The 72,089-nt window shown below is 46.1% G+C and overlaps 1 protein-coding gene across 3 annotated transcripts; it reads right to left on the bottom strand.

Moving 5' to 3' along the window:
• Positions 1-26,234: 26,234 nt before the first annotated feature.
• On the bottom strand, positions 26,235-58,964 carry LOC137314017 (NACHT, LRR and PYD domains-containing protein 3-like). 3 transcript variants are annotated; one of them, XM_067979706.1, is made up of 12 exons: positions 58,832-58,964; positions 58,573-58,739; positions 42,288-42,454; positions 39,874-39,969; positions 37,754-37,920; positions 37,269-37,440; positions 37,098-37,163; positions 31,658-33,431; positions 30,019-30,105; positions 29,680-29,850; positions 29,237-29,404; positions 26,235-29,064 (listed from the first exon to the last, which is right to left on the bottom strand). In XM_067979706.1, exons 4-12 carry the CDS (start codon positions 39,935-39,937, stop codon positions 28,977-28,979), a joined length of 2,757 nt encoding a protein of 918 aa, XP_067835807.1. In that variant the 5' UTR covers positions 39,938-39,969; positions 42,288-42,454; positions 58,573-58,739; positions 58,832-58,964; the 3' UTR covers positions 26,235-28,976. The 3 variants fall into 3 exon arrangements, with proteins under 3 accessions (XP_067835807.1, XP_067835808.1, XP_067835805.1); XM_067979707.1 differs by lacking the exons at positions 58,573-58,739; positions 58,832-58,964 and adding an exon at positions 46,012-46,228; XM_067979704.1 differs by lacking the exons at positions 58,573-58,739; positions 58,832-58,964 and adding an exon at positions 45,046-45,439.
• Positions 58,965-72,089: the final 13,125 nt, after the last annotated feature.

Raw genomic sequence — 72,089 nt, 5'->3', positions numbered from 1 at the left:
TTATGTGTGTATCTGACGCCGCTTCAGATGTTTGGTTACTGAACTGAGTTTTCTGCTGACTCTTTCACATCTCCTTCTCTGCTTCACTGTGGATGAATTCACTGACCGTCACTGGACTTCACTGCAAAATGAAATGTTTTGATGTTATGTTGTCTCAATTTGCACCGTATCTGTTGGAATCAGGAGCCCTTCAGTGTATCTGTACATTATCAGTGTGATTTTGGCGTTTTGTTAATTGAACAATCCCGCCATCTATCACTTTACTTTATAATTACAGGAGAAGGAATCTCAATTATTGTGAGATCTGCCTGGGAGAGGCTTTCGATTCTGTTTATTCCATGATTGGCAGATGAAGTGAACAGTGTAGGTGAACAAGTGGACAATCGGATGATCTCTAGAAACATTAAACTATTCCACAGAGGCTTCACTATTTAACAAACCGACACTGAAAATAGAGTCGGTGAAACACGGGGTTGGTGAACAGAATGGAGGCACAGGATGATAGGATTTAATCGGATAAGCAAATGGACTTGAGATAGGGAGTAGAGTGAGTGATAGAGTGTGCGACTGAGAGGGGAAGCGAGAGGCTGTAGTGTGAATAATTCATCAGAATGAACTGCTGAAACTTCCAGTACAATTAAATATAGAAAATGTGATTTGAAGGTGTTGTTATGAAGTGGTCAGATTGGGAGAGTTTTTATTGCGGGACTCGCTCCTCATGTTTATATCCCTGTCAGGTCTTCAGTCTGTTTTTGTGAATGTTCATTGTTTTCCAAACTTAGCACTAAATATAATTGAAATTTACTTCAAGAATAGAATCAGTAATTTATTGATTGTGATGAATTATGAGGATGCTGTGATTTTAAAGCTCAGCTGAATTCAATAAACAACAAGTTTGATATAATTAATATCCAACACAGGTTCCCTGACACCAATAACCACAGAAATGAACTGTTGAATGTATTAGTTGGATTGTGCAAGTGGGACCGATAGATAAGATTTCCTCTAACACTCTGCAGCAATCTCTCCCTGTGAATCCCACCCTCCCCTCCCACTGCATTGAATCCTCTGTCTCCCTCCCAATCTCACTCACTGGCTCGGTCTCCAGCTGACTTTCCCATTTAGTGCCAGTCCCTGTCGGCTCACTTAACCCAGAGCAACAAACCAGCTGCACCTCCCCCTGTCCCCTCACCTTCCTGACACTTCCCTCTCTTTCCCCATCCGTCTGGAGCCCAAATCTGACTTTAATCCACTGGATTCCCGGTGTGTAAAACCCCTTCTCCCTTCCCCACCGGTACTGTGCCCTCACTCAGTCCTTCCACTGGATCCAGTGCTCACTTTATTCACTTACTGTATCCATCTCCCAATTAATTATTGATCATTGTGTTTAAAAACATCTCTCTGCCCGAAAGCGCTGCCCAGGTCAATCAATCACTTTCCACCCTTCGATGCAGCAACAAAGCTGGAAATTTCACCTCAGATCCTCTCAAAGCGTTGCTTTGGCTCCAGGTCTGATCAATAATTTATCTGCTTCCTTTTCTCTCTCTTACAGTTAACTTGGTGGCGATTGTGATCCTGTCCCGAGGAAAGTGCGGTCTCTCCAAATGTATCAGCGTCTACCTGGTGGGAATGGCAGTGGCCGATCTCATGGTCGTTATCATTGGTGTAATATTGAATTGGATTGGTGCGATTTATTTCCCAGGTTCATTCCTGCTCATAACTCCCGTGTGTAGTTTTATTGCCTCCTTGAGTAATGCAGCCACGGATGTTTCTGTCTGGCTCACAGTGGCTTTCACCTTTGATCGATTTGTGGCCATTTGTTGTGAGAAGCTGAAAACTAAATATTGCACCGAGAGAACGGCGGCTGTCGTTCTGGGAACAGTGAGTGTGCTGGGCTGTTTGGTCAATGTTCCCTGGTACTTTATGTATGAACCTTACGATATAATTGATGATGTTCCCTGGTTTTGTGAGACTAAACCGAGCTTCCGTACTTCCCCCGCATGGGCCGCATTTGACATGTTTCACCTCATTTTAACCCCTTGTGTCCCGTTCTGTCTGATTTTGCTGCTCAATGTTCTGACAGTCAGGTGTATTTTAGTGTCCAGTCGAGTCCGCAGGGGACTCCGGGGCCGCAGCAATGGAGAGAACCAGAGTGATCCAGAGATGGAGAACCGAAAGAAATCCATAATTTTACTATTTAGTATATCGGGCAGTTTTATACTGTTGTGGCTGACACAGGTTGTATTTTACATTTATCTGCGAATTGCAGACAATCGGTATTATTACTCCGACTCTGAGCCTGGTTTTCTCTCACAACAGACAGCAATGATGTTGCTGCTCCTCAGTTCCTGCACAAACACGTGTATTTATTTCCTGACCAAGACTAAATTCAGAGAGGAGCTGAAGAACGCGGTGAAATACCCACTCAATCCAATTGTTAAATTAGTGAAATAAAAGAAAGAGCTGAAGGGTTTCGAGCACGAGAACTAAATCCCATTTCATACTCCATAGAATCATAGAATGGTTACAGCACAGAAGGAGGTCATTCAGCCCATCGAGCCCGTGGCGGCTGTTTGTAAGAGCAATCCTGTTAGTCCCATTCCCCTGCAATTTTTTTCCCTTCAAGTATTTATCCAATTCCTTTTTGAAAGCCATGATTGAATCTGCTTCCACCATACTTTCAGGCAGTACATTTTGCCAATCACCTTAAATCGGTGTCCTCTGTTTCTCGACCCTTCCGCCAATGGGAACAGTTTCTCTTTATTTATTTTATCTCGATCATAGAATCATAGAATCATAGAAATTACAACATGGAAACAGGCCCTTCGGCCCAACATGTCCATGTCGCCCAGTTTATACCACTAAGCTAGTCCCAATTGCCTGCACTTGGCCAATATCCCTCTATACCCATCTTACCCATGTAACTGCCCAAATGCTTTTTAAAAGACAAAATTGTACCCGCCTCTGGCAGCTCGTTCCAGGCACTCACCACCCTTTGAGTGAAAAAATTGCCCCTCTGGACCCTTTTGTATCTCTCCCCTCTCACCTTAAATCTAAGCCCCCTCGTTATAGACTTCCCTACCTTTGGGAAAAGATTTTGACTATCGACCTTATCTATGCCCCTCATTATTTTATAGACTTCTATAAGATCACCCCTTAACCTCCTACTCTCCAGGGAAAAAAGTCCCAGTCTGTCTAACCTCTCCCTGGTCCTTCATGTTTTGAACACATCTAACAAATTTCCTTTCAACCTTCTCTGCTATAAGGAGAACACCACCAGCTTCTGAAGTCTATCTCCGTAACTGAAGTCCCTCATCGCTGGAACCATTCTAGTAAATATTTTCTGCTCCATTTCCAAGACCTTCACATTCTTCCTAAAGTGCAGGGCCCAGAATTGGACACAATACTCCATTTGTGGCCGAACCAGTGTTTTATAAAGGTTCAACATAGCTTCCTTGCTTTTGTACTCTATTTATAAAGCCCAGGAACCCGTATGCTTTTTTAAACTTTAAAGATTTATGCACATATACCCCCAGGTGTGTCTGTTCCTGCACCCCTGCAATATCTTATTTAATATGGAATATTAACATTTCACACTCCAGATGAGAAACCCATTTGGAAGTTAAACGACATCAGTCCCAATCCTTGGAAGATGCAAGATAACAACTACTTGCATTTGTCCAGTGCCTGTAAAGTGGAAAAATGGCCCAAAACACCATACAGGTGTAAGATGGCATTAACTGAAATAAATATCATCTATGAAGAGGCATTTCAGTGACATATGAATTGACATTTCAAATTAAACAGGTAGTCATTTTAATTTTACTTTCAAATCTACTGTTATCATAAAAAGTTATTCAAATCCTGAAGAGTCTGAATGGAAATAGTCATAAATCTTCAAAATATAAATGTAGAGTATCTAAAACCAGAGCAATTGGTTTTCCTTTGCATTATTAAGCTGGAAGATCATTTTCTGCTTGGATACATTTTCCATTCATATCTAAAACCAGACAGACATCTAACCACATTAAGTTTAGTGGACCATAAAGCGGCAATGATTACTTTCCTTCAATTTACTAAAATCTATAGGTTCAAACAAGCTTTTCCAGCGCTTAATATATATTCATGCATTGTGTATATGTAGCTGTGCATGAACTGGTTTGTTGTATGTATTTTCTTCCCTTTTCTCTTCCCTCATTTGGTGACTTTGTCCCCTAAATCTATTTCATCCACACTAGGTCACTACTATTAGTCTCGTCATGTCCCATACACCAAAGAAACCACATATGGTCTCACAGAATTTTTTTAAAATTTTCATGTTCGAATTTTTTTTAATTTTATAGGTTGGAAAAATTGTGATTATTTTGAATATGAAGACTGAGGAAATGTAAAGAAAGTCCATTTAGTGAAATCTACTGCAGTAATTGGTCCATCAGTAGCATGAACAGAGCTGGCTGAATCATAGAATAGAAACGTGGAAAAATTTACAGCACAGGAGGTGGAAAAAGAGCTACCCAGCCGAATCCCACATCCCAGCACTTAGTCTGTCGCCCTGTCGGTGAAGGCACTTCACGTGCATCTCCAAGTTCCTTTTAAATGTGATGAGGGTTTCTGCCTCTACCTTCCTTTCAGGCAGTGAGTTCGAGACCCCTCCTATCCTCTGGATGAAAAAAGTTTTCCTCAGCTCCCCTCTAATCCTTCTACCAATTACTTTAAATGCATAAGATGGTCTAATAGACCAGTCCATTGATATCTTCCTGCAGTCTACAGCTTTTCTCTTCACTATCAACCACACGGCCAATTTTTGTAACATCTGCAAACTTCTTAATCCTACCCCCTACATTTAAGTCCAAGTCATTAATATATACCACAAAAAATAATGGACCTGGTACTGAGCCCTGTGGAAGCCCACTGGAAACAGCCTTCCAATCACAAAACCCATCGACCATTACCCTTTGCTTCCTGCCACTGAGCCAATTTTGGATCCAATTTGCCACTTTCCCTTGGATCCCATGGGCTTTTACTTCTTTGACCAGTCTGCCATGTGAGACTTTGTCAAAAGCCTTGCTAAAATCCATGTGGACTACATAAAATGCACTACCCTCATCGACCCTCCTTATTACCTCCTCAAAAAATTCAATCAAGTTAGTCAGACATACCTTCCCTTAACAAATCCATGCCTTTCTAAATGACGGTTTATACTGTCTCTCAGAATTGATTCCAATAATTTGCCCACCACCGAGGTTAGACTGACTGGCATGTAATTAATTGCTCTTTCCCTATTCAAACAGTACAATATTACCAGTCCTCCAATCCTCCGGCATCATGCCTACAGCCAGGGAAGATTGGAAAATGATGGTCAGAGCCTCCGCTATTTCCTCCCTTGCTTCTCTTAACAGCCTGGGATGCAATTCATCCGGGCCTGGCGATTTATCTACTTTCAATGATGCTAAATCCCTTAATACTTCGTCTCTCACTATGTTTATCCCATCCAATATTTCACATTCCTCCTCCTTAACTACAATCTCTGTATCGTCCCCCTCTTTTATGAAGACAGACGCAAAGCATTCATTAAGAACCTTACCCACATCTTCCGCCTCCATACATAGGTTATCGTTTTGGTCTCTAATAGGCCCTAACAGGATGGTAAGACAATTGGCTGTTTTTTTTAAAGCAAATTGACTACTGACTAATTTGCACAAGTGCATGCTCGTACTCAAACCTTGAATTTACGCCTCTCACATTGTGTAACATGTTTTTCAAGTTTGACTTCACAAATTCCTAGTGGTGGTGGTAGGTCAAAGGTTGGTTTGCTCCTATTAGGGAATAATGGAGCTCGAACTTGCTGTTTTCTTTCTCTGAGCCAGTGTTATCTCATGATCTATCAAGAATGCTCTTTCCCCTCAAACTTAGTACAGGCTGAAAGTAGCTTCGCATCTGACAAGTTCACTTTTTAAAAAATCATACCTTGTAAGGCATTTTAACATAGTTGGCAATATATTTTTTCTCACTAATGAGTTAATGTATGTGATGCAAGACACTCAAAACACAAGGAATTAATAATATAACTGCAAACTGTGAAAGCAGTATTCATGGAATTTGTACTGAAGTCGATTTTACACAAGTATTAAATCAGATAATCATGTTTTGAAGGATTCATTTTTCCACCCAAATAAATACCATTTTACTCAACCATGAAATTGCTTTGGACTATAACTTTTCTGTAAATGTTATCTTGCAAACTGAACAGGGGACGGAAAGTACATTTTATATTCGCAGCACAGAGTTCTGAAATGATCTTACATTTGTTTCTGATATTATATTTTATTGACAATCTGACCTATTGAGGCAGGATTTGCTCCACACATGGCACATGAACTGTTGCTCGAAATGAAGGCACTAAAGAGCTCAGCTGGACTTCAACTAAATGGCCGCCCTGATAAATAAGCAAAGCTGGTAATCAAAGCAGATGTTTGTGGTCTGATCAGAATGGGTACACTCTAAATAAATGGAGAGGGAGAAAGGGAGTGAGTGCAGAGAAAGAGAGACAGAGAGAGACAGAAAGAGAGAGAGGCGGAGAGGGAGAGAGAGACAAAGAGAGAGAGAGGCAGACAGAGAGACGAACAGAGAGAGGCAAAAAGCGAGAAACAGAGACAGAGGCAGACAGAGAGAGAGAGGCAGACAGAGAGAGAAGCAGACAGCGAGAAACAGACGGAGCGAGGCCGACAGAGTGAAAGAGACAGAGAAAGAAAGACAGGGAGAAAGAGACAGAGAGAGAGAGACAAAGAGAGAGACAGAGAGAGAGAGAGTGAGACAGGGAGAGAACGACAGGGATAGAGACGGACGGAGAGAGGCACAAGGACGAAAGAACGGTAACGATTTAAAAAGCGCAGAAAATTAAGACAGATTCACATAAAAGGGTGAGAGTGTGTGTGTGAGAGAGACAGAAACAAATAGGGGCAGAGACAGTGTTACTCAGAGATGGAGAGAAATAAAGATAGAGTTATTAAGATAGGAGAGAAAAGTAAAGGCAGAAAGAAAGCGGGTACATATAATATATATTATGAGAGAGAGAGAGAAAGCAGACATGGACGGGACGAGAGTGAGACACTGATAAAGAATTACAAAGTGATAGAAACGGAGAGGTAAATAAACGGAAGAAATCAATTCAAATTAAGTAGAGACTGAGGGAGAGGCAGAGCAGGAGAGTGTAAGACATAAACAGACAGTAACAAAAAGAGAGAAAGTGGAATAGAAAGCATGGAGAATAATGGAAAACAATAAAGAGGGAGAAATACAAAGATAAAAACAGAGATTGAAAGAAATGGAATGAAATACAGAAACAGATGCAAAGACGAGATCGAGAAGTCAACTAGAAACAGAGAGAAAGAAGTCGACAGAAGCAGAGCTGGAGAGAGTGAGAAATAGACAAAATGAAATAAAGACAGATGAAAAGGGAAGGAGCAAGATATGGATAGAAAGAAAAGGGAAAAGTAGTCCCACAGAGAGAAACAAAGGCAGAGATAGACAGAGGAAAACGGAAAGAGGGAGAAGGATACGGAGAGAGAGGTGGAAAGACTAAAAGACGGATGAAGTCAGAGAGAGAGAGAGCGGGGGGAGACAGAGAAGCTAGAGAGAGAAGATAGGCAGCGACGAGCAGACCGAGAGAGAGAGGGAGGCGTATAGAACTAAAAGCCAAGAGCAACAGATAAAAAAAGATGGAGAGATAAACAGTGACGGAGACTGAAATTACAGTAGAAGTGGAAATAACAAGATAGAAAAAGATGGAGACGTAAACAGCAACAGAGGCGGAAATTACAGTTGAAGTGGAAATAACAAGTAGAAAAACAAACAGAAAATAAACAGAGATCAATGAAATGAACAGGAATAGACAGAATGAAAGACGGACAAACATATAAAGTGACAGGAGGGTAGAGAGAGAAGTGAGAATAGAACACAGAAAGCATTAAATAAACAAACAAACTGTGTAATCAGCCTGGAGTGTGTGAGAGTGCTGACCAGCAGAACAGCAGCAGATGAAGCAGGCCAGACAGTTCATGTTTGTTCTGGGGTAACACTCTTGTGGATTTAATTTTGACATTTCTAATGGTGATGCCTGGAGGCTGCACAATAAAGTCACTCAGTCTTGTGTCCCTGACCCTGACCATTACTTACTGCAGGAGTTTCCCAGCTGTTCTGTGTGGTAAACACTCATCTGAAAAACGAAAGCCTGAGACTAAATCGGCTTCAGCATGTCTGAAGGAAAAGGACGATAAAAAGGAGGAAGGACTGTGAAAAGAATTGTTAATGACACGTTGTAAAAGACCACATAGCAGAGGATAGATCACCATAGCAACAATGACGATTCCAGGAGGGCGACAGGTCGTTTGAACACCTGCCGACTTAACTTGGTTACACTGTGGACACTGAGAGAAAACAAGTGAAGTATCAATCAAATGTGGGTTGTATTTGTAGGAATCTATTGTTGATAAGCTGCCGTCCCCAGAGGTGTGATTCTGTGTTAAAAAAGGTCTTTAAAGCTGGGCAGAAGTTGAGTGGGGAGAGACACAGATCCACCACGACTGCTCCAACCTCGCCTTTCGCTTCCTGGCAGCACCACCTCAACTGGAATCTTGCTGACTGCTCGCTACCTCCCAGCTTAATGCCTCGATGCAGGTTTAGAGATTGCCTGTGAAGCAGATGACCTGACGACAAGAGAAAGCCATGCTTTACTATAACATTATCCATCAAAATACCTGGAATCTTCCCGGCAGGCTTGAGCCAACAATCAGTATAAAACTTTCGTTATGGGCTTAGTCTAAGATAGGCATTTGATTTCCAAACGGTTATGCATTTTGTTAATTCAGAATGTGTTGTTTTATTGTGGGTAAATCAATTCTAAATCGGACATAAACTCAAGGTGTTGGTTAAATTCTATTCTCAATTTTTATACTGTATTAATAACAAATGATTGTTTTCTTTGTGACGCCACGGTTTTATGCCTGAAGTTTCATTAGGAAAAAGAGCTCATTAAGTTTCATGTAAAATTAAACATTGTGGAGATAAAAAGTCATTGCCTCAAATTAAAGTGTAAAATCACTTTATACCCTTTTGCTCCTCCATCTATACCATGTGTAACTTTCCCAGTGAGCTGCTGGATTCTGTAATAAATCACAATGTACTCTTAACCCTTCTGCTGTGTTACTAAACTGGACAGGGTCCCGCAGCACTCTCCTGATCTGCTACTGTTACAAATACTGTTATTGTTTCAGGTTAATGAAAAATATGAATAATGGAGAGATGAACCAAATCCCAGATCAGAGCTACATTCAGATTGAGGCCAATTTTACTCTGATTTATTTAACAGAAGCTAGAATTACATTCTCTGCACAAAATGGCTAATTTGACCTTTCCCTCCGAATGTCTGGTCTCTCCTTCTCGTTAACCATTAAGTTCAAATAATCAAATGTTAATCCATATTTTTGGAAGTTCACATTTTGGTGTTTAATTCCCTCACTGCACCGCTGTCTTTATTTTAAACACCAGCTAGCGCCAGTCTGACTCAGTTTGTATCTTTAATTATAGTGCAACAGTGATTTGCGACCCGTTTTACACTATCACAGTCTACCTCAATGGATCTACAGCAGACCCAGACATGAGCTGTGAAGCTTTGTGAATCTCAGGGTATAAATTTGTCTACAGCAAGCCCAGACATGAGCTGTCGAGCTTTGTGAACATCAGGGTATAAATTTGTCTACAGCAGACCTAGACATGAGCTGTGGAGCTTTGTGAATTTCAGGGTATGAATTGGTCCACAGCAGACCCAGACATGAGCTGTAGCGGTTTGTGAACCTCAGGGTATAAATTTGTCCACAGCAGACCTAGACATGAGCTGTGGAGCTTTGTGAACCTTAGGGTATAAATTGATCTTCAGCAGACCCAGACATGAGCTGTGGAGCTTTGTGAACCTTCGGGTATAAATTGGTCCACAGCAGACCCAAATATGAGCTGTGGAGCTTTGTGAATCTTAGGGCATAAATCAGTCTCGTGCAATTCCGTAAAACAGGTGGTAAAGAATCAGCCGCCCGTTCTACAATCCGCCCGATTTCCTTTTCCATTGAAGTCAATTGTTGGGAAAATCGGACCAACAACAAAACGGACTGCTGATACACCATCGCTCATTTTACGCTATCGCTTATTTTGCACCATCGCTCACTTTGTACCATCGCTCATTTTGCACCACCGCTCATTTTGTACCATCGCTCATTTTGCACGATCGCACATTTTGCACGATCGCTTGTGATGGAACAATTTCATTCTGAAAGTGCTGTTGACGTCAGGGCTGATTCCACGAATGGGCGCTCTGGGAGAGCCCATCCATAAACCACAAGGTCGCTGCGCTTTATTTTCTACCCACTAATTTAAATCGACTGGAGATCGAATAAATCCGTCTGTGGGCCGGAGATTTCCCCACCCTGCTACTCGACCAGTTGTGCCAGCCCTGTTGTTACGAAAGAAGAAGCCTCTAAAGTGGAAAGACTGAAAACCCTGGTGAAAGCAACTCAAAAAATATGTGGGTAAAATTCAACTTACGTAGAAACATAGAAAATAGGAGCAAGAGTAGGCCATTCGGCTCTTGGCCTGCTCCGCCATTCAAAATGATCATGGCTGATCGTCTAACTCAGTAACCTGTTCCTGCTTTTTCCTCATATCCCTTGATCCCCTTAGCATTAAGAAATATATCTATCTCCTTCTTGAATAAATCTAATTACTTGGTCTCCACTGCCTTCTGTGGTAGAGAATTCCACAGGTTCGCCACCCTCTGAGTGAAGAAATTTCTTCTCATCTCGCTTCTAAATGACATACCCCGTATCCTGAGACTGTGAACCCTGGTTCTGGACTCCCCAGCCATCGGGAACATCCCCCTTGCATCTAGTCTGTCTAGTCCTGTTAGAATGTTACAAGTTTTGCTGAGATCACATGTCATTCTTCTAAACTCCAGTGAATATAGGCCTAGTCGACCCAATCTCTCCTCTGACGTCAGTCCTGCCATCCCAGGAATCAGTCTGGTAAACCTTCGTTGCACTCCCTCCATGGCAAGGACATCCTTCCTCAGATAAGGAGACCAAAACTGAACACAATAGTCCAGATGTGGTCTCACTAAGGCCCGGTCTAACTGCAAATCCTCTTACAATGAAGGCCAACATACCATTCGCCTTCCTAATTTCTTGCTGCACCAGAATGCTCGCTTTCAGCGACTGGTGTACAAGGACACCCAGGTCTCGTCGCACCTCCCCCTTTTCCCAATCTATCACCATTCAGATAATAATCTGCCTGTCTGTTTTTACAACCAAAGTGGATAACCTCACATTTATCCACGTTATACTGCATCTGCCATGTTCTTGCCCACTCACCCAACTTGTCTAAACCACATTGGAGCCTCTTTGCATCCTCCTCACAGCTCACTTTCCACCCCAGCTTTGTGTCGTCTGCAAACTTGGAAATGTTACATTTAGTCCCTTCATCCAAATCATTGATATATATTGTGAATAGCTGGGGCCCAAGCACTGATCTCTACGGTACACCACTAGTCACTGCCTGCCACCCGGAAAAAGACCCGTTTATTCCTACTTTGTTTCCTGTCTGTCAAACAATTCTCAATCCATGCAAGTACATTCCCCCCAATCCCATGTGCTTTAATTTTGCACACTAACCTCTCGTGTGGGACCTTATCAAAAGCCTTCTGAAAATCCAAGAACATCACATCCACTGGTTCTCCCTTATCTATTCTACTAGTTGCATCCTCAAAAAACTCCAGTAGATTTGTTAAGCATGGTTTCCCTTCCATAAACCCATGCGGACTTTGTCCAATCCTGTTAATGTCATCCAAGTGTTCTGTTATCACATCTTTTATAATAGACTCGAGCATTTACCCCCTACTGATGTAAGGCTAACTGATCTGTAATTCTCTGTTTTTTCTGTCCCTCCTTTTTTAAATAGTGGGGTTACATTTGCCACCCTCCAATCTGTAGGAACTGTTCCAGAGTCTATAGAATTTTGGAACATGATCATCAATGCATCCACTATTTCCAGGGCCACTTCCTTTAGTACTCTGGGATGTTGATTATGAGGCCCAGGGGATTTGTTAGCCTTTAGCCCCATAAATTTTCCTAGCACTAAGTTTTTACTAATAGTGGTTTCCTTCGGTTCCTCCCTCTCACTAGACCCTTGGTTCCCTAACATTTCTGGGAGGTTATTTGTGTCCTCCTTTGTGAAGACAGAACCAAAGTATGTGTTTAATTGTTCTGTCATTTCTTTGTTCACCGTTATAATTTCCCTCATTTCTGACTGTGAGGGACCTACATTTGTCTTCACTAATCTTTTTCTCTTGACATATTAATAGAAGCCTTTACATTCAGTTTTTATGTTCCCTGCTAGTTTACACTCATACACTTTTTCCCTCTCTTAATAAATCTCTTTGTCCTCCTTTGCTGAATTCTAAACTGCTCCCAATCCTCAGCATTGCCGCTTTTACTGGCAATTTTATATGTCTCCTCTTTGGATCTAATACTATCCCTGATTTCTTTTATAAGCCACGGTTGATCCACCTTTCCTGTTTTATTTTTGTGCCAGAAAGAAATGAATAATTGTTGTAATACCTGCACACGTTCTTTAAATATTAGACATTGCCTATCCACTGTCATACCTTTCAGTAAAGTTCTCCAATCTATCCTAGCCAACTCGCACCTCATACTTTCGTAATTTCCTTTATTTAGATTCAGGAACCTAGTTTCGGATTCAACTACTTCACTTTCGATCTGAATGAGGAATTCTATCATGTTATGGTCGCTCTTCCCTAAGGGATCCCGCACAACAAGATTGTTAATTAATCCTTTCTCATTGCACAATAGCCAGGCTAGGATCGCCTTTTCTCTAGTTGGTTCCTCAACATATTGGTTTTGAAAACCATCACTTACACACTCCAGGAATTCCCCCCCACAGTATTATTGCTAATTTGTTTGAAAAATCTCTTTGTATATTAAAGTCACCCATGATTATAGTTGTACCCTTGTTGCATGCTCTCTAATTTCCTGTTTAATGCCCACCCCTACATTTCCACTACTGTTTGGGGGCCTATAGACAACCCCCACTAACGTTTTCTGCCCCTTGGTGTTTCTTAGCTCCATCCACACAGATTCCACATCGTGATTTTCAGAGCCAATATGCTTCCTCACTATTGCATTGATTTCCTAACTTTACTAACAACGCTACACCACCTCCTTTCCCTTTTTGCCTGTCCTTCCTCAATATTGAATACCTCTGATATTCAATATTTCGACCAGGGCACAACGCAGGCGGTAGCGGATGGGCCGCCTATTATACACCCCACTCAGTTCTCCTTTGCATTGAAGTCACGGTGTGTAAAACAGGCGGTCGATGCGCTACCGACTGTAATTACGCTCCACTGAAGTTACATTTCATCCCTGATAATCCACAGGGTGCAGCCACCAGCCTCCGACCTGATCCGGGGCACTCAGCAGGTTCATTCCAGATTGAACTCACTGACCATCTGTCAAGCAGCTCAAAGTGTCCTCAATTTCCACAACTCGAATAGTCCAACACTTTGCCCCATAAACAATACACTGTTTATGTCTGGGTGCCTCGGTAAATTTTGGTATAAGGAATATAACATTTGCCTTTTATTCCTGTTATCAATGTAGCGCAAACTATCTTCCCCCCAGTCATTTTATGTCAGGTCCAACACAGCAGTAGCAATGGGACTTGGACCTGTTTCTGCTCTCATCTCAATTGTGCGTGTAATGCATACTGGGTTCAGTCCAGAACCACACACTGGAATGACACAACCTCATTATCCACGCCATCAGAAACAGTGAAATGTGCAACCACTCCTTGCAGGTCACTGGTGCTGGGAATGGGCTCGGTTGGACTGAAGGTCAGCGTGAGACTGACCGAATTGTTACAGTGAAGCTGTGAAAGCCTGAAATATGCTGCTATTGAGGGCATCAGACTAGTAATCTATGGAGGCGGTAATGACTGTCACTCCAGAAGTAACGAACGCCCTTAGAATCTCCACCATATCCCTTGTTGCAACAGGAATCACCTGGACTGCCATATTGTCCGGGGTGCTCTGAATGGCCTTACATACCTCCTGCGTTGTCTTACAAATGCAGATCTTGAACTTCTCCAACTGATCGGTCATCTCCAGAATGTGAGAGGTGACTGTCTCCACGGCCTGCCCTTTAGGTCTGTGCTGCCAAGTCATAGTTCTGTTGAAGACTGGCGTCCTCAGCTCTGGGGCCTTGGGCCCCTCAGCCAAGGACAGTTGTTCCTCGGCCTCCAAACGGGAGAAATATATTATTTCAAGCTCCTCCTGCTCACCGGTGCTCTGTGCTTAACCCTGTCATATACCCTCAGTCTCACTATAAACATCCTTTCGAGAGGGTGCATCTGGGCTGGTGATGGGAACGGTGAATCAGGTATAGCAATAGATGCTTTAGCGATTCAAAGCTTACTCTCATATCCTTACTTTATTAAATGGTGGGAGACTTTACAATTATCAACAACATGCGTTTATATAACGCCTTTAACGTAATGAATCCTCCCAAGGTTCGAGTCACTATTTCATTCTTTTCATCAAATGCACTCATTTCGCTGAGATGAAATTTTTTCTTTAATGGCTTAACATTTCATCTTCAAATCCAGTAAATTTCCGTTGTGCTTGTCACTTTTTGATTGTTTTTAACAAGTGTAACTATTTCACTGAGATAAAGCTTTTTCTTTAATGGCTTAACATATTATCTTCAAATCCAAAAAATAATCGTGGTTCACCTTAATGTTTTCTTGTTTTCAATAAATGCACTTATTTCATATTGTCAACTCATTTAATAAGTACCTTAACCTATATGGCTACGGACCAATTGCTGGAAAATGAGATTAGGCTGGATGGCTCATTTTCGGCCACAACGGACACGATGGGCCGAATGGCCTCCTTCTGTGCCGTAAATTTTCTATGATTCTGTGATTATAAGGCACGTCACAGGAGCTTCTCAGATCAAATCAGAGGACAGCAGCTTGATGACTGGTTGGTGAGTGATACACTTTCTTGCTCTCTCAGTTAGGGGAGTGGTTTAAACTAGAGACCTATAACTTACTAATACTTTATTCAATTATTAACTTAAACTAGATCAATTAATTAATTAAAAAATTATCAAAATAAACCAAGTGAATTAATTACATAAAGACTTTAATGAAGTAAATAAATAAAACAAGGTTAGGTAGGGATCGTAGGGCGGGTGATGTGCTGTAACTGCAGCATGTGGGAGTTTGTGGAGAGCAGCGTGATCCCAGAGATCCACATTCGCAGTAAGTGTCTGCAACTCGAGGAACTTCGGCTCAGAGTTGTTGAGCTGCAGTCCGAGTTGCAGACATTGCGATGAATAAGGGAGGAGTGAGTTATCTGGATACTTCGACCCAGGCGGCAGTCACACCCCTTAGGTTAGGTAGTGGTTTAGATTTGGTTAGTGGTCAGGGACAGGAGGATGTGACTGCGAGTCAGGCAGTTAAGGGGACCTCAGATGCAGTGGTGGAGGAGTCTCATCATTTGCTTTGTCCAACAGGAACGAGGTCCTTGTTGCCTGTGTGGATGAGAATAAAGATTGCAGGGAGGAAGGGCAAATTGACCACGGCACCGTGGTGCAAGGGGCCATTCAATTTCCGGAGGGGTGGAATTAAAAGAAATATGCTGGTGTTACATGATAATATACTCAGTGGGATAGATAGTGTTCTCTGCAGCCGTGACCAGGAGTCCCGAAGGCTGTGTTTCCTGCCTGGTGTCAGGGTTAAGGATATCTCCTCATGGCTGGAGAAGAACTTGGAACATGAGGGGGTTGGGGTATGGAATGTAGTTTTCGTGGTCCACGTAGGAACCAACGACATAGCTAATGCTAGGAATGAGATTCTGCTGAGGGACTTTAAGGAGCTAGGGTCCTAATTAATGAGAAGAACCACAAAGGGAATAATCTCTGCATTACTAACTAAGCCACGCCCATATTGGCATCGGGTCAAACAGATCAGAGATTTAAATGCGTGGCTCCAAGAGTGATGTGGGAGACTGAGGTATCAATTCATGGGGCACTGGCACCAGTACTGAGAAAAGAGGGAGCTGTTCCGTTGGAACTGGCTCCATTTAAACAGGACTGAATAACTAGGGCGGTAGATAGGGCTTTAAACTAAAAAGGGCGGGGGAAGATTCAAGTAAGGTTAAATTTATAAATATGAAGAGGAAAGTCAAGTCCAGAGAGCAGTGTAGCGATTTGGTTAAAGCTAAGCAGAGTTTGTGAGGAAGGGACAGAGAGTGTAACGGGAATAGTACCTCAGTGAATAAGGTCAAATCAGGGGAAAATAGTAAAACGTTCAAATTAAACGCTCTTGATCTGAATGCATGAAGCATTCGGAACTAGATCGACTAATTAGTGGCACAAATAGAGATAAATAGGTTTGATCCAGTAACATAGAAAATAGGAGCAGGAATTGGCCATTCGGCCATTCGAGCCATTTAATATCATCCTGGCTGATCTTCCATCTCAATAGCATATTCCCGCTCTCTCCCCATACCCCGAGATGACTTTTGTGTCTAGAAATCTATTTAGCTCCTTCTTATACATATTCAGTTACTTGGCCTCCACAGTCTTCTGTGGTAGAGAATTCCACGGGTTCACCACCCTCTGAGTGAAGAAATTTCTTCTCATCTCAGTTCTAAATGTCCTACCCCGTATTCTGAGACTGTGCCCCTCGTTCTGGACCTCTTGGCAGGGGAAACTTCCTCCCTGCATCCAGTCTCGAGCCCTGTGAGGATTTCATACGTTTCAATGAGTTCACCTCTCATTCTTCTAAACTCGAGTGAACACATACGACAGTGCTGCCATACCAGGTATCAGTCTGATGAACCTTCGCTGCATTCCCTCGATGGCAAGTGTATCCTTTCTTATGTAAGGAGACCAAAACTGCACGCAATACTCCAGGTGTGGTCTCACCAAGGCCCTGTATAACTGCAATAAGACATCCCTGCTCCTACACACAAATCCTCTTGCAATGAAGGCCGACATACCATTCGCCTTCCTAACTGTTTATAAGAACATAAGAAATAGGAGCAGGAGAAGGCCAATCGGCCCCTCGAGCCTGCCAGCCATTCCATAAGATCATGGCTGATCTGATCCTAACCTCAAATCTAAATTAATGTCCAATTTCCTGCCCGCTCCCCGTAACCCCTAATTACCTTTACTTCTAGGAAACTGTCTATTTCTGTTTTAAATTTATTTAATGATGTCGCTTCCACAGCTTCCTGGGGCAGCAAATTCCACAGACCTACTACCCTCTGACTGAAGAAGTTTCTCCTCATCTCAGTTTTGAAAGAGCAGCCCCTTATTCTAAGATTATGCCCCCTAGTTCTAGTTTCACCCATCCTTGGGAACATCATGACCGCATCCACCCGATCAAGCCCCTTCACAATCTTATATGTTTCAATAAGATCGCCTCTCATTCTTCTGAATTCCAATGAGTAGAGTCCCAATCTACTCAACCTCTCCTCATATGTCCACCCCCTCATCCCCGGGATTAACCGAGTGAACCTTCTTTGTACTGCCTAGAGAGCAAGTATGTATTTTCTTAAGTATGGAGACCAAAACTGTATGCAGTATTCCAGGTGCGGTCTCACCAATACCTTATATAACTGCAGCAATACCTCCCTGTTTTTATATTCTATCCCCCTAGCAATAACAGCCAACATTCCGTTGGCCTTCTTGATCACATGCTGCACCTGCAAACTAACCTTTTGATTTTCTTGCACTAGGACCCCCAGATCCCTTTGTACTGCAGTACTTTCCAGTTTCTCGCCATTAAGATAATAACTTGCTCTCCGATTTTTCCTGCCAAAGTGCATAACCTCACATTTTCCAATATTGTATTGCATCTGCCAAATCTCCGCCCACTCACCCAGCCTGTCTATATCCCTCTGTTGGTTTTTTATGTCCTCCTCACTTTCTACTTTCCCTCCCATCTTTGTATCATCTGCAAACCTCGGTCCCCTCCTCCAACTCGTTAATATAGATTGTAAAGAGTTGGGGACCCAGCACCGACCCCTGCGGAACACCACTGGCTGCAGGTTGCCAGTCCGAGAATGTACCATTTCTCCCAACTCTCTGCTTCCTGTTAGATAACCAATCCTCCACACATGCCAGAATATTACCCCCAATCCAGTGATTATTTATCTTGAGCAATAATCTTTTATGTGGCACCTTGTCGAATGCCTTCTGGAAGTCCAAATACACTACGTCCACTGGTTCCCCTTTATCCACCCTGTACGTTATATCCTCAAAGAACTCAAGCAAATTTGTCAGACATGACTTCCCCTTTGTAAAGCCATGCTGACTTGGTCCGATTAAATTATGTTTATCCAAATGTTCTGCTACTGTCTCCTTAATAATAGACTCCAAAAGTTTACCCACCACAGATGTTAAGCTAACTGGTCTATAATTTCCAGCCTTCTGCCTACTACCCTTTTTAAATAAGGGTGTTACATTGGCAGTTTTCCAATCTGCCGGGACCTTTGCCGAGTCCAGAGAATTTTGGAAAATTATTACCAAAGCATCCACAATCCCTTCTGCCACTTCCCTCAAGGCCCTCGGATGTAAGCCATCAGGTCCAGGGGATTTAACCGCCTTGAGTCCCATTAATTTACTGAGTACCAATTCCTTAGTGATTTTAATCGTATTTAGCTCCTCCCCCCCAAGAGCCCCCTGTTTTTCCAGTGTTGGGATATTCTTAGTGTCCTCTACCGTAAAGACTGAAACAAAATATTTGTTCAGCATTTTTGCCATCTCCATGTTTCCCACCATTAATTTCCCGGTCTCATCCTCTCAGGGACCTACGTTTGCCTTAGCCACCCCTTTTCTTTTCATACAACTGTAGAAACGCTTGCTATCTGTTTTTATATTTTTTGCTAATTTATTTTCATAATCTATCTTCCCTTTCTTAATCAATCCTTTTGTTACTTTTTGCTGTCTTTTGAAGACTTCCCAATCTTCTATCCTCCCACTAAGTTTGACTACCTTATATGTCCTTGTTTTTAGTCGGATATTATCCTTAATTTCTTTACTTGGCCACGGATGGCTGTCATTTCTTTTACACCCTTTTTTCCTCAGTGGAATATATATTTTTTGAAAGTTGTAAAATAACTCCTTAAATGAACACCACTGCTCATGTACCGTCTTACCCTTTAATCTATTTTCCCAGTCTACTTTAATCAATTCCGCTCTCATACCATCATAGTCTCCTTTATTCAAGCTCAGTACGCTTGTTTCAGAACCAACCTTCTCACCCTCTAATTGGATATGGAATGTAACCATATTATGGTCACTCATTCCAAGGGGATCCTTAACTAGGACATTATTAATTAATGCTGGCTCATTACACAGGACCAGGTCCAAGGTTGCTTGCCCCCTTGTTGGTTCAGTTACATACTGCTCAAGAAATCCATCCCTAATACACTCAATGAACTCTTCCTCAAGGCTACCCTGCCCAATTTGATTTGTCCAGTTAATATGATAGTTAAAATCCCCCATAATTATAACTGTTCCCTTATTACATGCCCCGACTATTTCTTGATTAATACTTCTTCCAGCAGAGTTGCAACTATTAGGAGGCCTATGTACTCCGCCCACGAGTGTTTTTTGCCCCTTATTATTCCTTATCTCTACCCAAACTGTTTCATTATCCTGATCCTTTGTCCCAATATCTTTTGTCTGTATTACAGTGATTCCTTCCCTTATTAACATAGCCACCCCACCTCCCCTTCCTTCCTGCCTGTCCTTCCTGATTGTTAAATACCCTGGCATATTTAATTCCCAGTCGTTGTCACCCTGCAGACATGTTTCTGTAATGGCCACAAGATCATACCCATACGTTGTTATTTGTGCCGTTGACTCGTCCATTTTGTTACGAATGCTACGTGCATTCAGATGAAGAACTTACAAATATGTTTTGTGACACTTAGTTCCTGCTTTTTCCTTTTTTAACACTTTACCTTTTACTCCATACCTTCTGTCCCTTCCTGATATGCTTTCCTCAGTCTCGCTGCTCACGTTCCCAACCCCCTGTCACAGCTTTGATGCTGGGTTAATCGCCTTACGCCTTCCAGTTTTCATTTTATCTGTCGTGCCTAAAGTGCCTAAAGTACACTTTCTTTCCGCTGCTCTATGCTTTTCCCTTTCATTTGTTCTTGAACAACTGTTTGTACTATTCGTATTGTAGATTTCCCCTGGGTCTTCCCCTCTCTTGCTGCTCTCAACTTTATTCCCTTCTGACTCCCCGCTCAGGTTCCCATCCCCCTGCCATTCTAGTTTAAACCTTCCCCAACAGCACCAGCAAACACCCCCGCGAGGACATTGGTCCCGGTCCTGCTCGGGTGTAACCCGTCACGCTTGTACATGTCCCACCTTCCCCAGAACCGGTCCCAATGTCCCAGGAATCTAAATCCCTCCCTCCTACACCATCCCTGCAGCCACGCATTCATCCTGTCTATTCTCCTGTTCCTATACTCACTAGCACGTGGCACCGGTAGTAATCCTGAGATCACTACCTTTGAAGTCCTGCTTTTTAATTTATCTCCTAACTCCTTAAATTCACCTTGCAGGACCTCATCCCTTTTTTTACCAATGTCGCTGGTACCAATATGGACCACGACTACTGGCTGTTCACCCTCCCCCTCCAGAATGCCCTGCTGCTGCTCCGTGACATCCTTGACCCGAGCACCAGGGAGGCAACATACCATCCTGGAGTCACGTTTGCGGCCGCAGCAACGCCTATCTGTTCCCCTTACAATGGAATCCCCTATCACAATAGCCCTGCCACTCTTCTTCCTCCCCTCCTGTGCAGCAGAGCCACCCGTGGTGCCCCGAACCTGGCTCTTGCTGCTTTCCCCTGATAAGCCATCTCCCCCAACAGTATCCAAAGCAGAATATCTGTTTGAGAAGGAGATGGCCCCAGGGGACTCCTGCTCTACCTGCCTAGTCCTTTTACTCTGCCTGGCGGTCACCCATTTCCTTTCTGCCTGCGTATTCTTTACCTGCGGTGTGACCACCTCACTGAACGTGCTATCCACGATAGTCTCAGCATCGCGGATGCTCCACAGTGAGTCCACCCGCAGCTCCAGCTCCGAAAAACGGTTAGCCAGTAGCTGCAGCTGGACACACTTCCTGCACACATGGTCGCCAGGGAAACTGGTAGTGTCCATGACTTCCCACATAGTGCAGGAGGAGCATATCACGGGTGCGAGCTGTGCTGCCATGACTTTCCTCAGACTCCTAGACTCTCTTCCCGCTCTCGGCCTCCCCTTTTATACTCTGCTCACCTCTCGGACTCTCCTGCCTCACCTGTGATGTCGCACAGTAGTTGTCTCTTGGTGCAGGTCTGCTGCTGCTTTTATTTCACAATCTCAGTCTTCTACTCTCAGGTACACTGCCGCTCTGCGGGAAAAGTTCGGAAAAGCAAGGCAAAGCAGCACCTCCCTCCCCCACTACACCGAACTCCCACACTTACCAAACTCTCAGCACACTGTGTCGTCCGCACTGACAGGCCCCTGTATTTCTACAGTTGAGACTCAGATGAGTCAGGCCGGCCCCACCTTCAAGTACCAGTTGAATCTAGCTAACCAATTAACTTGCTACAGCAGCTCTCTGCTGAAGCCTGACAGCAACTTAAACATTTAAACTTTTAAATTGACCTTAAACAGTTGAAGCAATATGCACTCGATTTAAAGAGATTAACCCTTAAACTCCCACACTTACCGAACTCTCAGCACACTGTGTAGTCCGCACACCATGCAGTCCGCACTGACAGGCCCCTGTATTTCTACAGTTGAGACTCAGATGAGTCAGGCCTGCCCCACCTTCAATTACCAGTTGAATCTAGCTAACCAATTAACTTGCTAAAGCAGCTCTCTGCTGAAGCCTGACAGAAACTTAAAAATTTAAACTTTTAAATTGACCTTAAACAGTTGAAGCAATATGCACTAGATTTAAAGAGATTAACCCTTAAACTCCCACACTTACCGAACACTCAGCACACTGTGTCGTCCGCACACCGTTTGCTGCACCTGCATTTTTGCTTTCAGTGACTGGTGTACAAAGACACTCAGGTCCCTTTGTACATCAACATTTCCCAATCTATCACCATTTAAATAATACTCTGCCTTTCTGTTTTTCCTTCCGAAGTGGTTAACTTCATATTTATCCACGTTATAGTGCATCTGCCATGTATTTGCCCACTCACTCAACTTGTCTAAATCGCCTTGAAGCCTCTTTGCATCCTCCTCACAACTCACGATCCCACCTAGTTTTGTGTCGTCAGCAACTTGGAAATATTACATTTGGTTCCCTCATCCAAATCATTGATATATATTGTGAATAGCTGGACCCCAAGCACCGATCCCTGCGGTAACACACGAGTCACTGCCTGTTACCCCGAAAAAGACCCATTTATTCCAACTCTCTGTTTCCTGTCTGTTAATCATTTTTCAATCCATGCCAGTATATTACCACCAATCCAATGTGCTTTAATTTTGCACACTGACCTCTTATGTGGGACTTTATCAAAAGCCTTCTGAAAATCCAAATAAACCACATCCACTGTGTTCTCCCTTATCTATTCTAGCAGTTACGTCCTCAAAAAAACCCAGTAGGTTTGTCACACATGATTTCCTTTTCATAAATCCATGTTGACTTTGTCTGATCCCGTTGATATTTTCTAGGTGTTCTGATATCACATCCTTTATAATAGACTCCAGCATTTTCCCTACTTCTGATCTGTCGTTCAGGGCTAAAGGGTTAAATTATGAGGACAGATTGCATTGACTAGGCTTGTATTCCCCTGCATAGAGAAGATTAAGGGGTGATCTAATTGAGGTATTTAAGATGATTAAAGGAATTGATAGGGTAGATAGAGAGGAACTATTTACCCTGGTGGGGAATCCAGAACAAGGGGGCATAACCTTAAAATTAGAGCTAGGCCGTTCAGGGGTGATGTCAGGAAGCACTTCTTCACACTAAGGGTAGTGGAAATATGGAACTCTCGCCCACAATAGTCTGTTGAGTTGAGGGGTCAATACGAAATTTCAAAATGGTGATTGATAGATTTTTGTTAGGCAAGGGTATTAAGGATTAAGGAACCAAGGCGGGTAGATGGAGTTAAGATACAGATCAGCCATGATCTAATTGAATGGCGGAACAGGCTCGAGGATCTGAATGTTCCATTCCTCTTCCTATGTAACATGATCGTGGGGCTGAATGGCCTCCTCCAGTTTCTGTGCAACAGTTTGGAGGGGATGAATAGCCTTCTCCAGTTCCTACTTAACATGATAGAGGGGCTGAATGGCCTCCAGTTCCTGCAAAACAGGCTTAAAGGACTGAATGGCCTCCTCCTGTACCTGTGTAACAGGCTCGACGATCTTAATGGCCTCGTCCTGTTCCTGTGTAACAGGCTTGACGGGCTGAATGGCCTCCTCCTGTTGCTATCTGACAGGCTTGAGTGGTTGGTAGGCCTCCAGTTCCAGTATAATAGTCTCGAATGTCCGTATGACCTCCTCCTGCTCCTATGTGACATGCTTGAGGGGCTGATCGGCCTCAGTACTGATGTAACTGGCTCGAGGACCTGAATGGCATCCTCCTTTTCCTATATAACAGGTTCGAGGGGATGAATGGCCTCCACCTGTACCTGTGTTACAGCCATGAGGGGCTGAATGGCCTCCTCCTGTTCCTGTCGAACTGCAGTGAGTTACTTGCAGCTATTGCATCCAAGATGGCTGCCGTAATCGCCGCCATTTTGTCCAAGATAGCCACCTTACTTGCCGCCATTTGTCCCAGAGGGCCGCCAAACTTGTGCCCATTTTGTCCAAGATGGCTGCCATACTTGCTGTCATGCTGGCCTTGTGTAAATACGCATATATGATATATATATTATGAATTCAAGTTGTTGTTGTTGTACTAGTAATAGTTGTGTTCGTGGTCTAAATATAAAAGTTTGCCATTCTGTGATCACTCTGGGGTGTCTGGGCGCTCTCTGGGATCATTGGGTGCATCCCGGGATCACTCTTGTGAGACCGTGTGCAATCTGGGATCCCTATGTGCGCTCTGGCATCACTCCAGGGTGACTGGGTGCACTCTGCCACCATTTTTTGCAGGATGGCAGCCACACTTGCAGTCACTTTGTCCAAGATGGCCACCATATTTGCCGCAATTTTGTCCAAGGTGGTCGCTGTGCTTGCCGCCATTTTTTCCCAAGATTGCTGCCATTCTTACCGCCATGTTCGCCGTGTTTAAATATACATATATATATCATATATATACTATAAATACAAGTTGTTGTTGTAGTTGTTGTGGTGATAGTCTAAATATAAAGACTGCTACACTGGGATCAACTTGGGGTGACTGAGTACAGTGTGGGATCATTGGGTGCAATCTGAGATCCCTGGCTGCACTCAGGATTCCCTGGCTGCACTCTGGGATCACTCTGGGTGCAATCTGGGATCCGTGGATGCACTCTGCGATCAATCACGGGTGACTGGTTGCACTCTTGGATCACTGGGTGCACTCTGGATTCACTGTGGGGTCACTGGGACATTCCGGGGTCGCTGTGGTGTAACTTGGGACACTCTGCGCGGTACTTGCCAGCATTTCGAACAAGATGACTGCCGTACTCGCTGGCGATTTGTCCAAGGTGGCTTCGGTACTTGGGGCAATTTTGTCCAAGATGTCCACCACACTAATTCACGTCCTAGTCGTCGTCGTTTGTTGTTGTTGTTGTTGTTGTTGTTGTCGTCGTCGTTGTTGTTGTTGTTGTTGCATTGGAGGTCGCTGCGGTGGTCTAAATATAAAGACTACAACTCTGGGATCACTCTGGGTGACGGATGACACCCCCAGAAGGGACCGACCAAGGCCTCCTTCCCTGGAGGGGATGGATGGTGGCTTCCCTTTGAGCGCCTGACTAAGTCCTCCCCCAGAGTGGACCGACTAAGCCATCCCCCAAAGGGGACCAACCGAAGCCTCCTCTACAGAGTGGACTGACCGAGGACTCCTCCAGGGGGTACCGAATGCGGCCTCATGAAGAGGGGACTGACCGAGGCCTCCTCCAGAAGGGACCGAGCCAGAGATCCTGCACAGGTTGCACCCAAACAGGGCCCACATGAGATCGGTCTGTTTATTGCCCTGGGGTTTAATTTCGATTCTGTGCCCTGGTTTTGGGGCCTCGGTTTAACACGTTCCTGTTCGATTGTGACCGTTGTGATTTAACCAGGTTAAAGTCTGGGGTTAAAGTAGCCCAGCCTGCAATATTATACAAACACGTTAACCCAGTGTGAGACAAACAGGGGCCGAGAGGAGATTAACGTCGGAAACATGAACCCCTGTACGGGCTTCGAGGGTTTGTTACAATTTCAAAATGATGCTTGTGTTTCGGGGAGATGCGACAACTTTGAGGGGACAGAGCGGCGAATTGAGTCGATTTTGATGGAGTAAATAAGGAGAAACTGTTTCCAGTGGCAGGGGGTCGGTAACCAAAGGACACAGATTCAAAATAATTGTCAAAAAGCGAGCGGTGACATGAGGATTATTTTTTATGCAGCGAGTTGCAATGATCTGCAATTCACTGCCTGAAAGGGAGGTGGAAGCAGATTCAAAAGTAACTTTCAAAAGGGAATTAGATAATTACTAGAAAAGGAAAAATGTGTTGGCCACGGGGAAAGATCAGGGTAATGGGACGATCTGGTTAGCTTTTTAATAGAGTCGACAATGGCACGATGGGCCGAATGGTTTCCTTTTGTGATGGATCATTCTGTGATTTTGCGGCGGGTCCACGTCAGCCATTTTGCGGCAGGTGCATGGCGGCCATTTTGTTTTGCATGTCGGGAGGCCATTTTGTGGGGTCCCAGCTGAGCTCTTTTGCTCATAGTCCGTCTCACCATTTTGTGCAAACTGCATATCCAGCCTCCGAGTAAGACCCCCTCCCCCCGCCACAAACATAAACACATACAGTTCACTCGACCAAACAGTCACGTCTGCGGTGCTGCTTGGAGGAGGAAGGATGGAATTTCCAGGATCCTTTACTCAATAATTTGAAACACTAACACCATTTAAAAAAATAACGAGACCAGGCCTGAGCTGAAGTAACTTTCAATAACTTACATTTATATTGCACCTTTATAGGAGAAAAACGTCACAGGGCGCTTCTCAGGAGCGATTCATGTGACACCGAGCCACACAAGGAGGTATTGGCACAAGTGACCAAAAGCTTTGGCAAAGAGGTAGGTTTTAAGGAGAGTCTTAAAGGAGGAGAGAGAGGCGGGGAGGTTTATGGAGGGAATTCCAGAGAATAGGGCCGAGACAGCGAAAGGCACGGCCGGCAATCGTGGAGCAAAGGGAGTGGGGGATGTGCAAGAGGCCAAAACTGGAGGAGCACAGAGATTTTGGAGGGTTCGAGGGTCAGTTGTTACAGAGTCCGACTCATAACTGGGAGGGACAGAGACTGTACATGGGGACATTAATTACCGGAACACTTCCTGTCTGTACATTGAACGAGTGTCCAACTGCAGCCCAGACTGAGCACCACCCTGGGACAATCCTGTCTGTACATTGAGCTGTGTCCCACTGCAGCCCAGACTGAGCCCCTCCCTGGGACAATCCTGTCTGTACATTGAGCTGTGTCCCACTGCAGCCCAGACTGAGCCCCACCCTGGGACAATCCTGTCTGTACATTGAGCTGTGTCCCACTGCAGCCCAGACTGAGCCCCACCCTGGGCCCTTCCTGTCTGTACATTGACCCAGTGCCCGACTGCAGCCCAGACTGAGCCCCACCCTGGGCCCTTCCTGTCTGTACATTGACCCAGTGTCCCACTGCAGCCCAGACTGAACCTCACCCTGGGCCCTTCCTGTCTGCACATTGACCCAGTGTCTCACTGCAGCCCAGACTGAGCCCCACCTTCGAACAATCCTATCTTTACATTGACCCAGTGTCCCACTGCAGCCCAGACTGAGCCCCACCCTGGGCCCTTCCTGTCTGTACATTGACCCACTGTCCCACTGCAGCCCAGACTGAGCCTCACCCTGGGCCCTTCCTGTCTGTACATTGAACCAGTGTCCCACTGCAGCCCAGACTGAGCCCCACCCTGGGCCCTTCCTGTCTGTTCATTGACCCAGTGCCCCACTGCAGCCCTGACTGAGCCCTACCCTGGGCCCTTCCTGTCTGTACATTGACCCACTGTCCCACTGCAGCCCAGACTGAGCCTCACCCTGGGCCCTTCCTGTCAGTACATTGACCCAGTGTCCCACTGCAGCCCAGATTGAGCCTCACCCTGGGTCCTTCCTGTCTGTACATTGACCCAGTGTCCCACTGCAGCCCAGACTGAGCCCCACCCTGGTCCCTTCCTGTCTGTACATTGACCCAGTGCCCGACTGCAGCCCAGACTGAACCCCACCGCTGGGCCCTTCCTGTCTGTACATTGACCCAGTGTCCCACTGCAGCCCAGACTGAGCCCCACCCTGGGAGCTTCCTGTCTGTACATTGACCCAGTGTCCCACTGCAGCCAAGACTGAACCCCACCCTGGGCCCTTCCTGTCTGTACATTGACCCAGTGTCTCACTGCAGCCCAGACTGAGCCCCACCTTCGGACAATCCTATCTTTACATTGACCCAGTGTCCCACTGCAGCACAGACTGAGCCCCACCCTGGGCCCTTCCTGTCTGTACATTGACCCACTGTCCCACTGCAGCCCAGACTGAGCCTCACCCTGGGCCCTTCCTGTCTGTACATTGACCCAGTGTACCACTGCAGCCCAGACTGAGCCCCACCCTGGGCCCTTCCTGTCTGTTCATTGACCCAGTGCCCCACTGCAGCCCAGACTGAGCCCTACCCTGGGCCCTTCCTGTCTGTACATTGACCCACTGTCCCACTGCAGCCCAGACTGAGCCTCACCCTGGGCCCTTCCTGTCTGTACATTGACCCAGTGTCCCACTGCAGCCCAGACTGAGCCCCACCCTGGGTCCTTCCTGTCTGTAGATTGACCAAGTGTCCCACTGCAGCCCAGACTGAGCCCCACCCTGGTCCCTTCCTCTCTGTACATTGACCCAGTGTCCCACTGCAGGCCAGACTGAGCTCCACCCTGGGACCTTCCTGTCTGTACATTGACCCATTGTCTCACTGCAGCCCAGACTGAGCCCCACCATGGGCCCTTCCTGTCTGTACATTGACCCAGTGTCCCACTGCAGCCCAGACTGAGCCCCACCCTGGGCCCTTCCTGTCTGTACATTGACCCAGTGTCCCACTGCAGCCCAGACTGAGCCCCACCCTGGGTCCTTCCTGTCTGTGCATTGACCCAGTATCCCACTGCAGCCCAGACTGAGCCCCACCATGGGCCCTTCCTGTCTGTACATTGACCCAGTGTCCCACTGCAGCCCAGACTGAGCCCCACCCTGTGCCCTTCCTGTCTGTGCATTGACCCAGTGCCGCATTGGGGACCATCCAGCCCCGGATATCCGGCAGAATCAGCGCTGTGGGACCGGGTGACTGAGTCTCGTGACCCTGTCGCTGGGCCTCTGACGTCACAATGGGAGACGACGCTCGCTCAGCTCGAGCTGGAAACCGTTAAAGGGCCGTTAGGATTTGAACCTGGAGCGCGGCCGGTTAAAGGGGAGGGACAGGGAATCGGCCAAAAATGTTCATATAATGAGACCAGGAATGGTTATCAATTGAAATGTTCATATCATGAGACCAGGAATGGTTATCAATTGAAATGTTCATACATTGAGCCCTGGAATGGTTACAAATTGGAATGTTCATATAATGAGACCAGGAATGGTTATAAATTGAAATGTTCATATCATGAGACCAGGAATGGTTATAAATTGAAATGTTCACACTCCCACTCTCAGTCCGCGTCTGGATTCCTGCAGCGACTCCAGGTGTCTCTTTCCGTTTGGACTGAATTGATTCTCCACCAGACTGAAACAGATTAAAGATTAAACAGGAAATAAACAGATTGAACAATAGTGTAAATAACAGGGAGACTGGGGTTAACATTTCAATAAAAATTACAGACAAATATTACCCACAAAAGGGACTGAATCCCATTGATATTTTATTTGTTAGATTGAACATTAACACAAACACTCACCAGATCCACTCCAGACTCCTGCGGGTCAGTATGAGGGAGCGGAGAGCGGGGACAGATCGGTCTGTGAAGGAGTTTGATCCCAGGGACAGACCCGTCAGTGACCGGTTTGTACTGAGAGCGGAGACGAGATCCTCGGTACAAGAATCTGTGAGACCGACACCATCCAGACTGGGGATCAGAGAGACAGAAATAACAGGAATCAGGGTAAATCCCCAGTGTTTATTAATAACACTATTACTGTTACTAATAATAATGTACAGTGTTTATTAATAACACTATTACTGATACTAATAATAATGTACAGTGTTTATTAATAACACTATTACTGACACTAATAATAATGTACAGTGTTTATTAAAAACACTATTACTGATGATAATAATAATGTACAGTGTCAGACATCCAGTTATTATAATCACAATCTCACACAGTCTGGTACTTACTCCAGTTCCTGTATTTTACAGTCCGGATTCCTCAGAAGCGCAGACAGTAATTTCACTCCTGAATCTCCCAGTCCATTGAAATTCAGATCCAGGACCATCAATGACCGGTTTGTCCTGAGAGCGGAGACGAGATGCTCGGTGCAAGAATCTGTGAGGTCGTTATTCCATAACCTGGAGATCAGAGAAAGTCAGAGGAGAGAGACAGAGGCAAGCAGAGATAACAGGAATCAGAGTAAATTCCCAGTATTGATTTGTATTATTATTACTAAAACTTACATTAATATACCGTGTTAGACATCCGGTTATTGTAAGCACAACCTCACACAGTCTGATACTTACCACAGTTCCTGTATTTTACATTTCGGGTTCCTCAGAGCCGCAGACAGTAGTTTCACTCCTGAATCTCCCAGTTTGTTGCTCCCCAGTCTAAACACAAACAGACAGTGAGAAACACATTGAATTCAATCCCCGATCTGACACAATTTCTCTCTGATATTACAGGAAACACAAAAATCTTCAGGAAATTAATAACCAGATGTCCCTGTCACTGACAGTGAATTTCGCTCTGTTCAATGCCACATATATTCAGGGACTATCAGTAAATGTATTTATTCAATAACGTGCTGTCTGTGTGGAGCCTTTAAATGTCCCTCAGTCCGGTCTCATTCCCCGATGATCAGAATTACCCTCCTGGAGATCAGTGACCGGTCCCGTCAGGTTTGTGAAAACTTGTCTCATTTTTGCTGCTTCTTAAATCCCAGATTTTATGGGAATGGGGCGATTTCCCTGAATTAAATGATAAAGCGGCGATTACCTGTACATTATGCAGTATTTTATTAATCTGTATAATATCTCGGAGTGAGTTATATTGTGAAAAGGCGCTAACGGCTGCTGTAAAATGCGTCCCACAGGACTTTATGTATCAAGGAGAGTTTATTCTGTCCTGTTACAAGTTTTAAATGTCCCTGTACTCCTAGTTTATAGGGGAGGGGAGTCTCTCTCTTTATTCCCATTAAACTGGCTCTACATTTATTTCAGGTGGAACGGGCCCGACCGTTTTTGGGGAATTTTCTGAAGTTCCATCCCCGAGCAGGACATCACGCACAAGGGGACAGATTATGGGAAATTCCCGGGTTCACTGCCCCTGGTTCACCCAGGAGCCTCCGGCTGTGTGTGAAGCCCCACCGCTGCCCAGTGTGTATTTGTTCTGCTGGGCTAATATCCCACAACCCGTTCGATTTCAACCTTTTTACCGGCATATTTTAGTTCCCAAATCCACTGAAGTGTCGGCCTGGATTAATGAGCGAGGGGCCTGAATCCACGACCTTCTGACTCAGAGGCACGAGTGCTGCCAGCTGGGTGAAGAGATGGTGGATGTATTGGAGAGTGTGAAGGGCTGTGTCATTGATGAGTTAAGATAACGGACCGACGTCCTGTGGGGAAAGCTCAGCTCGCCCACTGGCGGTTGACTGCCCGAAAGCTGTGTTTTGCTCTTTGTTACTGAATGTTCGGTGTTTCTGGTTCCCTCTCCTACACACGTTGACAGTCCGGGGACAGTCACTTGTCCCCACACCTCGGTAAGAGGGTGGGATGCTCCGACACACAGACTGCTGCAGTTACTGTCGGTCTACGTGAAAGCAACAGTGAGAAGGAGTCTCTTCAATGGACGTATCTCAGGCAGTGAGAAAAAATACAATAAATATCATTTATTGCAATTCAATTGTCAGACTCCTCCAGTGACCTGTATTTACTGATCCGATAAAGACTGTAAAATCCCCACTTGTTCACAAGGATCCATTTTAGATTCTCGAGTCCTTAGGAAATTACTAACCGATCCTCTTATCATTTGTCATATTTGTGTTGAATCTGCTTCTCTCTGGTTTATCTGAACTGTTTGTTTCCCTTCATTACGAAGCAACAATATAATTCGTGACTGTTCTACAATTGGTCTAACAGTTAGAGACAAATGAACAGTTACCTCAACACCTGGCATTTGTGCAGTGCGGGTCCCAGCCGCTGGAGTCCTTCATACCGAATGGAGCAGTTCTCCAGATTGAGGTGTTTTATAGTATCGCAGAGTCCAATGACATGAGACAGCACCGCACAGTCAATCGGGGTCAGTCGCAATTCACTCAATGTAAGTGTTTCCACAGATCCCACTGTGACCCGAGCCAGTGTTTGATTCTGAGACTCAAACAGGTAGTGGAATGTGTTCAGGAGGTCCGTTTTACGAGTTTCTCTCCCTATGTTTCCAATCTCTCCTTCAACCTTTTCCTTCACCCAGTCAATCACTCCACAAATTGTGTGATGAAGAAATGGACCCAGAAACTCCTCCAGGGGCCGAGCTGACCGTGAGGAGGAGAGACCAACAAAAAAACGGAGAAATATCTCAAATCGCCCATCTTCCTTGCTGTGGGCTTCACTGAGGAGTTTCCCGATGTCCCCTGGATCTGGAGTAAGGAATTGGGCGAGTGCGGCTACAAACTCTTGGATGGTGAGGTGCGGGAATGTGTAAACCATACTCTGGGCAGAATCATCTCTCTCCAAAAGTTCCACCATGAACCCAGACAGGAACTGGGAAGGTTGCAGATTGTTCTTGATCAAATCTCCATTTCTAAACACAATCTTCTTCTCGGAGACTCCAGTGAAGGCCATCTCACCGATCTTCAGTAACACATCACGGGGGGATTCAATCTCTCGGCCATGGTTTTTAAGAATGTTGTAAATATAGTAGGAATATAGTTGGGTGATGGTCCTGGGAACTCGCTGCTGTTTCCTGTCTCTTTGTGTGAAGAAGGGACCCAGTGACAGACCGAGGATCCAGCAGTAGGAAGGGTTGTAACACATAGTGTACAGGATCTCGTTCTCCTCCACATGTTTGAAAACAGCTGCTGCCACCGCCTGATCTTCAAAAAACTTGTTGAAATATTCCTTCCGTTCTTCACCAACAAATCCCAGGATTTCAGCCCAGACACTGATCTCAGCCTTTTCCAATAAATGTAATGCAGTGGGGCGGCTGGTCACGAGCACTGAACATCCTGGGAGCAGCTTGTGCTGTATTAAACTGTACACAATGTCAGACACTTCACACCAGTCTTCAGGATCTGTGCACATGTACTGAGGTTCTGTATTTCTCCGATTGTCAGCAAAATCGATACTGTCCTTGAATTCATCTAAACCATCGAATATAAACAGTAATCCTACTGGGTTCTTCCAGAGATCTCCCAGAATATTCCCAAAGTAAGGATACATATCCAGTATCAGATTCCTCAGGTTTATTCTACAGTTAATAGCGTTCAAATCCCGGAATTTAAAACTGAAAACAAATTGAAAGTGTGGGTATATTTTCCCAGTGGCCCAGTCATAAACAATCTTTTGTACCATTGTTGTTTTTCCAATCCCCGTGACTCCGCTCACTGCTGCTGAACTCCCAGAACTGGATCGCTGGAAGAAACTCTTCATTTTCTGGAACAAACTGCCTCTCTGGGAAAAACAGTTCTGGAACAGTTGATCTGTTCGGATTTTTTCCAGTTCTCTCCGGAGATGTTTCCCTCTCCATTCTTCATGGTCTCGGCCTCTTGCCAGCAGTTCATGTTCTACAAGTGTCCGATCTCGAACAGTAGAAATAACCGTTAGCTCAGTGTACAGAGTGACCAGCTGGAAAATCTTAACCTTCTCCTTTATTAGGATCGTGTTCACTCTCAGTGTTTCAGTTTGGACCCGGAGTGCTTCCTTGTGTTTCTGTTGAACATCTTCAATGAGAACAGACAGAAAGTGGTTCTCAATGTTAGTTATTTTGAAAAAAGTAACAACTTCTCATTATCACTTTACTCGTCAGTGTCATTTCGTCAGTCCTTGGGCAAGTTATCTTGATTATTGTGGGCACTGGGAGAGAGACAGACTGTGAATGGACAGAAGTCCCACTGTTATTGTATCAGGTCTAGGGCAGGTTATCTGGGATACTGTGTGTACTGAATAGACTGAAATGGGCAGAAATCTATTGTTTAACCTCAGTTGTGGGGAAGCTTTTAGAAACGATAATCCGGGACAAAATTAGTATTCAATTTATTAAGTGTGGATTAGTTAAGCAAAGCCAGCACCGATTTTTTAAAGGCAAATCGTGTTTAACTATCTTGATTGAGTTTTTAAATGAGGTGACAGATTGCGTTGAGGAGTGCAATACGATTGATGTTGATATGGACTTTCAAAAGGCGTTTTATAAAGTGTCGCAAAATAGGCTTATTAGCAAATTTGAAAGCCATGGAATAAAAGGGGCAGTGGCAGCATGGATACGAAATTGGCTCAGTGACAGGAAACAGAGAGTCGTGGTGAACGGTTGTTTTTTGGACTGGAGGAAGGTTTACATTGGTGTTCCCCAAGAGTCGGTACTCGGACCACTGCTTGTTTTGCTATATATTAATGACTTGGATCTGGGTGACGCAAAACGTGAAAGTGCAGTAAACAGTGAGGAGGATAGTGATAGACTTCAATAGGACATAGACAGGCTGGTGGAATGGGCGGACATATGCAGATACAATTTAACGCAGAGAAGTGCGAAGTGAAACATTTTGGCAGGAAGAATGAGGAGAGGCAATATAAACTAAATGGTATCATTCTAAAGGGGGTGTAGGAACAGAGAGACCTGGGGGTGTATGTTCACAAATTTTTGAAGGTGACAGGACAAGTTGAGAAAGCAGTTTAAAAAGCATACGGGATACTTGGCTTGAAAAATAGATGCATAGACGACAAAAACAAGGAAGTGATGATGAAGCTTTATAATTCCCTAGTTTGGCCACAACTGGAGTACTGCGTCCAATTCTGGGCACCGCACTTTACGAAGGATGTGAAGGCCTTAGAGATGATGCAGAAAAGATTTATTCGAATCGCTCCAGGGATGAGGAACTTCAGTTACGTGGATAGACTGGAGAAGCCGGGGTTGTTCCACTTGGAGCAGAGAAGATTGAGAGGAGATTTGATAGAAGTTTTCAAATCCATGAAGGGTTTAGGTCAAGTAAATAAGGAGAAACTGTTCCCATTGATCGGACGGTCGAGAACCACAGGACACAGATTGAAAGTGATTCGCAAAAGAACCAATGGCGACAGGAGAATAAACTTTTTTTAAGTAGCGAGTAGTTATGGTCTGGACTGCTCTCTCTGAAAGGGTTTGTGGAAGCAGATTCAATCGTGGCTTTCGAAAAGGAATTCGATAAATACTTGAAGGAAAAGTTTTGCAGGGCTACGGGGAAATAGCAGGGGAATGTGGCGAACTCGGTAGCTCTTGCAAAGAGCCGGCAGGGGCTCGATGGGCTGAACGGACTTCTTCTGTGCTGTAAAAATTTTATGATTCTAATGTATCAGACCGTGGGCAGGTTATCTGGGGTATTGTGGGCACTGGGAGATGGACAGATTGTGAATGGACCGAAGTTTCACTGTTATTGTATCAGACCTCCGGCAGGTTATCTGGTTATTGTGGGCACTGGGAGAGAGACAGACTGTGAATGGACAGAAGTTCCACTGTTATTGTGTCAGACCTCGGGCAGGTTATCTGGGTATTGTGGGCACTGCGAGAGGCAGAGTCTGTGAATGGACAGAAGTTCCACTGTTATTGGAACGGACCTCGGACAGGTTATCTGGGAATTGTGGGCACTGGGAGAGGGACAGAATGTAAATGGACAGAAGTTCCACTGTTATTGGAACGGACCTCGGGCAGGTTATCTGGGATATTTTGGGCACTGGGAGAGGGACAGACTGTGAATGGACAGAAGTTTCAATGTTATTGTAACGGACCTCGGGCAGGTTATCTGGGATATTGTGGGCACTGGGAGAGGGACAAACTGTGAATGAACAGAAGTTTCAATGTTATTTTATCAGACCTATACTTCTTTAGTCACCTGATCACAGGTAAATATTACTGACATTCTGAAGGTACAGGGGGGATTAAGAAAGACAATTTAAGGTATTAGGAGTTTAGGTTGAGGGAATGGTGAGAGGGTTTGATGTATCTTGTTTGTGTAAGAGACTTCGGTATTGAATCATTTCAACGTAATTCACAACTTTAATGCAGGAAAAAGGATCACACTCACGAAAATAATTAGAGACGGAGAAAATTTAAAGTCAGAAATAAGAAGAGAAATCAGGGTAATTTTCTCACTGAAGGGTCAGAGAGCGGGGGACACAGTTACCAGGGAAACACACTGAAGGGGCAGTGTAAGTGGGGTTAAAAGACAATTGAACGTGTTTCTGTGGATACACTGAGAGGAGGAGTAGGTGGGGCCATCTCTCTAAAAGAGGCAGGCTTATTTGGGCCAAATGGCCTTTTCCTGTCTCTAATCATTCTCCCGTTATATTGTGTTTCAGAAATTGTGAACAATATTTCAGCAGCTTTGCACCTATATTTAATGTGTTTTTATAACAGTCCTTTCATAGAATTAGAATTAGAACTACTGCCCACATCACTCAGTGTAATGTTAGAGCAGAAAACATTCACAGTTCATATCAACTGTTCTCCCAATAATTATACTCTGTTGTTTCATTTTGGTCTGAATTTCCTACAATGCAGGATTGGGAAATTACAAATCTGTTTCCATCAGTCATTCCATTGGGTCTAAAAAGACCCTGAGTTAAATGACTATTCTTTGAGTGGAATAAGTTCTCTCTTTCACTGCCATCAGTCATTCCATTGGGTCCAAAAAGACCCTGAGTTAAAGGACTATTCTTTGAGTGGAATAAATTCTCTCTTTCACTGTCATTAGTCATTCCATTGGGTCTAAAAAGACCCTGAGATAAAGGACTATTCTTTGAGTAGAATAAGTTCACTCTTTCACTGCCATTAGGAAGCCAGCCCAGAACTTCCGAATTACCCTGAATATTGTCTTTCCCTCACATTACTCCACGGATTAATGATCTATTGTGTTAACATCTGAACATCTTCTCAGATCAGATCGAACACCGACGTCACATTCTGTGCTGTGTAATGAAAATATTTTAATATTTTGCATTTCTCCACCTCTTTCCCTACCGTTGATGGTGGGCCAGATTTCTAGAGTAGTCGGTCAACCTTAAAGTCTGGCTTAAGGCACTGCTCATTAATTCTGAGCCCAGAGCTTCTATGTGCCTCATAGGAGTTGTGTGTGGGGATTCACGGTGTATCAGGATCCCACCAGGTGTGCATGGGTATTCACAGTGTATCAGGATCCTGCCAGGTGTGTGGGGATTTAACAAGTGCTGGCGATCATCAGCTGGATTAAGTGAAATAATGCAACCTCCGCATATTCCTAACGAGGTTTCATTTCTGTTCCCTCCACCCTTTGAATTTCTGATTCCCAGATTCTGACAATCTCTAAACAAAAGTCTACAGTCAAACATTCTGATTCTCAGAAGTGAAATAAATAGTTTGAAATCTCCATTTCATCACTTACCTTTCAGGTGACTGGGTATTTCAGTTAAACCTCGTCCGATGTTCATATAATCAAATGGATCAGGACCTGTTTAAATCAATGAGCTTTCATGAAATCTGATCTGTGTAATATTAAAGTAAATTCTGCAGTTTTTCAATCTGAAATTGAATTCAGTGTGTGATTTTACCGTACCAAGTTCCTGCATCTCTTTCAGTATTTTGTCCAACTTTGGTACCGCATGGTGCATGTTCACAAAGGATTCCCACATCACCCTTCGGGCCCGAGAGCCTTTCTCCATCACCAGATTTAGGAGAAGTTTGGAACTGTCCGCCCTGTTTCCCTTCTCCACGAGATCAACGACTTTCTGTAAAGAACAATAATTAATATATTGGTCTCTCCTTTTCCCAGTCCCACTGAAACTGTTTCCTTTTTTTCAGTCCACAGAAAAGTTATACCCGAAGCGTCCCTCTATCCTTTGTGCAAGCACTGACCGATCCACTGGGTATTTTCCTCTCATCGTATCATTGTTTCAGATTCACTGTATTTTCAGTTTGATCCATTTATTTCCTGTTTGGCCTGTTTCTGTTCTGTAACATTGTTTGATTCTAAGATCTCATATCCTGTTAGTTCCCTGCTGTTTAAATAATCCAAACTCATTCTGTTTCCAGCCCACTTACCCGATGTTCCTGTCCACTGAAATGCCACTCGTATGTTAACAACGAGCTGACTCCGTCCACCCCTTCTTCAATCGCCTGTTCTAGTCTGTCCCGGTAGAATTTCGTCAACTGGAACAGATGATAGTCGTCGCACTTTGTCAGGAACTCAGTGATTGCAGTGTTCGGATCTGTCAGCAAAAATGGAGAAAACTAAACACATTATCGACTTTCTATCCAGGCGGTTACATTTCCTCTTATAACAAACGGCTAAAGCCTCCTGTGAGCCACATTATCAAACACCTTCTGAAAACCCAGAGACACCGCATGTGATACATTCCATCGACCTATATAGTCACCTCTCAACAAAGCTGCATCAGATTTGTCAAATACGGCTTGTCTGCAGCGAATCATTTCCAGCCTCCCCTGATCATCCCCTGCATCTCGAAACGTTCACGAATTCGATCTGGAATTACAGATTCTAGGAGTTTGCCCACTACTGACGGAGACTAATTGGTCTCCAGTTACCCGTTGACCCTCTCTCCCTATTTTAGCAGAGACATTACTTGGGCTCCTTCAGTCCACCTGGATATTTTTGATAACAAGCGAGGATTGAGAAATTGGGGTCAGAATCCCTCCTATCGCCTCTTTGACTTCCTTTAACAGCCTCGGGTGTGTTATCTCTGGGCCCAGTGATTTATACACCTCGGCGATGTTTCTCAGATCCAAATCCTTCTCTTTCCCTCTCTGTTCTCCTTTTGGAATATCCTTGAAACCTACCTCTTTGACCAAGCTTTCCGTCACCAGTTCTAATATCTCCTTATTTGACTCTGTGTCAAATTTTGTTTGATAATCGCTCCTGTGAGGCCCCTTGGGTAGATTTACTATATTAAAGGCGCTATATAAATGCAAGTTGTTATTGTTCTAGCTCTGTCATAGAAGCTTTATTAATACTGGCGACCAGAGGTATTTTTCTTTCTCCTCAAAATGTGATAACCAAGAACGTTTTGCTCTGAGTCCTGTGAAAACTCAGGCCCTGTCTTGCAGATACTAGATCACATCTCTCATGATTCTGATTTTCCAAATGTGTTTGGAGTGATTTGTATATTTAGAGATAAAATTCAACCATAACTCCGATTTTTTGGAATGTTGACCCGTTTCCGTTTATTGTGTTTTTTTAATACCAAGTGACTTTATCTCTCAATACTTCAAAACCACCTTCCTTTTTACCTGCCAATAACTTTTCATTATTTCATAAATCTTCTGTTCCTGCTCCAACAGTTTTATGAATTCCGTTCTCTCATCTCAGACCCGGATATTTCCCACCCTCCAGATTATCAGCTGAAACCATCCCGCTGCTCCATTCACCCAGTCTGTAAAACCATTGTTGTTCGATTCAGACCGTGACCGTCCCTTCCCTTCTCCCTGAACTCACCCTCGTGCCCCGAGACCGTGAACCCTTCCCTCCTGCTCCATTCACCCAGTCTGTAAAACCAATGGTGGTCGGTTCATATCGTGTCCGCCCCTTCCCTTCTCCCTAAACTCACTCTATTCGCCAAGACCGTGAACCCTTCCCTCCTGCTCCATTCACCCAGTCTGTAAAACCATTGTTGGTCAGTTCATATCGTGTCCGTCACTTCCCTTCTCCCTAAACTCACTCTATTCGCCAAGACCGTGAACTCTTCCCTCCTGCTCCATTCACCCAGTCTGTAAAACCATTGTTCTTGATCGGTTCAGATCGGGACCTGCTCAGGGCTGCAGAAGAGCCTGTCTATTCCCTGACTATGGAATATCCCATCACTATCACTCTCCTATTCCTGTGTCCCACCTGCCTCTCACCCCCGCCCCACTCGGGGTGTCCCCCTGCTCCCTGGCCTCACACTGTTACTCAGGAAGACCATCCTCTGAGTCACTGTCTCTGTCCACCTTACAGTCCCCGCCATCAGGTATCAATTGGACAGTTCCAGTACTCAGGAGATCCCTACACCTGTGACTGCACTATGCCTCTAGATGGTCACTCACTTCCCTCTATCTACACGGTATCTGTACTGTTACATCTTCCTGTGTGAACTGCAGGTTCTTGCTCCTGATCTGGACCCTTTGTCAGGACGGAAATTGTATTGTGAAGAATTTTCTGAACCTACCTGTGTACATTCTCATTCTTGTTGAAGATGTTGGAACTTCTCCCCTGTTTGAACCTTCAGCCATGGTGGTGACAGACGTTCCCAGATTCTGATGCCCTGTAATAAATATAATATAAATAGGAGGGTTAGACGGAAATATTAAAATAAGCAGGAGAGCATTGCCTTGTTAAACATGATTCCAAGTCTCTCCTCCCCCATCAGCACAACAGCTGTTCGCTCTGGGATCGAGCATTTCCCGAGTGTTATGATCAACGCTCCACATCAGGTGTGACATGGACAGCTGCCCAGTGAAGTCCAGTGAGTCCCGCTGATCTCCACAACCCAGTTCCAGACGGGAACCCATCGGCAGAGACTCTGAACTGGGAACGTCCCTTGGTAAGATTTACTCACACAGTACAGGCCAGAACCAGCCTTATTCCTGAGGCAGTGAATATTCTGGAGGGAAATCTGGAGCGGGGTGATCATTGATGGATTAAATGACCCTTCACTCGGTTTAACACAGTCTGAGGCAATTGTGTTATTTTTATTCACAAATTGTGTTGAATATTTTTGATTTGTTGAGTTTCGTCATTAAATTCAGATACTTTATGAATATGATATCTATCCTCATACACAATATATAGCTGGGTGGGATTCCTCTGGTGCCTTTGGGCAGTGAAAGTGTCCGTGTGTTCATGGAGAGGTGTCCTGGTTGGTGTTTCTACTGGAATATATTTACCACATCCCCATGGTGTCAGCACCTGACAATCACTGTAGGAGGTGAGGAGATTTACCACTGTTCTAATATTAACACTAATGAGCACTGTGTGAGGTGAGGAGATTTACCACTGTTCTAATATTAACACTAATGAAAACTGTAGGAAGTCAGGAGATTTACCACTGTTCTAACATTAACACTAATAAGCACTGTAGGAGGTGAGGAGATTTACCACTGTTCTAATATTAACACTAATGTGCACTGTAGGAGGTGAGGAGATTTACCACTGTTCTAATATTAACACTAATAAGCACTGTTGGAGGTGAGGAGATTTACCACTGTTCTAATATTAACACTAATGTGCACTGTAGGAGGTCAGGAGATTTACCACTGTTCTAATATTAACACTAATAAGCACTGTTGGAGGTGAGGAGATTTACCACTGTTCTGATATTAACACTAATGAGCACTGTAGGAGGTGAGGAGATTTACCACTGTTCTGATATTAACACTAATGAACACTGTTGGAGGTGAGGAGATTTACCACTGTTCTGATATTAACACTAATGAGCACCGTATGAGGTGAGGAGATTTACCACTGTTCTAATATTAACACTAATGTATAATGTTATGAATCGTGTAACTTTAAACATTCAGGTGATGCACAATATTTATTTAGAGAATGTCGTTCTGGGTTTTACAGTCTCAATGTTCAAGTGGTGGATTTGATTGTTTTTATATAATCACGTTTGTGACTGGCAGTTGTATGTGTGTCTCACGAATGTGCTCCCAATCAAACTATCAGTCCCAGTGCCATTTCCTTTCCCCACTGTGGAAATGTAAAAATGATTAAATCTCGGATCAGTAATTTCTCCAAACTATATTTGAAGTTATTCTCCGGCATTAATTTATAACCAAGTTTGAGACTTTGTAAAATTGAATTCCTGCTGTTTCACTCACACTGACACTAGTATAATAAACACACAACAGCAACAACTTGCATCACCACAGAGCCTTTAACATCGAAAAAACATCCCAAGGCGCTTCACAGATGCCGAATCAGACAGAAAATGGCCAAAATTTTGGTCAAAGAAGTGAGTTTTAGGATGGTCTTTATTGTGACACCACACACAAAATAATCAAATGGAAGAAATTTTACAAATCTTTATTAAAATTTAAGATCTACATATCATTTTATCACCAAATTATATCGAAATGGTAATCATTTAATTCAACTGTAATTTTGAAATTCAGAAATAGATTTACTGATGGGAAATAACATTAAGTAAAACCCAGTAGGATGATTGATTTTGATAGTTGAATCTGAAATATATTTGAATTCGGTAACACTGTCTGGTACTACCTTAACACACAGCTTAATATCGATATTATGAGGGCTATCAAGGTGGGTTCATTCCGATTTGATGCTGGGGGCGGGGAGACACTGTATATCTGCTGGGCTCTGCCTCAGACTGGAGCCACTTCTTCGATCAAACCCCTTCACTCAAAAACAGACACAAGATTCATCAGTGACTGTGTGTTTTGAGATAGAAACTGATCTTACTTCACATTTAATTGCACTGCCTCATGCTGGATAATTGTACTCGGTGATCAGACTCTCCCAGTCTCATTCTCACCATTTCGCCCCTTAACTTGTAACCATTGTGGACCGTCAACAGGACCAGTGTTTATCTGAGTAAGTGGGACTGTCTCTTACCTTTCTCCCCAGTCGATCGATGGAAGCTCTTTGAATCGGAAGGATTCTCTCTGGTTGCTGCTCTCACAATCCTGTGCTGATTCACCTGCTGTTGTTCCTCAGTCTACAATCCCTGTTTACTTCCAGCTGTGGGCTTTTCTCAATCACTCCGTCATTCACCGGGAGATCTAATAATGGCAGGGCAGAAAATGAGACCAATACTGACGGTGTGAAGGAGAATCTAATCTACACTTTCCCTCTAATGTTGAATTAAAATAAAAGTAATTGAAACTTAAACAATTGAACAACAAATATTTGATTGAATAAACACAATGTTTGAGGAGCTCTGTTCTCACATTCCATGTCTCTTTCCCACCCCGATCACAATATGTGATCGTTTCATTCTCCAGCCCGAGTTAGAGGCAATTCCTTCTCCATGTCCCGCCCCTGGTTTTAGGATCACATTTGCTATTTGTGAATCAGTGACCATTCCTTTATATTTTCTGGCTGAACTCCATCGAGGGGCCAGACTCCTAGTTTCCAAGTGTATTTTAGTGGCATCATCGACAAACAGGGAGAGTTGATGGGACAATATCCTCAGGGATATGGTTCTACCCACAGAAGGCAGCTGTACTGCCCCAACACCGTGACTGGGAAGTGTGACTATTGCAGTGAGTTCACTTCACTGAATATTTACAAAACATAACATAACATGGGACTGATTTATCACAGAAAGAAGAGATTTCCCCTACTGTGAGTGTTATTGTTTGGACACTGCGATGAGTATAAGTCCTAGTAACAACTGTGGACCGGGTTTCTAACCGTTTTGAATTGACAGTTCCTGACTCAGAGGCTGGATGTGTCTCCAGTTAGCTGCAAATTCCAAAGTTCTGGCACGTGGGGGTGGGGAAGGAACGTTTGTAACTACAAGTGAGACATTTTAATAACAATATTTAACTGTCAAATAGGTATTAACTGTAATAACAACACCTCAGTGTGGGAATGTGGTGGGAACTTTGACCATATTTAAGAGAACAAGAGAAAATAGAAGCTCTCAGCAATTAACTTGTTTCTATTTTGCTATAAATGGTCATTGATATACAGAACTGGACGATAGATTACAACTCATTCTCATGCCTGTAATAAAATATCTCTGATTAGATAAAATCACGATCAGTAACGAAATGATTTGAAGTAGAATGTGTGAACAAATATGGCCCATTCTTAGTTTGAGGATAAATCAAATCACTATCCCCAAAAATATCAATAGTTGAATGCGTAATTGGAATTGAAAGATTTATTGGGGCCACTGTCCAAACACAATGGATATGATCGAAGGACTCACACTTTAAGGAGGGCACGGTGTCCCCAATGATGACATTGTACCGTGTCTGATACAACGGGGCGGGGAGGGCACTTTGTCACCACAGGATGGCATTGCACCTTGTCTCGAACAAGGGGGCGGGGAGGGCACTTTGTCACCACAGGATGGCAGTGTACCGTGTATGGCACAATGGGGCGGGGAGGGCACCGTGTCACCACAGGATGGCAGTTTACCGTTCCTTACACAATGGGCGGGGCAGGCACTCTCGGGTACCGACCCCAAAAGATGGCAATGTACCATTTGAGATATGGAGGAGGCGTGGGTATATCAGTCAGTGATTCTTTGTGTGTTTGATAGAGAGAGATAGGGGAAGTGAACTCGTGTCTATTTCAGTGAGTGAATCTTAATGTTTGTGTGTACATGAGAGAGAGGGAGAGTGAAACAGATTTTATCAGTGAGCAACTGAGGATTGTATGAGTATGAGAGAGAGACAATGGATGCCTCTGTCTAACTGTGAGACTCTGAATGTGTGTTTATGTGATGGAGCCAGATACATTGTGCATCAGTGAACAACTGAGTGGGTGTGTGTGTGTGTGAGAGAGACAGAGAGAGAGAGAGAGAGAGAGAGAGAGGATGTGTCTGTATATCTGAGTGACTCTGAGCAGGTGTGTGTATACGTGACGGAGGGAGACACACTGTGTATCAATGTGGGACTGACTGAGTGTTTGTGTATGTGAGAGGCAGAGAGAGAGAGAGAGAGAGAAAATGGCTCTCTATATCTGAGTGAGTTTGTGTGTGTGAGAGGGAGACAGAGGATGCCTCTGTATATTAGCGAGTGACTTAGTGTCTGTGTGTATTTTCTGTTGGGGGAGAAGCGGCAGGATGATGAAATCTAACCTTTAACCATCAACCACTTCTAAAATCGTACACGGACTGGTATTTAACAAGTTAAATTGCCAGAAGACACATGTCCATATCAAAGGTTCAATCAGATACAGCAAGGGCAGACCACATGCAAAGTGCAAAAGCGTCTTGTTCTTATAGATTAAAAGGTTGAGGAAGTGAGTTAACACAAACGGAAACCGTTCGTCTCTGTCTCTGCAAGTTTCAGCATGTTGCTGTTACTTTCTGTCACTCAGAGGCAGACATTTTGAGACCCACTCAGTTCCCCCTTCAGTTTAATGTTTACCAAAAGGTTTATTCAATTCCACTGTGTTTTGATTAAAGTCGCTCTGGGTTTCAATTCGACCCTATCATCCAACTGAGAATAATGGGGTCACCCGTATTTGGTGTTGATTGATTCTCTGCATTAGGTTTTATCTTTAATTCTGATCACCACCTGGTTTCCACCCAGAACCGTGTGTGTGACGAGAGAAAGAGGAGAGATCTGCACTAAATGCAGACATGTGTTTCCTTCGATATAATCCCCCACTCTCATCATTCTCAGTCACTCACCCAATTCGTCCATTGAAAAGACTGAAGCGACATGTGATCTGGTCCGCACGGGCCCTGTCGCCAGTCAGGACTTGGTACTCGGGGATCAGGCTGAACTCCCCGCCTTGCTCTCCCTGTCCCCAGTGAAGATTCTGGTACTCGTAGATTCGGCTAATCTCTCCGCCTTGCTCTCACTGTCCCCAGTCAGGACTCTGGTACTCGGGGATTCGGCTGATCTCTCCGCCTTGCTCTCCCTGTCCCCAGTCAGGACTCTGGTACTCGGGGATTCGGCTGATCTCCCCGCCTTGCTCTCCCCTGGACACAATCTGAGTGGAGCCCTCCAGGAAGTGTCAGCGCACATCAACCTCGCTGTCAGCTCTTCCGCTAAATGTTACTGACATATAAAAATCATGTGGGACAGAACCCGAAACCTCGCGTTGCCTTTACTCTTCCTACCAGCTGTTTCACGTGGGTTTGATGCGAGTTAAGTTTCGTATTTAGAGCTCAAATGACGTAAATGCTTCGATTTACAATCCCCCCATTGATTTGAAGCAGACAGCACAGAAGGAGGCCATTTGGCCCCTGCTGTCCGTGCTGGCTCTTTGAAAGTGGTATCCATTTAATCCCACCCCCCTGCACTTTCCCAATAGTCCTGCAAACTTTCTCCTTTACAAGTGATTAACCAATTCCATTTTGAAAGTTACTAAACAAATTTGTTCACCGCGAGCGACTGGACAGTCGGAGCATCAGTTATAGACAGAGTCATTGGGGTAGATTTTAAACACGAATCTGCTTCCACAGCCCTATCAGGCATTCGGTTCCAGATCAGAACAACTCGCTGCGTAAAGAAAATTCCACTCATCTCCAACCTGGCTTTTTTCCCAATTCTCATCAATCTGCGTCCTCTGGTAACCGACCCTCCTGCCAGTGGAAAGAGTTTCTCCCGATCTACCCGATCAAAACTCCACTATTAAATCTCCCCTTTACCTGCTCTAAGACGAACAAACCGAGCTTTGAAGTCCCTCGGGCCAGACGCAGAAAATTGCAGGATATTCGCTGGAAGTTAATGTCATTTAAGTCAATGCAAGCAGCTCAGGAATGTGGGAAATCTGAACAGTCAGCATTTTATATTAAAACAGGAAACAAGTTGGACTGTTCAAAGTAAGGGGCTCTCTGTCATGCTCCCTCTCCCACCCATCACTGATTAAAGTAAGGGGCTCTCTCATTCTACCTCAACCCCTCCCCCACCCATCACTGATTAAAGTAAGGGGCCATCTCTCATTCTCCCTCCCCCCCTCCCCCAACCCATCACTGATTAAAGTAAGGGGCCATCTCTCATTCTCCCTCTCCCACCCATCACTGATTAAAGTAAGGGGCTCTCTCTCATTCTCCCTCTCCCCCTCCCCCGCCCATCACTGATTAAAGGAAGGGGTTCTCTCTCATTCTCCCTCTCCCCCTCCCCCGCCCATCACTGATTAAAGTAAGGGGCTCTCTCTCATACTCCCTCTCCCCCTCCTCCGCCCATCGCTGATTAAAGTAAGGGGCGCTCTCTCTCATTATCCCGCTCCCCCATCCCCCCGCCCATCACTGATTAAAGTAAGGGGCTCTCTCTCATTCTCCCTCTCCCCCTCCCCCGCCCATCACTGATTAAAGGAAGGGGCTCTCTCTCATTCTCCCTCTCCCCCTCCCCCGCCCATCACTGATTAAAGGAAGGGGTTCTCTCTCATTCTCCCTCTCCCCCTCCCCCGCCCATCACTGATTAAAGTAAGGGGCTCTCTCTCATACTCCCTCTCCCCGTCCTCCGCCCATCGCTGATTAAAGTCAGGGGCGCTCTCTCTCATTCTCCCTCTCCCCCATCCCCCCGCCCATCACTGATTAAAGTAAGGGGCTCTCACTCATTCTCCCTCTCCCCCTCCCTCGCCCATAAATGATTAAAGTATGGGCTCTCTCTCATTCACCCTCTCCCCCGCCCATCACTGATTAAAGGAAGGGGCTCTCTCTCATTCTCCCTCTCCCCCGCCCATAACTCATTATAGTAAGGGGCTCTCTCTCATTCTCCCTCTCCCCCTCCCCCGCCCATCGCTGAAAAAAGTCAGGGGCTCTCTCTCATTCTCCCTCCCACCCTCCGCCGCCCATCGCTGATGAAAGTAAGGGGCTCTCTCTCATTCTCCCTCTCCCCCTCACCCTCCCCCGCCCATAACTGATTATAGTAAGGGGCTCTCTCTCATTCTCCCTCTCCCCCTCCCCCGCCCATCGCTGATTAAAGTAAGGGGCTCTCTCTCATTCGCCCTCCCCCATCCCATCATTGATTAAAGTAACGGGCTCCCTCTCATTCTCCCTCCCCCAACCCATCACTGATTAAAGTAAGGGGCTCTCTCTCATTCTCCCTCCCCCCCTCCCCCGCCCGTCACTGATGACAGTAAGGGGCCATCTCTCATTCTCCCTCCCCCCCCATCCCCCCGCCCATCACTGATTAAAGTAAGGGGCTCTCTCTCATTCTCCCTCCCCCCCTCCCCCGTCCGTCACTGATGACAGTAAGGGGCCATCTCTCATTCTCCCTCCCCCCCCATCCCCCCGCCCATCACTGATTAAAGTAAGGGGCTCTCTCTCATTCTCCCTCTCCCCCTCCCGCGCCCATCACTGATTAAAGTAAGGGGCTCTCCCTCATTCGCCCTCCCCCGCCCATCACCGATTAAAGTAAGGGGCTCTCTCTCATTCTCCCCCCTCCCCCGCCCATCACTGATTACAGTAAGGAGCTCTCTCTCATTCTCCCCCCTCCTCCGCCCATCACTGATTACAGTAAGGGGCCATCTCTCATTCTCCCTCCCCCCCCCCCACATTACTGTTTAAAGTAAGGGGCTCTCTCTCATTCTCCCTCTCCCCCTCCCATCACTGATTAAAGTAAGGGGCTCTCACTCATTCTCCCTCCCCCGCCCATCACTGATTAAAGTAAGGTGCTCTCTCTCATTCTCCCCCCTCCCCCCGGCCATCACAGATTAAAGTAAGGGGCTCTCTCTCATTCTCCCTCCCCCCCCCCCCACATTACTGATTAAAGTAAGGGGCTCTCTCTCATACTCCCTCTCCCCGTCCTCCGCCCATCGCTGATTAAAGTCAGGGGCGCTCTCTCTCATTCTCCCTCTCCCCCATCCCCCCGCCCATCACTGATTAAAGTAAGGGGCTCTCTCTCTCATTCTCCCTCTCCCCCTCCCATCACTGATTAAAGTAAGGGGCTCTCACTCATTCTCCCTCCCCCCCCCTCCCCCGCCCGTCACTGATTACAGTAAGGAGCCATCTCTCATTCTCCCTCCCCCCCCGACATCACTGATTAAATTAAGGGGCTCTCTCTCATTCTCCCTCCCCCCCATCCCCCCGCCCATCACTGATTAAATTAAGGGGCCATCTCTCATTCTCCCTCCCCCCTCCCCCACCTCACTGATGAAATTAAGGGGCTCTCTCTCCTTCTCCCTCTCCGCCTCCCCCGCCCATCACTGATTAAATTAAGGGGCTCTCTCTCATTCTCCCTCTCCCCCATCCCCCCTCTCCCCCATCCACCCGCCCATCACTGATTAAAGTAAGGGGCCAACTCTCATTCTCCCCCCCCCCACACGACATCACTGATTAAAGTAAGGGGCTCTCTCTCATTCTCCCTCCCCGCCTCCCCCCACCCATCACTGATTAAAGTAAGGGGCTCTCTCTCATTCTCCCTCTCCCCCTCCCATCACTGATTAAAGTAAGGGGCTCTCTCTCATTCTCCCTCCCCGCCTCCCCCCACCCATCACTGATTAAAGTAAGGGGCTCTCTCTCATTCTCCCTCCCCGCCTCCCCCCACCCATCACTGATTAAAGTAAGGGGCTCTCTCTCATTCTCCCTCCCCGCCTCCCCCCACCCATCACTGATTAAAGTAAGGGGCTCTCTCTCATTCTCCCTCCCCCCCTCCCCCGCGCGTCACTGATTACAGTAAGGGGCCATCTCTCATTCTCCCTCCCCCCCCCCCCACATCACTGATTAAATTAAGGAGCTCTCTCTCATTCTCCCTCCCCCCCATCCCCCCGCCCATCACTGATTAAAGTAAGGGGCCATCTCTCATTCTCCCTGCCCACCCCACATCACTGATTAAATTAAGGGGCTCTCTCTCATTCTCCCTCCCCCCCATCCCCCCGCCCATCACTGATTAAATTAAGGGGCTCTCTCTCATTCTCCCTCCCCCCATCACTGATTAAAGTAAGGGGCTCTCTCTCATTCTCCCTCCCCCCATCACTGATTAAAGTAAGGGGCTCTCTCTCATTCTCCCCCCCTCCCCCGCCCATCACTGATTACAGTAAGGAGCTCTCTCTCATTCTCCCCCCCTCCCCCGCCCATCACTGATTACAGTAAGGAGCTCTCTCTCATTCTCCCCCCTCCCCCGCCCATCACAGATTACAGTAACGAGCTCTCTCTCATTCTCGCTCTCCCCCATCCCCCCGCCCAACACTGATTAAAGTAAGGTGCTCTCTCTCATTCTCCCCCCTCCCCCACATTACAGATTAAAGTAAGGGGCCATCTCTCATTCTCCCTCCCCCCCCCCACATTACTGATTAAAGTAAGGGGCTCTCTCTCATTCTCCCTCCCCCCCTCCCCCCCTCCCCCGCCCATCACTGATTACAGTAAGGAGCTCTCTCATTCTCCCTCTCCCCCATCCCCCCGCCCGTCACTGATTAAAGTAAGGGGCCATCTCTCATTCTGCCATCTCCCCCGCCCATCACTGATTGCAGTAAGGGGCTCTCTCTCATTCTCCCTCTCCCCCATCCCCCCGCCCATCACTGATTAAAGTAAGGGGCCATCTCTCATTCTCCCTCCCCCCCCACATTACTGATTAAAGTAAGGGTCTCTCTCTCATTCTCCCTCTCTCCCTCCCATCACTGATTAAAGTAAGGGGCTCTCACTCATTCTCCCTCCCCCGCCCATCACTGATTAAAGTAAGGGGCTCTCTCTCATTCTCCCTCTCCGCCTCCCCCGCCCATCACTGATTAAATTAAGGGGCTCTCTCTCATTCTCCCTCCCCCCCCCGACATCACTGATTAAAGTAAGGGGCTCTCTCTCATTCTCCCTCCCCGCCTCCCCCCACACATCACTGATTAAAGTAAAGGGGCTCTCTCTCATTCTCCCTCCCCGCCTCCCCCCACCCATCACTGATTAAAGTAAGGGGCTCTCTCTCATTCTCCCTCTCCCTCTCCCCCTCCCCTGCCCATCACGGATTAAAGTAAGGGGCTCTCTCTCATTCTCCCTCTCCGCCTCCCCCGCCCATCGCTGATTAAAGTAAGGGCCTCTCTCTCATTCTCCCCCCTCCCCCGCCCATCACTGATTAAAGTAAGGGGCTCTCTCTCATTCTTCCTCTCCCCCTCCCCCTCCCCCGTCCATCACTGATTAAAGTCAGGGGCTCTCTCTCATTCTCCCTCTCCCCCATCCCCCCGCCCATCACTGATTAAAGTATGGGGCTCTCTCTCATCCTCCAACTCCCCCCATAGATTTTGTACCCATTGGATCAAACCCGATTGACAAGTCCGTTTCCCTGTCCTCTCCAACCGTCTCCTCCCCCGGGGCCCACCCGGAGCGGGATATGCGCACTGCGTACTCGGGACAAATGAACGCCTCCCCCACAGACACCGCCCTCTCTCACTTGATTGACCGACCGCAGAAAGGGTCACGTGTCCCCAGATTTTTAAACCCTTTTGGCTGTTTCACCGACTCAGCACGGGCCCTGATGCAGCGCGCTTGCGTGATGTCAGCAATCCGGCGGGGTCGCGACCTGATGGATGGAAGAGTCCAGGGGACTGGAGACGATCAACCGGTCCCCATCCACCGCCATCCTCTCCATCCACCGCCATCCTCCCCCTGGAGACGATCAACCGGTCCCCATCCACCGCCATCATCTCAATCCAACGCCATCCTCCCCCTGGAGAGGATCAACCGGTCCCCATCCACCGCCATCATCTCAATCCATCGCCAACTCCCCCCAGAGAGGATCAACCGGTCCCCATCCACCGCCATCATCTCAATCCACCGCCATCCTCCCCCGGAGAAGATCAACCGGTCCCCATCCACCGCCATCATCTCAATCCACCGCCATCCTCACCCTGGAGAGGATCAACCGGTCCCCATCCACCGCCATCATCTCAATCCACCGCCATCCTACCCCTGGAGAAGATCAACCGGTCCCCATCCACCGCCATCATCTCAATCCACCGCCATCCTCCCCCTGGAGAGGATCAACCGGTCCCCATCCCCCGCCATCATCTCAATCCACCGCCATCCTACCCCTGGAGAAGATCAACCGGTCCCCATCCACCGCCATCATCTCAATCCACCGCCATCCTACCCCTGGAGAAGATCAACCGGTCCCCATCCACCGCCATCATCTCAATCCACCGCCATCCTCCCCCTGGAGAGGATCAACCGGTCCCCATCCATCGCCATCATCTCAATCCACCGCCATCCTCTCCCTGGAGAGGATCAACCGGTCCCCTTCCACCGCCATCCTCCCGCTGGAGAGGATCAACCGGTCCCCATCCACCTCCATCCTCCCCCTGGAGAGGATCAACCGGTCCCCATCCATCGCCATCATCTCAATCCACCGCCATCCTCCCCCGGATATTAGTGTGAATCAGACGGTTAATCAGACTCATCCATTCCTTTCTCACCTCCAGTCTCCACTATTCCAATACTCTCCTGGCCGGCCTCCCATCTTCCACCCTCCATAAACATCTGAAACTCTACTGCCCGTATCTGAACTCACACCAACTCCCATTCACACTTCACCCCCTGTGCTCACTGATCTACATTGGCTCAAGTCCGGGAACGCCTCCATTTAAAAATTCTTATCCTGGTTTTCAAATCCCGACATGACCCTCGCCCCTCTCCCTCTCTCTGCAACCTCTTCCAGCCCTCCAACCTTCCGAGATCTCTGCACTCCTCCAATTCTGGCCTCTTGCCGATCCCCCGATTTCCATCACTCTACCATTGGCGGCCGTGCCTTCACCTGCCTGGACTCCAAGCTCTGGAATTCCCTCCCTAAACCTCTCCACCTCTCTCTCTCTCCTCCTTTAAGACGCTCCTTAAAACCTACCTCATTGACCGAGCTCTGACCGGAGCTCTGTACAGCTGTAACATAACTTCCTCCACTTTATATTCCATCCCTTGAGATAAAGGCCAACACTCCATTAGCCTTTTAGATAACTTCTTGTACCTGCCCACTGGGATTTAGAGATGTGTGTACTTGGAGCCGTAAATTTCTGTGCTCATCCACAGTTCCCACACTCTTCCCATTCAGGAAATATTCCGATTTGTCTTTTTCTGATCAAAGTGGATGACGTCACACTTGCCCACATTAAACACCATCTCCCACAGTTTTCCTCACTCACTCACTCTGTCTGTGTCCCTGGTTTCCAGTTTCCCCAATAGGGTCAGATTCTGTTTTCAGTACAAAGTAACAGGTAATCAAATCTACCCTTTTATTCGGTATATCGAGGTGATATGGAGTTGAGGTACAGATCAGCTACGATATAATAGAGTGGCGGAACAGGCTCGAGGGGCTGGATGGACCCTCCTGTTCCCATGTAACGGGCTCGAGGGGCTGGACGGCCTCGAGGGGCTGGACGGCCTCCTCCTGTTCCCGTGCAACGGGCTCGAGGGGCTGGACGGCCTCCTCCTGTTCCCGTGTAACGGGCTCGAGGGGCTGAACGGCCTCCTCCTGTTCCTGTGTAACAGGCTCGAGGGGCTGGACGGCCTCCTCCTGTTCCTGTGTAACAGGCTCGAGGGGATGAACGGCCTCCTCCTGTTCCCGTGCAACGGGCTCGAGGGGCTAGATGGCCTCCTCCTGTTCCTGTGCACTGTTTATTGGGTGGGGTGTGAAATAAACGGGTAATGACACAGTGTCACACACTTTGCGGAAGGCAATGAACCGTGTGAGAGAGACAGTGAGAGAGGATGCCTCTGTATATCAGTGAGTGTGTGAGAGAGAGGATGCCTCTGTATATCAGTGAGTGTGTGAGAGAGAGGATGCCTCTGTATATCAGTGAGTGTGTGAGAGAGAGGATGCCCCTGTATGTCAGTGAGTGTGTGAGAGAGATGGGATGCCCCTGTATATCAGTGAGTGTGTGTGAGAGAGAGGATGCCCCTGTGTTTCAGTGAGTGTGAGAGAGAGAGGATGCCCCTGTCTATCAGTGAGTGTGTGTGAGAGAGAGAGGATGCCCCTGTATATCAGTGAGTTACTCTGAATGAGTGTGAGAGAGAGACGCTGTCTCTGTGTTTCAGTGAGTGACACTGAGTGAGTGTGTGTGAGAGAGAGGATGCCCCTGTATATCAGTGAGTGATTCTGAGTGAGTGAGAGAGAGAGAGCATGCCCCTGTATATCAGTGAGTGATTCTGAGTGAGTGAATGTGAGAGAGGATTCCTCTGTTTTTCAGTGAATGACTCTGAATGAGTGTGAGAGAGAGAGGATGCCTCTGTATATCAGTGAGTGAGTGTGAGTGTGAGAGGATGCCCCTGTATATCAGTGAGTGTGTGTGTGAGCGAGGATGCCCCTGTATATCGCTGAGTGAGTGTGTGAGCGAGGATGCCCCTGTATATCAGTGAGTAACTCTGAGTGAGTGAGTGAGAGAGAGAGAGGATGCATCTGTATATCAGTGAGTGTGAGTGAGAGAGGATGCCTCTGTTTTTCAGTGAGTGACTCTGAGTGAGTGTGTGTGTGAGAGAGAGGATGCTCCTATATATCAGTGAGTGTGTGTGAGAGAGAGAGGATGCCCCTGTATATCAGTGAGTGTGTGTGTGAGAGAGAAGATGCCCCTGTATATCAGTGAGTGACTTTGAGTGTGTGTGTGTGTGTGTGTGTGTGTGTGTGAGATGATGTCTCTGTACATCAGTGAGTGACTCTGAGTGAGTGTGAGAGAGAGAGGATGCCTCTGTATATCAGTGAGTGACTCTGAGTGAGAGTGAGTGTGTGAGAGAGAGGATGCCTCTGTATATCAGTGAGTGACTCTGAGTATCCGTGTGTATTTTGTGTTGGGGAAAAGCGGCATCATGATGAAACCCGACCTTTAACTATCAACAACTTGGAAAATCCTACACAGACTGGGATTGAACAAGTTAAATTGCCAGAAGACACGTGTCCATATCACAGGTTGGATCAGACTCAGCAAGTGGTGTCTCCGTGCAAAGTGCAGAAAGCTCTTCCTCATATCAACCCAAAGTTTGAGGAAGTGAGTTCCCACAAACGGAAACCGTTCGCTTCTGTCTCTGCAAGTTTCAGCATTTTGCTGTTACTTTGTGTCACTCAGGGGCAGACATTTTGAGACCCACTCAGTTCCCCCTTCAGTTTGATTTTTTTACCAGAAGGTTTATTCAATCCCAGTGTTTTTTGATTAAAGTAGCACTGGGTTTCAATTCGACCCTAACATCCATCTGAGAATAATGGGGTCACCCGCATTTGGTGTTGATTAATTCTCTGCATTAGGTTTTATCTTTAATTCTCATCACCATCTGGTTTCCACCCAGAATCTCATTTCCGTTCCAAGAGCTTGCTGACAACTTACAGCCGCCAAGTGGAAAAAAGTGCTTTGAACTTTGTGTCTCTGCACTTATACTTGTTTTGCATAGAACATATTATAACCCCGCCATTTCTCAACAACGGTATTACTTATGATGATCACTTTGTAATATGAAAGTTACATGACACGCCAGACTTGTACATTAATCTAAAGGGCCTGTCGCTCACTGATGTTTTGAAATCACATATTAAAACACAGTCCTCTATTTACAACTGCTAAGTAAAATTAAATATATTTATTAATCGATAAACGGATGGTTAGATAAAACCTTTTAAGATTAATATGCGTCGATAATCTGTATCTGTCTTCACAGCAGAAGACAGAAAAAACATACTGGAAATAGTGGGGAACAAAGGGGCAAATGAGAGTGAGGAACTTTAAACAATTAATATCAGAAGAGAAAAAGAACTTGAGAAACTCATGGGACTGAAGCTGATAAATCCCCTGGATCTGATGGCCCACATCCGAGGGTTCTAAAAGAGGTGGCTGCAGAGAGAGTGGATGCATTGGTTATGATCTTCCAAAATGCCCTCGATTCTTGAGCGGGCCCAGCGGATTGGAAGGTAGCAAATGTAACCCCGCTATTCAAGAAAGGAGGGAGAGAAAAAACAGGGAACGACAGGCCAGTTAGCCTGACATCAGTCATCAGGAAAATGCTGGAATCCATTAAGGCAGTGGTAACAGGGCACTTAGAAAATCATAATATGATTAGGCAGAGTAAACATGGTTTTATGAAAGTAAATTTGTTAAACACGATTTTCCTAAGAGTTCTTTGAAGATGTAACTAGCAGGGTCGAGAAAGGGGAATCAGTGGATGTAGAATACTTGGATTTCCAAAAGTCATTCGATAAGGTGTCACATAAAAGGTTATTACATAAGTTAAGGTGGTTGGGGGTAATATATTGGCATGGATAGAGGGTTGGTTAATGGACAGAAAACAGAGAGTAGGGATAAATGGGCCAATTTCAGGTTGGCAGGCTGTAACTAGTGGGGTGCTGCAGGGATCGGTGCTTGGGCCTCAGCTATTAACAATCTATGTTAGTGTAATGTGGATCGACTGGAGAAGCTGGGGTTGTTCTCCTTGGAACAGAGACGGTTTAGAGGAGATCTGATAGAGGTATTCAAAATCATGAAGGGAACATACAGAGTGGATAGAGAGAATCTGTTTCCATTGGTGGAAGGATCAAGAGTCAGAGGACAAAGATTTAAGATGATTGGCAAAAGAACCAAAAGCGACATGAGGAAAAACATTTTTTTTATACAGTGAGTGGTTATGATCTGGAATGCACTGCCCGAGGGGGTGGTGGAAGCAGATTCAATCATGGCCTTCAAAAGGGAATTGGATAAACGCTTGAAGGGAAAAAAATGTCGGCCTACGGGGATAGGGCGGGGGAGTGGGACTAGCTGGATTGCTCTTGCATAGAGCCGGCGCAGAGTCGACAGGCCGAATGGCCTCCTTCTGTGTTGTAACCATTCTATGATTTTATGAATTAGATGAAGGGACCGAGTGTAATGTCTCCAAGTTTGCTGATGATACAAAGGTAGGTGGGAAAGTAAGCTGTGAAGAGGACACAAAGAGTCTGTGGGGAATTATGAGGTGATTCACTTTGGTCGGAAGATTAGAAAAACTGAATATTTTTTAAATGATGAGAAAATATTGAATGTTGGTGTTCAGAGAGATTTGGGCATCCTCATTTAATGGTCTGAATATATCGATCGGAGTTTACACTGAATGTTTCATGGTCTGAATATATAGATCGGAGTTTACACTGTATGTTTCATGGTCTGAATATATCGATAGGAGTTTACACTGAATGTTTCATGGTCTGAATATATCGATAGGAGATAACACTGAATGTTTCATGGTCTGAATATATCGATAGGAGTTTACACTGAATGTTTCATGGTCTGAATATATAGATAGGAGTTTACACTGAATGTTTCATGGTCTGAATATATCGATAGGAGTTTACACTGAATGTTTCACGGTCTGGATATATAGATAGGAGTTCACACTGAATGTTTCATGGTCTTTCGGATATAATTTGGAACCAACGCCTCTTGTACTGAGATCTGACAGATTGTTACCCTGGCAATACAGGAAATCACTCAACGAAAATAACTGAAATGGAAATAACAAAAACCACCATCGTGTTGAGAGTTTAGTTCAGATGAAGATTAACCCTGAACATTCAGACACTTTTTCGAACCATGAAGCTGCGATTACAATAACGGATTTTTTACACCACAAGAGCTGATACTGGGGATTTAGTAAATTCACCATCAGTTTGAGCTCTGCAGAACATTAAGCAGCACCGCATCCACAGAAGGACATCGATAAAATAGTCACATTATTAAAAACAGACCGCGTCTGCTCTGAAAATCTGAACGTCTTAAACCACCTAAATCTGTAACTGTTAGCAGTGACCATTTAAATTACTGCCACAACACTGAATTCGATGGCGAAACATCTGGTCGTCACATTCTTTGTACATCTGGAATAGTACAAAACTTGTATAAACCACATTTCTGCAAACTCCAGTTAGTGTTTAAAGGGCTGAAAGACGGTGTTTATATTTTCTGCTAAAAGCAGGTTCCCATAACAAGAATATAAGAAATCGCAGCAGGAGTAGGCCATACGGCCCCTCGAGCCTGCTCCACCATTCAGTAAAGTCATGGCTGATCTTCAATCTCATCTCCACTTTCCCGCCCGATTCCCATTTCCCTTGATTCCCCTCGAGTCCAAAAATCTATCGAACTCAGCCTTGAATATATTCAATGACTCAGCATCCACAGCCCTCTGGGCTAGTGAATTCCAAAGATTCACAACCCTCTGAGTGAAGAAATTCCTCCTCATTTCAGTCCTAAATGGCCGATCCCATATCCTGAGACTGCACTCCCTCGTTCCAGATTCTCCGGCCAGGGGAAGCAGCCTCTCGGCATCTACCCTGTCAAGCCCCCTCAGAATCATATGTTTCAATGAGATCACCTCTCATTCTTCTAAACTCCAGAGAGTATTGGCCCATTCGACTCAATCTCGCCTCATAGGACAGCCCTGTCATCCCAGGAATCAATCTAATGAAACTTTATTGCACCCCAGCTAAGGCAAGCATATTCTTCCTTAGATAAGGAGACCAAAACTGTACACAGTACTCCAGGTGTGGTCTCACCAAAGCCTTGTACAATTGCAGCAAGGCTTTCTTATTCTTGTACTCCAACGCTCTTGCAATAATCAGGTGATTGTGTTGAAAGAGCATGGAAATGAATCTGGATTTTATGGGGAAAAAGATCGCTCTCAGTTTAATAAAAGGAACCCTCGGCCGAGGCCGGGAGCTGGATTATGTGATCACCTAGAACATTATTCTGATACAAAACACAACATAATCAATTGGAAGAAATTTTACAAATCAATATTAGAATCCGATTTACGTATCATTTTTTCACCAGTTTATATTTAAATTATAATTTAATCCAACTACAATTGTGAAATCCAGAAATAGATTTACTGATGGGAAATAACATTAAGTAAAACCCAGTATCCAGTTCAGAATTGTAAGATGATTGATTTTGATGGATATGAAATATATTTGAATTCGGTAACACTGTCTGGTAAAATATTAACATACAACATATCGATATTATGGGGGCTATAAAGGTGGGTTGTTTCCGAGTTGGTGCTGGGGGCTGGGAGACACTGTATATCTGCTGGGCTCTGCCTCAGACTGGAGTCACCTCTTAGATCAAACCCCTTTGCTCTAAAACACACACAAGATCCATTTGTGCCTGTGTGTTTTGAGATAGAAACTGATCTTACTTCACATTTCATTGCACGGCCTCATGCTGGATAATTGTACTCGGTGATCAGATTCTCCCAGTCTCATTCTCACCATTTCCCCCATTACCTTGTAACCTTTGTGGACTGTCGACAGGACCAGTGTTTATCTGAGGAAATGGGACTTTCTCTTACCTTTCTCCTCAGTCGATCTATGGAAGCTTTTCGAATCGGAAGGATTCTCTCTGGTTGCTGCTCTCACAATCCTGTGCTGATTCACCTGCTGTTGTTCCTCAGTCTACAATCCCAGTTTACTTCCAGCTGTGGGCTTTTCTCAATCACTCCATCATTCACCGGGAGATCTAATGATGGCAGGGCAGAAAATGAGACCAATACTGACGGTGTGAAGGAGAATCTAATCAACACTTTTCCTCTATTATTAAAATTAACACACTGTTTGAGGAACTCTGTTCCCACATTCCATGTCTCTTCACCACCCCGACCACAACATGTGATCGTTTCATTCTCCAGCCCCAGTTTGAGGCAATTCCTTCTCGATGTCCCGCCTCTGGTTTTAGGATCACATTTGCCCCTGGATCCTGAGCCCCCCCACTCCGAGCGGCCCCCAGTCCCGCACACACCCCGCACGGTCTGATTCTGATCCCCCTCCCTCCCTCTCCCTGTCCCAGACACTCCCCGCACGTTCTGATTCTGATCCCCCTCCCTCCCTCTCCCAGTCCCAGACACTCCCCGCACGGTCTGATCCTGATCCCCCTGACTCCCTCCTCCAGTCCCGGACACTCCCCGCACGGTCTGATCCTGAGCCCCCTCCCTCCCTCCCCCAGTCCCAGACACTCCCCGCACGGTCTGATCCTGATCCCCCTCCCTCCCTCCCCCAGTCCCAGACACTCCCCGCACGGTCTGATCCTGATCCCCCTCCCTCCCTCTCCCAGTCCCAGACACTACCCGCACGTTCTGATCCTGATCCCCCTCCCTGCCTCTCCCAGTCCCAGACACTCCCCGCACGGTCTGATCCTGATCCCCCTCCCTCCCTCCTCCAGTCCCAGACACTACCCGCATGGTCTGATCCTGATTCCCCTCCCTCCCTCCCCCAGTCACAGACACTCCCCGCACGGTCTTATCCTGATCTCCCTCCCTCACTCCCCCAGTCCCAGACACTCCCCGCACGGTCTGATCCTGATCCCCCGCCCTCCCTCCCCCAGTTCCAGACACACCCCGCACGGTCTGATCCTGATCCCCCTCCCTCCCTCCCCCAGTCACAAACACTCCCTGCACGGTCAGTTCCTGATCCCCCTCCCTCCCTCCTCCAGTCCCAGATACTCCCCGCACGGTCGGATCCTGATCCCCCGCCCTCCCTCCCCCCCTGCTAGACATTCCCCGCACGGTCTGATCCTGATCCCCCTCCCTCCCTCCCCCAGTCCCAGACACTCCCCGCACGGTCTGATCCTGATCCGCCGCCCACCCTCCCCCAATCCCAGACACTCCCCGCACGGTCTGATCCTGATCCCCCTCCCTCCCTCCCTCAGTCCCAGACACACCCCGCACGATCTGATCCTGATCCCACTCCCTCCCTCTCCCAGTCGCAGACACTCCACGCACGGTCTGATCCTGATCCCCCTCCCTCCCTCTCCCAGTCCCAGACACTCCACGCACGGTCTGATCCTGATCCCCCTCCCTCCCTCTCCCAGTCCCAGACACTCCCCGCACGGTCTGATCCTGATCCCCCTCCCTCCCTCTCCCAGTCCCAGACACTCCCCGCACGGTCTGATCCTGATCCCCCTCCCTCCCTCCCTCAGTCCCAGACACACCCCGCACGATCTGATCCTGATCCCCCTCCCTCCCCCAGTCCCAGACACTCCCCGCACGGTCTGATCCTGATCCCCCTCCCTCCCTCCCCCAGTCCCAGACACACCCCGCACGATCTGATCCTGATCCCACTCCCTCCCTCTCCCAGTCCCAGACACTCCCCGCACGGTCTGATCCTGATCCCCCTCCCTCCCTCTCCCAGTCCCAGACACTCCCCGCACGGTCTGATCCTGATCCTCCTCCCTCCCTCTCACAGTCCCAGACACTCCCCGCACGGTGTGATCCTGATCCCCCTCCCTCCCTCCCTCCCCCAGTCCAAGACACTCCCCGCACGGTCTGATCCTAATCCACCTCCCTCCCTCCCCCTGTCCCAGACACTCCCCGCACGGTCAGATCCTGATCCCCCTCCCTCCATCCCCCAGTCCCAGACACTCCCCGCACGGTCAGATCCTGATCCCCCTCCCTCCCTCCCCCAGTCCCAGACAATCCCCGCACGTTCTGATCCTGATCCCCCTCCCTCGCTCCATCCCCGAGTCCCAGACACTCCCGCACGGTCTGATCCTGAACCTCTCCCTCCCTCGCCCAGTCCCAGACACTCCCCTCGCGGACTGATCCTGATCACCCTCCCTCACTCCATCCCACAGTCCCAGACACTCCGCGCACGGTCTGATCCTGAACCCCCTCCCTCCCCCAGTCCCAGACACTCCCTGCACGGTCTTGTCCTGATCCCCCTCCCTCCCTCCCTCCCTCCCCCAGTCCCAGACACTCCCCGCATGGTCTGATCCTGATCCTCCTCCCTCCTTCCCACAGTCCCGGACACTCCCCGCATGGTCTGGATGCGTGAATGAGAGAGGATGCTTCTGTATATCAGTGAGTGACTCGGGATGAATGTGAGAGGATGCCTCTGTATATCAGTGAGTGACTCTGAGTGAGTATATGAGCGAGGATGCCTTTGTATATCTGAGTGACTCTGAGTGTGCGTGAGAGAGCGAGTATGCCCCTTTATATCAATGAGTATGAGCGAGGATGGCCCTTATTATCAGTGAGTGTGAGCGAGGATGCCCCTGTACATCGGTGAGTGTGAGCGAGGATGCACCTGTATATCGGTGAATGTGAGCGAGGATGCCCCTCTTTATCGGTGAGTGTGAGCGAGGATGCCACTGTATATCAGTGAGTGTGAGCGAGGATGCCCCTGTATATCGGTGAGTGTGATGAGGATGTCCCTGTATATCGGTGAGTGTGAGCGAGGATGCCCCTTTACACCAATACACCATCGGTTTGCTCTGGGATTGAACATTTCTCATTGTGATGATCAACCCTCCCCATCAGGTGGGACACTGACAGCTGCCCAGTGAAACCCAGTCAGTCCTTGTTCCCCATTAGAAATTCTCCCCTTTCTCACCCTCACCGACCCACACTTGTCTTCACTAATCTTGTTCTATTTCCATCCTTGGAGAATCTTTTCCAGTCCGCTTTTATCTTCCTTCCACCTTTACTCTCATACACTATTTTTCCTCTCAATCAATCTCTTGGTCCTTTTTTGCTGATCTCAAAAACTTCAGGTCACCACCAGTGCTCCCATTTTTCCGGACGAGCAGGTGCTGATTGTGGTTCTGTTATTGCCATTTACAGCTCCTCTAGACGCAACTTTTGTTTCTTTACTTGTCCCGTTAGCACCCTCCTTACCTTGCACCATCATCGCTTTCGTCATTTAATCACTCCTGCCCTCCACTCTATCACAGTCCTTCCCTTTCGTTCTTTCCTCTTCTCCTTCACCCGCGCCCCCCCCACCCCCCACCCTCCTTTCCCTGTTCAAAATCTGTTTCATCTTCAATTTCTTCCAGTTCTGACGAAGGGTCATCGACGTGAAAAGTTAACAATCTTTCTCGACAAATGCTGCCTGACTTACTGAGTATTTCCAGCATATTCTGCTTTTATACAAATGCAAGTCTTTCTTTCTTTCAAAGAGCTGGCACAGGTACAATGGGCCGAATGGTCTACACATGTGCTGTAAGATTCTATCTTTCTATGATATGTGACCCTATGGTATGTGGTTCTATGAAACATGATTCTATAATTTATGATTCTATGATATGTGATTCTATGATTTAGGATTCCACGATCTATCATTCCCTGACATATGATTCTATGATATATGCATTTGTTGAGTGAAGGTCGTGTCTGACTAACTTGATTGAATTTTTTGAGGAGGTATCATGGAGGGTCGATTAGGGTAGCGCGTTTGATTGTAATCTACATGGATTTTGGCAGACTGGTCAGAAAAGTAAAAGGCCAGGGGAACCAAGGGAAAGAGGCAAGTTGGATCCAAAACTGCTCATTGGCAGGAAGAAAAGGGTAATGGCCGACGGATGTATTTGTGACTAGAAGGCTGTTTCCAGTGGGGTTCCGCAGGGCTCAGTACTAGGTCCATTGCTTTTTGCGGTATATAGTAATGATTTAGACTGAAATGTAGGGGGCATGATTAAGAAGTTGGCAGGGGATACATAAATTGGCCGTGTGGTTGATAGTGAGGAGGAAAACTGTAGACCGCACGAATATATCAATGGACTTGTCAGGTGGGCAGAAAAGTGGCAAATGGAATTCAATCCCAGATAATTGTGAGGAAATGCATTTGGCGAGGGTAAATAAGGCAAGGGAATACACAATAAATGGGAGGATACTGAGAGGTATAGAGGAACAGAGGGACCTTGGAGTGCATGTGCACAGATCCCTGAAGGTAGCAGGACAGGTAGAGAATGTCGTTAAGAAGGCAAATGGGATATAGCCGATGCATAGAATATAAGAGCAGGGAGGTTATGCTTGAACTTTATGAAACACTAGTTAGGCCACAGCTTGAGTACTGCGTACAGTTCTGGTCACCACATTACAGGAAAGATGTGAATGCACTTGAGAGTACAGAGGTGATTTACGAGGATGCTGCCAGGACTGGGGAATTTTTGCATTGAGGAAAGATTGGATAGGCTGGGGATGTTTCATTGGAACAGAGGAGGCTGAGGGGAGATTAATTGAGAGATATAAAATTATGAGGGGACGAGATAGAGCGGATAGGGAGGACCTATTTCTCTTCGTGGAGGGGTCAATACCCAGGGGGAATAGATTTAATGTAATTGATAGATGGATTAGAAGGGAGCTGAGTAGAATTTTTTTTCACCCAGTGGGTGGTAGAGGTTTGGGATTCACTGCCTGTAAGTGTGGTAGAGGCAGAAACTCTCATCGCATTTATAAAGTGCTTGGATATGCACTTGAAGTTCCGTAAGCCGCAAGGCTATGGACCAAGTGCTGGATAGTGGGATTAGTCTGGATGGCTCATTTTCAGCCAGCGCAGGCACGATGGGCAGAATGGTATCCTTCTGTGTCATAAATTTCTATGATTCTAAGATTCTATATGATTCTATGATATATGATTCCATGATATGTGATTCTGTGATATGTGATTCTATGATTTTAAGATCTATGATATTTGATTCTCTGATATGTAGTTCTATTAATACATACAGTGATGGACAGGGAGAGTATTAATGCTCTCTGTAATAGAGCGGGGTAGTATTATAACTCTCCGGAATGGAGCGGGTGGAATTAATACTGTCAGAAATCGAGTGAGGGAGCATTAATACTGTCAGGAATGGAGCGTTGGAATAATAATACTGTCAGTGATGGAACAGCAAGTATTGATACTGTTAGGAATGGAGCGAGGGAGTATTGATACTGTCAGCAATGGATTGGGGAGTATTATACTGTCAGGAATCGAGCGGTGAAGTATTAATACCATCAGAATTAGAGCGGTGGAGTATTAATACCCTCGGTAATGGAGCATGAGATTATTAATACCGTCAGTAATAGAGTGGGATAGTATTCATACCGTCAGGAATGGAGCGTTGGAGTACTAAATCTGTCAGTGATGGAACCCAGAGTATTGATACTGTCAGGAATGGAGCGAGGGAGCATTAATATTGTCAGAAATTGAGCGGAGGCGTATTAATTCTGTCGGGAATGGGACGGGGGTGTATTAATTCTGTCAGGAATTGGACGGGGGTGCATTAATTCTGTCAGGAGATAAGCGGGGCAGTATTGATACTGTCAGTAATGGAGCGGGGAGTATTGACAGTCTCAGTGATGGAGTGGCAGAAAATGAACTCTCTCAGTGATGGAGTGGATCAGGCTGCATAGCTGGATAGCTCATGTTCGGCCAGCGCAGGCACGATGGGCCAAATGGCATCCTTCTGTGCTGTAAATTTCTAAGATTCTATGATATGTGATTCTATGATATGTCATCCTATGAAATATGATTCTGATATGTCATCCTATGATATATGATTCTATGATATGTCATCCTATGATATGTCATCCTATGATATATGATTCTATGTGTCATCCTATGATATATGATTACATGATATGTCATCCTATGATATATGATTCTGATAGGTCATCCTATGATATATGATTCTATGTTAGGTCATCCTATGATATGTCATCCTATGATATATGATTCTATGATATGTCATCCTATGATATATGATTCTATGTTATGTGATTCTATGATATGTGATTCTATCACCTATCATCCTATGATATATGATTCTATGATCTATGATCCTATGATCTATGATCCTATGATATGTGATCCTATGATATGTGATTCTATCACCTATCATCCTATGATATATGATTCTGATATGTGACTCTGTTATCCATCATTCTGTGATATATGATTCTATGATCTATTAGGACATAAGAAATAGTAGCAGGAGTCGGCCTCACGGCCACTCAAGCCTGCACAGCCATTCAATCAGATCATGGCTGATCTTCGACCTCAACTCCGCTTTCCCGCCGGATCCCCATATCCCTCAATTCCGCTAGAGTCCAAAAATCTATCGATCTCAGCCTTGAATATAGTCAATGACTGAGCATCCACAGCCCTCTGGGGTAGATGATTCCAAAGGATCACAACCCTCTGAGTGAAGAAATTCCTCCTTATCTCAGTCCTAAATGTCCGACCCCTTATCCTGAGACTATGCCCCCTTGTTCTGGACTATCCAGCCAGGGGAAACAGCCTCTCAGCATCTACCCTGTCAAAACACCTCAGAATCTTATATGATTGAATGAGATCTCCTCTCATTATTTTAAACTCCAGAGAGTATCGGCCCATTCTACTCAACCTCTCCTCATAGGACAACCCCCTCATCCCAGGGATTAATCCAGTGAACCTTTGTTGCACTGACAGTAAGGCGAGTATATCTTTCCTTATATAAGGAAACCAGAACTGTCCCCAGTGCTCCAGGTGAGCTCTCACCAAGTACCTGTACAATTACAGTCAGACTTGCTCACCCCTGTACTCCAGGCGAGCTCTTACCAAGTCCCTGTACAATTACAGTCAGACTTCCTCACCCCTGTACTCCAGGTGAGCTCTCACCAAGTCCCTGTACAATTACAGTCAGACTTCCTCACCCCTGTACTCCAGGTGAGCTCTCACAAAGTCCCTGTACAATTACAGTCAGACTTCCTCACCCCTGTACTCCAGGTGAGCTCTCACAAAGTCCCTGTACAATTACAGTCAGACTTCCTCACCCCTGTACTCCAGGTGAGCTCTCACCAAGTCCCTGTACAATTACAGCCAGACTTCCTCACCCCTGTACTCCAGGTGAGGTCTCACCAAGTCCCTGTACAATTACAGTCAGACTTCCTCACCCCTGTACTCCAGGTGAGCTCTCACCAAGTCCCTGTACAATTACAGTCAGACTTTCTCACCCCTGTACTCCAGGTGAGCTCTCACCAAGTCCCTGTACAATTACAGTCAGACTTCCTCACCCCTGTACTCCAGGTGAGGTCTCACCAAGTCCCTGTACAATTACTGTCAGACTTCCTCACCCCTGTACTCCAGGTGAGCTCTCACCAAGTCCCTGTACAATTACAGTCAGACTTCCTCACCCCTGTACTCCAGGTGAGCTCTCACCAAGTCCCTGTACAATTACAGTCAGACTTTCTCACCCCTGTACTCCAGGTGAGCTCTCACCAAGTCCCTGTACAATTACAGTCAGACTTCCTCACTCCTGTACTCCAGGTGAGGTCTCACCAAGTCCCAATACAATTACTGTCAGACTTCCTCACCCCTGTACTCCAGGTGAGCTCTCACCAAGTCCCTGTACAATTACAGTCAGACTTCCTCACCCCTGTACTCCAGGTGAGCTCTCACCAAGTCCCTGTACAATTACAGTCAGACTTCCTCACCCCTGTACTCCAGGTGAGCTCTCACCAAGTCCCTGTACAATTACAGTCAGACTTCCTCACACCTGTACTCCACCCCCCTTACAATACAATGATTCTCTGACCCATGATTTCCAGTCCCTGGAAGCGCCCTCTCCGTCAATCACTCTGGTTGTCAGGGTAACAGGGGACGGGCCTGGGCCTCGCTGTCACTCACCGAGCGGCTGCCGGGGAGACGAGGGCGGGGTCACCGCCTTCCTGTCAGTCAGTCAACCAACCAATCAGTTGCCGTGGTGTTGGAGTGGGCGGGGCGGCGCTGTCACTCACCGCCTGGTTGTCAGGGGCGACGGGCGGGGCGGGGCTGCGTTTGACGCAGGCGCACTGACGCTTTTGCAGACGCACGGTGGGGGGCACTTGTTGGGAGAGCGCGTCCGCCCGAGAGTCGGTAATGTGGCGGTGGAGGTTGAGGAAGAGGAAGAAGAAGAAGAAGGATGAGCGGCAGGCGGCGGCCGTGGAGGGCGGCGAGGATCAGGATCAGGAGCGGCGGTTGAAGGGCCCGGGGGTGATGGTGGAAGGAGAGGAGGAGGAGGAGCGGGACGGGCGGACTGAGAGTCCGCCTTCGGCGCTGGCCGCGGACCCAGCAGAAGGTGGGTGTGGGAACAGGGAGTAATAATACTGGCAGGAATGGAGCGGAGGAGTAGTAATAATGTGAGCAAAGAAGCCCGGGAATATTAATACTGTCAGGAATGGAGCGGAGGAGCAGTAATAATGTGAATAAAGAAGCCCGGGAATATTAATACTGTCAGGAATGGAGCGGAGGAGTAGTAATAATGTGAATAATGAAGCCCGGGATTATTAATACTGTCAGGAATGGAGCGGAGGAGTAGTAATAATGTGAGTAATGAAGCCCAGGAATATTAATACTGTCAGGAATGGAGCGGAGGAGTAGTAATAACGTGAGTAATGAAGCCCGGGAATATTAATACTGTCAGGAATGGAGCGGAGGAGTAGTAATAATGTGAGTAATGAAGCCCGGGAATATTAATACTGTCAGGAATGGAGCGGAGGGGTAGTAATAATGTGAGTAATGACGCCCGGGAATATTAATACTGTCAGGAATGGAGCGGAGGAGTCGTAATAATGTGAGTAATGAAGCCCGGGAATATTAATACTGTCAGGAATGGAGCGGAGGAGCATTAGTAGTGAGTAATGAAACCTGGGATTATTAATACTGTCAGGAATGGAGCGGAGGAGCATTAATAGTGGGTAATGAAGGCTGCGATTATTAATACTGTCAGGAATGGAGCGGAGGAGCATTAATAGTATGAGTAATGAAGCCCGCGATTATTAATACTGTCTGGAATGGAGCGGGGGAGCATTAATAGTGTGAGTAATGAATCTCGGGATTATTAATACTGTCAGGAATGGAGCGGAGGAGCATTAATAGTATGAGTAATGAAGCTCTGGATTATTAATACTGTCAGGAATGGAGCGGAGGAGTAGTAATAACGTGAGTAATGAAGCCCGGGAATATTAATACTGTCAGGAATGGAGCGGAGGAGTAGTAATAATGTGAGTAATGAAGCCCGGGAATATTAATACTGTCAGGAATGGAGCGGAGGGGTAGTAATAATGTGAGTAATGACGCCCGGGAATATTAATACTGTCAGGAATGGAGCGGAGGAGTCGTAATAATGTGAGTAATGAAGCCCGGGAATATTAATACTGTCAGGAATGGAGCGGAGGAGCATTAGTAGTGAGTAATGAAACCTGGGATTATTAATACTGTCAGGAATGGAGCGGAGGAGCATTAATAGTGGGTAATGAAGGCTGCGATTATTAATACTGTCAGGAATGGAGCGGAGGAGCATTATTAGTATGAGTAATGAAGCCCGCGATTATTAATACTGTCTGGAATGGAGCGGGGGAGCATTAATAGTATGAGTAATGAATCTCGGGATTATTAATACTGTCAGGAATGGAGCGGAGGAGCATTAATAGTATGAGTAATGAAGCTCTGGATTATTAATACTGTCAGGAATGGAGCGGAGGAGCATTAATAGTATGAGTAATGAAGCTCGGGATTATTAATACTGTCAGGAATGGAGCGGAGGAGTGCTAATGGTATGAGTAATGAAGCCCGGGATTATTAATACTGTCAGGAATGGAGCGGAGGAGCATTAATAGTGTGAGCAATGAAGCTCGGGATTATTAATACTGTCAGGAATAGAGCGGAGGAGTGCTAATGGTATGAGTAATGAAGCCCGGGATTATAAATATTGTCAGGAATGGAGCGGAGGAGCATTAATAGTGTGAGTAATGAAGCTCGAGATTATTAATACTGTCCGGAATGGAGCGGAGGAGTACTAATAGTATGATGGAAAGGCTTTGTGCAGTCAGGAGGTGAGTCACTCGCCGCAGAATACCCAGCTTCTGACCTGCACTTGCAGCTGCAGTATTTATATGGCTGGTCCAGTTAAGTTTCTGGTAAATGGTGACCCCCAGGATGTTGACGGTGGGGGATTCGGTGATGGTAAATCACTGATCCGAAACCTATTCACTTTTACATTTCCACAGTGGGGAAAGGAAAGTACACTGACTGATAGTTTGATTGGACGCACATTCATGAGACACATACACAACAGCGAGTCACACACACAGATGATTAGATAAAAACAGTCAAATCTACCACTTGAACATTTATGAGATTGTAAGATCCCTGGAGACATTCTGAAAATAAATACTGTGCATGACCTAAATGTTTAAAGTTACATGATTCATAATATTATACAATAGTGTTAATATTAGAACAGTGGTAAATCTCCTCACCTCCTACGGTGCTCATTAGTGTTAATATTAGAACAGTGGTAAATCTCCTCACCTCCTACAGTGCTCATTAGTGTTAATATCAGAACAGTGGTAAATCTCCTCACTTCCTAAAGTAACCATTAGTGTTAATATTAGAACAGTGGTAAATCTCCTCACCTCCTACAGTGCTCATTAGTGTTAATATTAGAACAGTGGTAAATCTCCTCACCTCCTGCACTGCTCATTAGTGTTAATATTAGAGCAGTGGTAAATCTCCTAACCTCCTGCAGTGCTCATCAGTGTTAATATTGGAACAGTGGTAAATCTCCTCACCTCCTACAGTGCTCATTAGTGTTAATATTCGAACGGTGGTAAATCTCCTCAACTCCGACAGTGCTAATTAGTGTTAATATTAGAATATTGGTAAATCTCCTCACCTCCTACAGTGTTCATTAGTGTTAATATTAGAACAGTGGTAAATCTCCTCACCTCCTACAGTGCTCATTAGTGTTAATATTAGAACAGTGGTAAATCTCCTCACCTCCTACACTGCTCATTAGTGTAAATATTAGAACAGTGGTAAATCTCCTCACCTCCTACAGTGCTCATTCGTGTTAATATCAGAACAGTGGTAAATCTCCTCACCTCCTGCAGTGCTCATTATTGTTAATATGAGAACAGTGGTAAATCTCCTCACTTCCTAAAGTAACCATTAGTGTTAATATTAGTTGTAAACAATTTTACAACACCAAGTTATAGTCCAGCAATTTTATTTGAAATTCACAAGCTTTCGGAGGCTTCCTCCTTCATCAGCCGCACTCAGAAGACAGTCCAGAATGTCACCCGAGCACAACGCAACGCCATCAACGCTCTCAAGACCAACCGCAACATCGTCATCAAACCAGCGGACAAAGGAGGAGCCATCGTCATACAGAACAGAACGGACTATTGCAAAGAAGCATACCGACAACTGGACAACCAGGAACACTACAGACGGTTACCCGCAGATCCAACCAAAGAACACACCCACCAGCTCAACAAACTGATCAAGACCTTCGATCCAGACCTTCAAAGCATCCTACGCACACTCATCCCACGTACTCCCCGCGTGGGAGACTTCTACTGCCTCCCAAAGATACACAAAGCGAACACACCCGGACGTCCTATCGTATCAGGCAACGGAACCCTGTGTGAGAACATCTCTGGATACATCGAGAGCATCCTGAAACCCATCGTACAGGGACCTCCCAGCTTCTGTCGCGACACTACAGACTTCCTACAAAAACTCAGTACCCACGGACCAGTTGAACCAGGAACACTTCTCACCACGATGGACGTCTCGGCACTCTACACCAGTATCCCCCACGATGACGGCATCGCTGCGACAGCATCAATACTCAACACCAACAACAGCCAATCTCCGGAAGCCATCCTACAACTCATCCGCTTCATCCTGGATCACAATGTCTTCACCTTCGATAACCAGTTCTTTACCCAAACACACGGAACAGCCATGGGGACCAAATTCGCACCCCAATATGCCAACATTTTCATGCACAAGTTCGAGCAGGACTTCTTCACTGCACAGGACCTCCAACCAACACTATACACCAGATACATCGACGACATTTTCTTTCTATGGACCCACTGCGAGGAATCACTAAAGAGACTAGATGATAACATCAACAAGTTCCATCCCACCATCAAGCTCACCATGGACTACTCCTCAGAATCAGTTTCTTTCTTGGACACATGAATCTCCATCAAAGACGGGCACCTCAGCACCTCACTCTACCGCAAGCCCACAGACAACCTCACGAAGCTCCACTTTTCCAGCTTCCACCCTAACCACGTCAAAGAGGCCATCCCCTATGGACAGGCCCTGCGAATACACAGGGTCTGCTCAGACGAGGAGGAACGCGATGGACACCGACAGACGCTGAAAGACGCCCTAGTAAGAACGGGATATGACGCTCGACTCATCGATCGACAGTTCCGACGGGCCACAGCAAAAAATCGCATAGACCTCCTCAGGAGACTAACACGGGACGCAACCAACAGAGTACCCTTTGTCGTCCAGTACTTCCCCGGAGCGGAGAAACTACGCCATGTTCTCCGCAGCCTTCAACATGTCATCAATGAGGACAAACACCTCGCTATGGCCATCCCCACACCTCCACTACTCGCCTTTAAACAGCCACCCAACCTCAAACAGACCATCGTTCGCAGCAAATTACCTAGCTTTCAAGAGAACAGCGTCCACAACACCACACATCCCTGCCACGGTAACCTCTGCAAGACATGCCAGATCATCGACACAGATACCACCATCACACGAGAGGACACCACCCACCAGGTGCATGGTTCATACTCCTGTGACTCGGCCAACGTTGTCTACCTCATACGTTGCAGGAAAGGATGCCCCAGAGCATGGTACATTGGCGAGACCATGCAGACGCTGCGACAACGGATGAACGGACACCGCGCAACAATCGCCAAACAGGAGGGTTCCCTCCCAGTCGGGGAAAAACTTCAGCAGTCATGGACATTCATCCACGGACCTTCGGGTAAGCGTACTCCAAGGCGGCCTTCGAGACACACGACAACGCAAAATCGTCGAGCAGAAATTGATAGCCAAGTTCCGCACCCATGAGGACGGCCTCAACCGGGATCTTGGGTTCATGTCACGCTACACGTTACCCCACCAGCGAACAAATGTTATCTGTTTTTAATATAATGGGTCATTTGCTGGCTTTCTCTGCCTTCCGGATGTTTCTGCCTCTCTCTGTTTTTTTTTCCTGTTTGTTTTTTTGTTGAATGTGTATTCGGGGGTTCTGCAGGTGACACCTCTC

The sequence above is a fragment of the Heptranchias perlo genome, unplaced genomic scaffold (assembly GCF_035084215.1).
Source record: "Heptranchias perlo isolate sHepPer1 unplaced genomic scaffold, sHepPer1.hap1 HAP1_SCAFFOLD_50, whole genome shotgun sequence".
NCBI classification, from domain to species: domain Eukaryota; kingdom Metazoa; phylum Chordata; class Chondrichthyes; order Hexanchiformes; family Hexanchidae; genus Heptranchias; species Heptranchias perlo.
Note: the sequence above shows the minus strand (reverse complement) of the source record. Positions and strands in the feature narration are given on the sequence as shown.

Bases quoted from the DNA above. Each gene is read 5' to 3' on its own strand.
- LOC137314017 (XM_067979706.1), bottom strand. From the start codon at position 39,937: ATGGCTGAAGGTTCAAACAGGGGAGAAGTTCCAACATCTTCAACAAGA. The intron at 37,921-39,873 runs GTAGGTTCAGAA...TTTTGCTGACAG, and splicing joins AAGAATGAGAATGTACACAG to ATCCGAACACTGCAATCACT. The intron at 30,106-31,657 runs GTAACTGTTCAT...GTTTGTGTTTAG, and splicing joins CACAAATGCCAGGTGTTGAG to ACTGGGGAGCAACAAACTGG.